At 44.9% G+C, this 71,542-nt stretch overlaps 1 pseudogene, besides 4 other annotated features; it reads right to left on the bottom strand.

Annotated features, from left to right (window-relative positions):
* Nucleotides 33,859-34,394: an enhancer, noted in NCBI's record as "H3K27ac-H3K4me1 hESC enhancer chr19:34625657-34626192 (GRCh37/hg19 assembly coordinates)". NCBI's record gives its function as "activates a minimal SCP1, AML or CMV promoter by ChIP-STARR-seq in primed H9 embryonic stem cells {active_cell/tissue: H9 hESC(primed)}" and the evidence as "EXISTENCE:reporter gene assay evidence [ECO:0000049][PMID:30033119]".
* Nucleotides 34,378-34,787: a silencer, noted in NCBI's record as "silent region_10501". NCBI's record gives its function as "represses an Ori minimal core promoter by ATAC-STARR-seq in GM12878 lymphoblastoid cells {active_cell/tissue: GM12878}" and the evidence as "EXISTENCE:reporter gene assay evidence [ECO:0000049][PMID:35858748]".
* On the bottom strand, nucleotides 41,433-42,221 carry CHCHD2P3 (coiled-coil-helix-coiled-coil-helix domain containing 2 pseudogene 3; annotated as a pseudogene).
* Nucleotides 41,991-42,500: an enhancer, noted in NCBI's record as "H3K4me1 hESC enhancer chr19:34617551-34618060 (GRCh37/hg19 assembly coordinates)". NCBI's record gives its function as "activates a minimal SCP1, AML or CMV promoter by ChIP-STARR-seq in naive H9 embryonic stem cells {active_cell/tissue: H9 hESC(naive)}" and the evidence as "EXISTENCE:reporter gene assay evidence [ECO:0000049][PMID:30033119]".
* Nucleotides 68,791-68,960: an enhancer, noted in NCBI's record as "experimental_51262 CRE fragment used in MPRA reporter constructs". NCBI's record gives its function as "activates a minimal promoter by MPRAs in K562 erythroleukemia cells, with activity observed for both the introgressed and non-introgressed 19:34591176 variant alleles {active_cell/tissue: K562}" and the evidence as "EXISTENCE:reporter gene assay evidence [ECO:0000049][PMID:34662402]".

The following is a 71,542-nucleotide window of genomic DNA, read 5'->3' as shown; positions in this document are numbered from 1 at the left end:
GTTGTTTGCACTTTTGGTGTCATATGCAATAAAGCATTGCCTAATCCAGGATACAAATATTTACCCATAATGTTTGCTTCTAAGTTTTATGTGTTAGCTCTTACATTTAGGTCTTTGATTTATTTTGAGCCAATTTTTGTCTATGGTATGAGGGGGACTTCAAATCTTGCCTGAAATAGAGATGGGATTAAGAAGCTTTCAGATCAAACAGGAGATGGAGTGATTACAGGAGGAAGAGTGAGATGCATTCTGGAAAGTAAGCAATTCAGTGTGGCCACAGCCTAAAGAATGCAGAGTATATTAGGAGTTATAGTGGATAGCAGTGGCCACACCAAAGGTGGTGAGGGTTGAGGGCTTTGTTTCTCCCATATTGTCCAACAGCCATCCCCTAGCCTCATAAAGTAAAGACAAATATAAGGAAAAAACAGTGTACTAGCTGGGAATTGCTTTGGACAAGCCTCGCAAATCCTCCAGATCTTCTTTCTTACCCCATAGCTCCTCAAGTGTAGAAATTCTAGAGCTTCTACTGCTGAAAACATGAATGGGGAAGAATTTAGTTTTTCTGCAGGTTGCCGGGAGCTCTTAAGCAGGGAAGCAACAATGGATTTTGGATCTTTAGGAAGCCTGCGATGGTCATAAAATGTGTCACGGTTCTCAACCTTGTTTCTAGTACATGAAACGGAGATTAATGTGCATATTACACTAGGGGCTACCAACTGATCAGCTGCATTATACATAGTTCCTGCCGCCCTAGGGTGCAGGAAACCATGAGTTGCAAAACATAAAGTAGAATCTAACAGATTGGTGACTGATTGGGTGTAGCCAGATAAGGACTCCTAGTTCCAGGACTGAACACCTAGGTCAGTCCTAGGGCTAGTGATGAGCATAAGGAGAACGGATAAAAGGAAGTTTATTTGGGGGGAGGATGGAAATACTAATAGATGCAAATAATTTTGCACTTGTTGAGCTGGAAGTGCCTGTTGGGACACCAAGCAATTGCGTCTATTTCATAATTGGTATGACCCTAAAAGTCAGGAGATCTGAAATGGAGGTGTACATTTGGAAATTGTTACAGATGGAAAAAGGATAAGCTCACTGTCAGTGGCTCATGCCTGTAATTCCAGCTACTCGAGAGGCACTGCAGCCTGGGCGACAGAGCGAGACTCTGTCTCAAAAAAAAAAAAAAAAAAAAAAAAAAAAGAAACACCAAGAACAGGCAAATCCACAGAGGCAGAAAATATTAGTAGATTAGTGGCTGCAAGGGGCTGGGACATGGGGGTGAGGAGTAGGAATGGGAAGTCACTACCAAGGGGCGCAGGGTTTCTTTCTGGGGTGATAAAAATGTCTGGAAGTAGGATGGGCACAGGGGCTTGTGCCTGTAATCCCAGCACTTTCGGAGACCGAGGCTGGTGGATCGCCTTAGGTCAGGAGGTCAAGACTAGCCTGGCCAACATGGTGAAACCCCGTCTCTACTAAAAACACAAAAAAATTAGTCAGGCGTGGTGGCGCACGCCTGTAATCCCAGTTACTTGGGAGGCTGAGGCAGGAGAATAGCTTGAATCCGGGAGGCGGAGGCTGCTGTGAGCCAAGATAGTGCCATTACACTCCAGTCTGGACAACAAGAGTGAAACTCCATCTCAAAAAGGGAAAGAAAAAAGAAAATGTCTGGAAGTATATAATGATAATGGTTGCATGGCTTTGTGGATATACGAAAACCCACTAAATTGTATACTTTAAAAAGTGAACTTAGGGCCGGGCGCGGTGGCTCAAGCCTGTGATCCCAGCACTTTGGGAGGCTGAGGTGGGCAGATCACGAGGTCAGGAGTTCGAGACCAACGTGACCAACGTAGTACTAAAAATACAAAAAAAATTAGCTGGGCGTGGTGGCGGGCGTCTGTAATCCCAGCTCCTCAGGAGGCTGAGGCAGGAGAATTGCTTGAACTTGGGAGGCAGAGGTTGCAGTGAGCCGAGATCACGCCACTGCACTCCAGTCTGGGCGACAGAGCAAGACTCCATCGCAAAAAAAAAAAAAAAAAAAAAAAAAGAGTGAATTTTATGATATGTGAATTCTATCTCAAAAAGGCAAACTTTCCATGTAAAATGGCCCTATTAAAAACTAAGTTTATGTAGCAAAAACAGGCACTTGCTTTTGAAATAATATGTAAGTAAAAAAGCTGAATACAGAATTGTGTGAGTATAAAGACTTTCTTAAAAGGAAAAAAAACAAACAACATATGAAAATAAAGGAGGAAAGCAGTAATTTCCAAATGCTATGGTACCATGGTATTAGATAAAATTTTTTGTTTGTTTGTTTGTTTTTTGAGATGGAGTCTCGCTGTGTCGCCCAGGCTGGATGGAGTGCAGTGGCGCGATCTCGGCTCACTGCAAGCTCCACCTCCTGGGTTCACGCCATTCTCCTGCCTCAGCCTCCCAAGTAGCTGGGACTACAGGTGCTCGCCACCATGCCCAGCTAATTTTTTGTATTTTTAGTAGAGAAGGGATTTCACCGTGTTAACGAGGATGGTCTCAATCTCCTGACGTCGTGATCCGCCCGTCTCGGCCTCCCAAAGTGCTGGGATTACAGGCGTGAGCCACCATGCCCGGCCTAGATATAAACTTTTAAGGTAAGTTTTTGTCTCTGTATTAGTTAGGAGATGTGTTCTGTTTATAGGAACCACCCCCAAATTCAGTGACTTAAAACAATTATCACTTTATTATACCTCTCAATTTCATGGATCAGGCTTGACTAAGCAATTCAGTTCCGTGTAGCCTCAACTGGAATCATTGAGGGCAGCTTGCCTGGTCTAGAGGGTCCAAGATGGCTTTACTCACTTATCTGACTATTTCACAGGATCAGCTAGAAGTCCAGGAATTTTGTGACACTATTTGTGGCAGTGTTATTTTGAGTCTCTCCTGACCAGCAAACACATATCCTAAATGATGCAAAAGGCAAAGATATCTAACATCTACTGGTATTGTATACTTTGTAAAGTACACAAAGTCTACTTTGTGCTTGGTATTGGGTCAGTCATCTTACACACATTGGAGGAGACACATCTTACACAGGTTGAATTTTTTTCTTTTTGAGACAGGGTCTCACTCTATGGCCCAGGCTGGGGTGCAGTGGCATGATCTCGGCTCATTGCAACCTACACCTCCTGGGTTCAAGCGATTCTCGTGCTTCAGCCTCCCAAGTAGCTGGGATTACAGGCATGCACCACCACACCCACCTAATTTTTGTATTTTTAGTAGAGACGGGTTTTCACCATGTTGGCCAGGCTGGTCTGGAGCTCCTGACCTCAAGTGATCCACATGCCTCGGCCTCCCAAAGTGCTGGGATTACAGGCACTTTGGGAGGCCAGTCCACAGGTTGAGTTCTAAAGCCATGTGTGTCTGTTGGTTCTTCTCAGAATTAGATGCTGAGCCAGAGTTAAGAGGTTTATTGGAGGTAATGCCTGAGAAAGGTAAAACGGAGAAGAAGCAGGATTGAGCAGGGAGAGCCCCAGACCGTACTGCAGATCTGACAACGTCTTGGCCAACCCAACAGGAAGCCCTGGAGTGAAGATGGCTCTTTGGAACAGAAATGGTTAGGCCCTAGTACCCCTGTTGTGTTCTGTCGTTGGCTGGGGTTGTCTGGGAGGAGCGTGGCCTTGGATTGAAAGAGGAAGTAGATCCTGTTGGCTAACTTCACTTCTTGGAACAGCACGATTAGTTCTTTCTGGAAACCAGTAAAAATTAGATATAGTGACTGGGCGTGGTGGCCTATGCCTGCAATCCCAGCACTTTGGGAGGCCGAGGCAGGCAGATCACTTGAGGTCAGGAGTTCAAGACCAGCCTGGCCAACACAATGAGATACTGTAAAAATACAAAAAATTAGCAGGGCATGGTGGCACACACCTGTTATCCCAGTTACTCAGGAGGCTGAGGCCCGAGAATCACTTGAACCTGGGAAGCAGGGAGCTGCAGGGAGCCGAGATGGCGCCACTGCACTCCAGCCTGGGTGACAGAGCCAGACTCCGTTTCAAACAAACAAACAAACAAACAAACAAACAAAATGTATATATGGTAAACAATACTCCAAAGTCTTATCCTGAGATTGCATCTCACCTTAGTGTTAGTACACTTGATCCCCAGATTAATGGATTTCTCTCTTTTTTAATTTTTTGAGACAGGCTTTTGCTCTGTCACCCAGGATGGAGTATAGGGTGCGAGCGCAGCCCACTGTAGCCTCAACCTCCTGGGCTCAGGGGATCCTCCCACCTCAGCGCCCCCAAGTAGCTGGGACCACAGGTGCACACCACCACGTCCAGCTATCTTTTTAAAGAGAGTGTATTTTTCTGTTGAAAATCTGCATCTTGTTGGCTTGGCACAGTGGCTCATGCTTGTAATCCCAGCACTTTGGGAGGCCAAGACAGGTGGATCACCTGAAGTCAGGAGTTCAGGACCAGCCTGGCCAACACAGTGAAACCCCATCTCTACTAAAAATACCAAAATTAGCTGGGTGTGGTGGCAGGAACCTGTAATCCTAGCTACTGGGGAGACTGAGGCAGGAGAATTGCTTGAACCCGGGAGGTGGAGGTTGCAGTGAGCCGAGATCATGCCATTGCACTCCTGTCTGGGCGACAAGAGTGAAATTCTGTCTCCAAAAAAAAAAAAAAAATCTTCATCTTCTTATCATTTTGTCTATTTTATGCTCTAATTTCATTAACATATTTATAGTAATTATCATAAAGTCCTTATCTGTGAGTTCCAGCATCTCAATCATATAAGAATCTGCATGTATTGTTTTTTCTCTTGATTATGCATCACATTTTCCTGCTTCTTTGCATCTCATAATTTTTAATTTTATGCCAGATATTGTGTCTAGCTAGATACTGTATTCTAGACATTGTAAAGAACCAAAGTGACGGAAGTAAATATTTTTTTCCCTGGAGAGGGCAAGCCCTTTCCTCTTGCCAGTCAATTAGGATGAGGAGCTTGATCAGTCAGATCCAATCAACAGTGGAGCTGAATTGGGGTTGGATGAATTGCAGATTTAGTTAGTTTTTGTTCACCTGGATTTTAAATGTCTTAAGGGCAAGATGTGATCTGCGTGTCTTGTGGGCCCCTTCTTCTAGTGGAATTTTGGACCTGAGCATGAAGAATTAGTGGAGTTTTCTGTCTGTCTTTCAATGAGGAAGACAGAAGACCCAGCCTCCTGCACTGTAACCCACTTAGCAAAAATGGAAGACTAGCACTGTGTTTTGAGTTCTTAGATATTTCCATCTGTTGCTCCAGCCCGTAGAGATGTTTAAAGAATCAGTGGTTTCTTCTTAGCCAAGGAGAGCCCCATCCTCTGTGGCAGGGCCCATCCTCTGCCTGCCCATGCCCAGACTTGGCAAATGCCCCCAATGATCCCTAATTTTTCCTACCTATGAAGCCTTGTCCTCTTTCTCTAGAATTTAGTTCCTTTAGACTATTTTATAGACATCTGAAAAATCAGTATGATATTTTACTTTATCTGTTTTCCCCCATCTTTACAGCAAAACTGGTGGCTTATTTAGATATTTACAGCCTAATTGGAAGAGGAATTTGAAAGATTTTTTTGGCCATATTCATTTTTAATTTTTATTTTATTTATTTATTTTTTTGAGATGGAGTCTCACTCTTTTGCCCAGGCTGGAGTGCAGTGGCACAATCTCTGCTCACTGCAACCTCTGCCTCCCAGGTTCAAGCAATTCTCCTGCCTCAGCCTCCCGAGTAGCTGGGGTTACAGGCATGCACCACCATGCCTGGCTCATTTTTGCATTTTCAGTAGAGACAGGGTTTCGCCATGTTGGCCAGGCTGGTCTTGAACTTCTGACCTCAGGTGATCCACCGGCCTTGGCCTCCCAAAGTGCTGGGATTACAGGTGTGAGCCACCACACCCAGCCTTTGGCCATATTTAAATCCATTAGGAACATATCTGTTATATCCTTAGGGAGGACCTCCTAGCTAGTTTTTTTTCTCTAGAGATAGACTGCTGGTCCTTCATTTAAGCAATATATAATGCTCTTGGCTTGCATTTGGGGGCCATGTGTTTTGGAAAATATGTCCCTTCGAACAACAGACCCACTCTCACTGGGTGAACCTCTTATTCTGTGAGAGACACTCTGAAACTGAGACTAATAACCATTGCTAGGGAAGGTGTCGCCCATCCCATACGTGCTCTGGGGTGCATGCACATTGAGTGGAATTGTTACTAATTCCTATCTTTCTCTTACTCTCTCTTGCCAAGGCAGGATCGTTGAATTGGTATAGTTAAATACATAGATGGTAAAATTTCATAGTTTGCTGCTTCTTAATTTAGTTAGAGCAGCCCTCTGTTACATGTCTTTATGTCTAATTTTAAAATGAGAAAACTAGCTGGGCATGGTGGCTCATGACTGTAATCCCAGCACTTTGGGAGGCTGAAGCAGGAGGATTGCCTGAGTCCAGGAGTTCGAGACCAGCCTGGGCAACATAGTGAGACCCTGGCTCTTCAAAAATAAAACAAAATTAGTTGTACGTGGTAGCACATTCCAGTAGTCCCAGCTACTCAGGAGGCTGAGCTGGGAAGATCACTTGACCAAGAGGTCAAGGCTGCAGTGAGCTGTGATCGTGGTGCTGCACTCCAGCCTTGGCAACAGGGCGAGAATGTCTCAAAAAAAACCCCCAAAAACAAAAAACGAAAACCAGCCAGGCAAGGTGGCTCATGCCTGTAATCCCAGCACTTTGGGAGGCAGAGGCGGGTGGATCACTTGAAGTCAGGAGTTCGAGACCAGCTTGGCCAACATGGTTAAACCCTGTCTCTACTAAAATACAAAAATTAGCTGGGCGTGGCGATGCATGTCTGTAATCTCAGCTACTCAGGAGGCTGAGGCAGGGGAATTGCTTGAACCCAGGAGGCAGAGGTTGCAGTGAGCTGAGATCACGCCATTGCACTTCAGCCTGGGCAACAGAGTGAGATTCTGTCTCAAAAAAAAAATGAAACAAAAACCATACACATACACACACACACACACACCCTCCCAACTCAAAAGCAGAAGTCAAGTAACTTAGATCTAGTATTAAGGTGGAAGTCGTGGATTTCAATCAAGTTGTTATAATTCCACAATGTGGGTGCTTTAAACCATTTTAGGATGGCAAATATAATTTTTCATCAAGTGACAACTTAAGCAGATGACACTGCTTGCCTGGAAATTTGTGTTGAGAAGGATTCTGAGATTGTGTCTGAGACATCAGGAGCTTGTACCGTGATCAATTACCAGTGCCTTCCATGGACACAGGGCAGAAGAATGGTGGCACCAGGTGCAAATCTGTCTATACCATCTGCCTCCTAAGTAAATGCAGTAAAAGCATGACTAAGTGCTTTGTAAACTTAATAGCATTCTACAATTAGTTTTATTATCCTTACCGTTTCTCAAATATTTGTCCAACTACCCTAACAACGAACAATAGAAATTGATAAGATATGTATGATTGGAAAGTAATCAAAATAATGGAAACTAATCTATAATTAATTTTTCTGAGTAAAGAAAAATTCCTTTTTTTTTGAGACAGAGTCTCTCTCTGTTGCTCAGGCTGGAGTGCAGTGTTGCGATCTCGGCTCACTGCAACCTCTGCCTTCTGGGTTCAAGCAATTCTCTTGCCTCAGCCTCCAGAGTAGCTGGGACTACAGGTGTGTGCCACCACACTCGGCTAATTTTTGTATTTTTTAGTAGAGATGGGGCTTCGCCATGTTGGCCAGGCTGGTGTTGAACTCCTGACCTCAAGTGATCCTCTGGCCTTGGCCTGCTAAAGTGCTGGGATTACAGGCATGAGCCACTACGCCCAGCCTGAAAATAATATTTCTAAAGCAAATTTGATGATGCCAAACCTGTCCCTCAAGACTCCCTGCCCACCCCACATCTTAGTCCATTTGGGCTGCTGTAACAAAATATCACACACCGGTGGCTTATCAGCAAAAGAAATTTATTTCTCATAGTTCTGGAGGCTGGGATGTCCAAGATTAAGGCTGACAGATTCAGTTTCTGGTGAGGACTGTCTCCTGGTTCATAGATGGCTGTCTTTTTGCTAAAACCTCCCATGGAGAAAGGGGCAAGGGATCTCTCTGGGTCTCTCTCTCTTTTTTTTGAGACAGAGTTTCGTTCTGTCACCCAGGCTGGAGTGCAGTGGCTCCACCTCAGCTCACTGCAACCTCTACCTTTTGGGTTCAAGCAATTCTCCTGTCTCAGCCTCCTGAGTAGCTGGGACTATAGGCATGCACCACCAGGCCCAGCTAATTTTTGTATTTTTAGTAGAGACAGGGTTTCACCATGCTGGCCAGGCTGGTCTTGAACTCCTGACCTCAAGTGATCCTCCCACCTCAGCCTCCCAAAGTGCTGGGATTACAAGCATGAGCCACCGCGCCTGGCCGTCTCTCTCTCTTTTGAGATAGGGTCTTGCTGTGTCACCCAGGCTGAAGTACAGTGGTGTGATCATGGCTCACGACAGCCTCAAACTTCTGGGCTCAAACAATCCTCTTGTCTTAGCCTCGTGCATAGTCACTGGGACTACAGGCATTCACCACAACACCCTGCTATTAAAAAAAAAAAAAATGTAATAGAGACAGTGTTTCACCATATTGCCCAGGTTGGTCTCAAACTCCTTAGCTCAAGTGATTCTCCCAGTCTGGCCTCCCAAAGTGCAGGGATTACATTTGTGAGCCTCCATGCTTGGCCAGAATCTCTTTTATAAAGGCATTAAATTTTTTTTTTTTTGAAACGGAGTTTCACTCTTGTTGCCCAGGCTGGAGTGCAATGGTACGATCTTGACTCACCGCAACCTCCGCCTCCCGGGTTCAAGCGAGTCTCCTGCCTCAGCCTCTTCAATAGCTGGGATTACAGGCATGCGCCATCACACCTGGCTAATTTTGTATTTTTAGTAGAGATGGGGTTTGTCCATGTTGGTCAGGCTGGTCTTGAATGCCCGATCTCAGGTGATCCGCCTGCCTAGGCCTCCCAAAGTGCTGGGATTACAGTCATGAGCCACAGCGCCCGACCCTAAAGGCACTAATTTTATCCATGAGGGCTTGACCCTCATGACCTAGTCACCTTCTAAAGGCCCCACTTCCCAATACCATCCCCTTGAGGGCTAAGATTTCAATTTATGAATTTTAGGGGAACATAAACATTCAGTCTGTTGTACTTCCCCCCATCCCCAAAGCCTTCAATGGCTTTAATAGCTTCTCCTTGCTCTTTTCTCTTGGAATATCCTGGGTTATGTTGTTTACAAAATCCTGTGTGAGTTGGCACTTGCTTAAATCTCTGGTCTCGCCTTTTGTCTCTCCCGTTTACCTTCCCCGCTTCTGTCTCTCTACTCCCTCCAAGCCTTAACTTAATAATATTTGTTTATTTATTTTGAGATGGATTCTTGCTTTGTCACCCAGGCTGGAATGCAGTGGTGCAATCTCGGCTCACTGCAACCTCTGCCTCCCAGGTTCAAGCGATTCTCCTGCCCCAGCCTCTCAAGTAGCTGGGATTACAGATGTGCACCACCACACCCAGCTAATTTTTGTATTTTTAGTAGACACAGGGTTTCACCATGTTGGCCAGGCTGGTCTTGAACTCCCGACCTCAGGTGATCGGCTTGCCTCACCCTCTCAAAGTGCTGGGATTACAGGCTTGAGCCACCACTCCCGGCCTAAAAATATTTTTTATATTGTCGGTATTAGTCCATTCTCACAGTGCTAGAAACAAATGCCTGAGGCTGGGTAATTTATAAGGAAAAGAGGTTTAATTGGCTCATGGTTCTGCAGGCTATACAGGAAGCATGGCTGGGGAGGCCTCAGGGAACTTACAGCTGTGATGGAAGGGGAAGGGGAAGCAGGCGTGTCTTACGTGGATGGAGCAGAAATAATGGTGGGGGGAGGTGTCACACAATTTTTGTTTTGTTTTGAGATGGAGTTTCACTCTGTGGCCCAGGCTGGAGTGCAGTGGCGCAATCTCGGTTCACTGCAATCTTTGCCTCCTGGGCTCAAGCGATTCTCCTGCCTCAGCCTGCCAAGTAGCTGGGATTACAGGTGCCCACCACCACGCCCAGCTAATTTTGGTATTTTTAGTAGAGATGGGGTTTCATCTTGTTACCAAGGCTAGTCTCAAACTCCTGACCGCAAGTGATCCACCCACCAAAGTGCTGGGATTACAGGCAGGAACCACCGCTCACACACTTTTAAACAGCCATGGAGATCTCTTGAGAACTCTATCATGAGATCAGCACTAGGGGGATGGTGCAAACCCATTAGAAACCACCCCCATGATCTGATCACCTCCTACCAGGCCCCCCTTACAACATTGAGGATTTCAACTCGACATGAGATTTGAGTGGGAATACAGGTCCAAACCATTTCATTATCATATAATATGATTAAATATAAATAGAGAGGTGAGTCTCACTATGTTGGCCAGGTTGGTCTTGAACTTCTGGCCTCAGGCAATCTGCCTGCCTCCGCTTTCCCAAGTGCTAGGATTACAGGCATGAGCCACTGTGCCTCGCCCCTCCAAGCCTTTGTCCTGTATTCCAGAAACCACATGAAACTTCTCCCAGATTCTCCCCGTCAAGCCTTCTCACTGCAGCTCAGCCTAGATATTTTTCAGTTCGGGAGACTTCTCACTGCTGAGATCTGCTGTCTGAGATAGTTGCTGATCTCGAACTCCTGACGTCAGGTGATCCACCCACCTCAGCCTCCCAAAGTCCTGGTATTACAGACATGAGCTGCCGTGCCTGGTCTCACCATTGCATTCTTAGTGCCAACTTGACCTGGCTCAGAGTAGGAACACAATAAATCTTGGTTAGATGAATTAATAGGTTAAATTTTTTTTTTGTATTGTGCTCACAGTAGGAGGTGAATTTTTTAAAAAATGGAACGTATAGAAGAAATCACTTCTAGCTTTAAAGATTTTGTTTTAGGTCAGGCCTGGTGGTTCATGCCTGTAATCCCAGCACTTTGGGAGGCTAAGGCGGACAGATCTCTTGAGCCCGGGAGTTGGAGATCAGCCTGGGCAACATGGCAAAACCCCGTCTCTACAAAAATTAGCCAGGCATGGTGGTGCATGTGTGTAGTCCCAGCTACTTGGGGGGCTGAAGCAGGAGGATCATTTGAGCTTGGGAGGTCGAGGCTGCAGTGAGCTGTGATTGCACCACTGCACTCCTACCTGGGGGACAGAGTGAGACCTGTCCCCTCCCCTCACCCAAAAGAGTCAATTTTAACACAAGGGCTTAAAATAAGTTATGTAGGACATTAATTACTGCACTCATGTTCTATGCTTAGTTTTTAAAGTGAAATGTTTTGCCCTAAATCCAAGTATTTTTATTCCTTTCTCCTTGTGTACTAAGTTAACATGCAGATTTCAAACTACCAGCTGAGTAGGTTTGTGTACGGTTTTCTTGTTACTCTGTGGCAGATACCCATGGCTTTCTCATTCACCCCATCTGGGCCTCCAGTGTGGTCTAATTATCCCAAAAAGCCAAGATGTGTTAGAGCAGAGCTTGATTACTCTAATGGTACAATGTTTTTACAAACCTTCTGATTCCTGAATAATCATCATTATCATATTTATGTGTTTAGCCAAAAGCTTAATTGGAAGATTCCAGAATGAAACAGTGCTGTAGGAGAAAAAACCTTCTAGTCATTTTCTTTGGAACAATTTTTTTAAAAATCAAAGTATCACTAATACATGCATAAGGTTAAACAATCAAATTATGCAGGAGGGTTTATGATGCATGGAGATCATTCCGGCCTCTCTCTCCCCAGCCGTGGTCCTATGGAGGCAACCATATTTAGTTCCTTCAGCTGTTTCTCCTGGTGGTTATTGTTGCATGGAAATAATAGGGTTACATCACTAGTTATTTTATTTTATTTTTTTGAGATGGATCTCGCTGTCACCCATCTAGGCTCACTGCAACCTCTACCTCCTGGGTTCAAGTAATTCTTGTGCCTCAGCCTCCCGAGTAGCTGGGATTACAGGCATGCACCACCTTGCCTGGCTAATTTTTGTATTTTTAGTAGAGATAGGCTTTCACCATGTTGCTTAGGCTGGTCTTGAACTCCTGACCTTAAGTGATCCACCCACTTCTGTCTCCTATAGTGCTGGGATTACAGGCCTGAACCACTGCACCTGGTCCTATTTTAAATTTGTGTTAATTTTAGGGGTACAAGTGCAGTGTTGTTACATGGATCTATTGAATAATGGTGAAGTCAGGGCTTTTAGTGTACCCATCATCTGAATAAAGTACATTTTGCCTGTTATTTTTTGTTTTTATTATTTTTTTTGAGACAGGCTGTCACTCTGTGGCCCAGGCTAGAGTGCAGTGGCATGATCTCTGCTCACTGTAGCCTGGAATTCCTGGACTCAAGGAATCCTCCCACCTCAGCCTCCTAAGTAGCTGGGACTACAGGCATGCACCACCATACCCAGCTAATTTTTGTATTTTTTGTGGAAACAGGGTTTTGCCCTGTTGCCCAGGCTAGTCTTGAACTCCTGGGCTCAAGAGAGCCACCCAACTAGGCCTCTCAAAGTGCTGGGATTATAGGCATGAGCCACTGCCCCCAACCTGTACCTGTTCATTTCTCATCATCCACTCTCCTCCCAGCCTCCCACCTTTCCTAGTCTCCAGTGTCTATCAGTCCACACTTATGTCCATGTGTACACATTATTTGGCTCCCACTTGCAAGTGAGAACATGCAGCATTTTTCTTTCTGTTTCTGAGCTGTTTCATTTAAGATAATGGCCTCCAGTTCCATCCATGTTGCTGCAAAAGACATGATGTCTTTTTCTTTTTTTAGAGACAGAGGTCTCCCTCTCCTGTCCAGGCTGGTCTCAAACTCCTGGCCTCAAGCAATCCTCCCATCTTGGCCTCCCAAAGTGCTGGGGTTGCATGTGAAGTGACACAATTTCTTTTTTTTTAATGGCTGAGTAGTATCCCATTATCACCAGTTCTTGATTCATCCATTTTGGAGATTGTCTATTGATTTCCAGCTATGATAAATGCAGATTTAGCTCACAGGCCAAGTACATAGAGATATTTTAAAGTTCTTTTCTATTCCTGAGTTATCTTTGTTTGCTCCACGCAGGCCTGCTGTCCAGGCTGTGTGCATGGTAGGGTGGGCCCGTTATGCACATGTGCTACTGGTTCTGACTATGCGTGGGTTTGGCTGTGCTGACAGTTACATAGCATGAAGATGTCCCTGCCTCCTCGTCCTGCTTTTTGCTTGCATATCTTAGTGTGAGTCTTGCATGTTGGAGACTTTCATCAAAGTCACCATATTGGAATGTATGTGAGAACGATGTCATAAATCATTTGTTGAGGGCCTCTGTATTTTTAGTGGACTCATTCACTGGAGGACTTCACTTAGGGTGATCAGGAAGGAAGCCATTCTCTAGACATTGGTGAACCTCCAATGACAGATTGTGGGTGTTTTAAGACATTTGCTTTTTTTTTTTTTCAGACAGAGTGTTGCTGTGTTGCCCAGGCTGCAGTGTAGTGGTGCGATTATGGCTCACTGCAACATCCACCTCCCTGGTTCAAGCAGTTCTCCTGCCTCAGCCTCCTGAGTAGCTGGGATTACAGGTGTGCACCACCACGCCTGGCTAATTTTTGTATTTTTAGTAGAGACGGGGTTTCACCATGTTGGCCAGGCTGGTCTCAAACTCCTGACCTCAAGTGATCTGCCCACCTCGGCCTCCCAAAGTGCTGGGATTACAGGTGTGAGCCACCGCACCCAGCCTCTTTTTTTTTTTTTAACAGAAGAACCCCTGCAACTTTTCTGGGGCGGGTGCATGTCAAGCTACTACATGGCTGCTGTGTGAGATGGGTGAGGGTCAGGGTGTAGGAAGATTCCACTCCATGTCTTACTTCTACCCTTTGCTCTACTGGGAATTTATGGGGCATGAGCCACTTGGTGGTCCCAAAGTATGGGTTGCTCCCTGCTTGGCTGCTATTCCCCTCTCCACCTCCCCTCCATGGCCATTCCAGTCCCCGTCAGCCTCTGCTTCACTTCGTCCATTACTGCTACCCTTTATTTTTGTGTGCGTATGATAAAATACACATAACATAAACATCACCATTTTAACCACTTCTCTGTGTACAGTTCAGTGGCATTAAATACATTCACATTATTGTGCAACCATGACTACCATCTGTCTCCAGAACTTTTCTATCTCCCCAAACTAAAATTCTATCCCCAGTCAGGCACGGCCAGCACTTTGGGAGGCTGAGGCGGGTGGATCGCTTGAGCTCAGGAGTTCGAGATCAGTCTGGGCAACATGGTGAAATGCTGTCTCTACTAAAAATACAAAAATTAGCCTGGCACGATGGTGCACACCTGTAATCCCAGCTACTGGGGCAGCCAAGGCACAAGAATCACTTGAATCTGGGAGGCAGAGGTTGCAGTGAGCCAAGATGATGCCACCGCACTCCAGCCTGGGTGACAAAGACTCTATCTCAAAACAAAACAAAACAAAACAAAAACAAAGCAAAAACAAAAAACAAAGCCACAAACACACAAATAAAATTCAGTACCAATTTAAACAATAACTCTTCATTCCCCTTTCCCCCAGCCCCTGGAAACCACCATCTTGCCTACTGTGGCTGTGAATCTGACCCCTCTGGGAACCTCATATAAGTGGTATTGGTCCTACAGTATTTGTCCTTTGGGTCCACCCTCTACTTTACATCTTTTTTTTTTTTTTTTTAATTTAATGACAGGGTCTTGCTGTCTATCACCTGAGCTGGAGTACAGTAGTGCAGTCATAACTCACTGTGGCCTCAAATTCTGATCTCAAGTGATCCTCCTGCCTCAGCCTTCAGAGTAGCTGGGGCTACAAGTACACACCAACATGAGCCTGGCTAAATTTTTTTTTGTTGTTGTTAGAGACAGGGTCTTTCTGTGTTGGTCTTGAACTCCTGACCTCAAATAATCCTGCTGTCTCAGCCTTCCAAAGTGCTGGGATTACTGGCATGAATCGCTGCACCTGGCTATTTAACATCTTTAATAATTCTGTTGAAATTATTTATTTTATTTTATTTTTTTTGAGACGGAGACTCGCTCTGTTGCCCAGGCTGGAGTGCAGTGGCTGGATCTCTGCAAGACACAGCTAACTTCAGATGGTGTGGCTTCAGGGGAAGATCACCTTCTTCCCGCACCATCCCCTTTCCAATTCCCATCCCTCTGAGAGCCACTTCCATCACCCAGTAAGATACCCCACATATGCTACCCTTCAATCCGTTCATGCAACCTGATCCTTCCTGGATGCCGGACAAGAACCTGGGTGCGAAAAGGGCAGGGGCTTGGATGCTGCTGTGAGGCCCATACAGAGCCTGCTCCCGCCAGAACTTGGTTCTAGCGTTTGTTCCCTCTGGTTCCCACACTCGCTTGCTCACACGCTCCCTCTTGCAAGGAGTGGCCAGCGGCAGGCTGAGCGAAATGAGCCACTCCAGTTCTCGCCCATGAAGGGGGTGAAGGTCAAGGGAACAAATCCCATCTCACCACCACGCCACACTAATTTTTAAATTTTTTGTAGAGACAAGATCTCACTCTGTTGCCCAGACTGGTCTTGAACACCTGGCCTCAAGCAATCCTCCTGCCTTGGCCTCCCAAAATGCTGGGATTACAGATGTGAACCACTATGCCTGGCCTCTTGTCTTTTTGTTCTATTCAGGGTCTCAATAGATTGGATGATGCCCACCCACATGGGTGAGAGTAATCTTTACTCAGTCACCTGTTTCAAATGCTAATCTATTCCAGAAGCATCTGCACAGACACACCCAGAAATAATGTTGTACCAGTGATCTGCCCATCCCTTAGCCTAGCCAAGTTGTCATGAAAAACCAACCATCACAATCTGTCAAAGGAAAGCAATGCCATGACAGTATTGGGAATCATGATCCAATGAGAAGACTTTGCATGTCATGAGATAACAACTAGCACATTGATGTCACTGGTATTAATGCTCTCTTATAAGCATTTTATCACTTGATCGTCATACTACCTGTGTTGTACAGGAACCAGTATCACCAAGTTCCTCTCTCGATAGTGGGGGCACTAAGGGCTGGGGAAGGTGATAGTCTTGACTTGAGGTGGTTGACGGCTGGGTCAAGATTTGTACCACAAGTTTTAAAGTCCAAGCCTCAGCTCTCTTATTACAGCACCCAGTTACAAAAGAAATTAATGTACTCAATATCTGATTCGGCTCTACCTCTTTGTGTGCAAAATTCCTGCTTTGCCCAACTTCTTATCATGAATAATTATGTGTTCTGATGGTGGCCTGAGTCAATGAAGAGACAAATAAGTAAATTATGCTAAGGAATGGGCCTAACTATTGGCAAATAAAATGATAGAGTAATTAATCAATATATTATTGCAAAACACTTTCATAAAATTGCTTTTTCTCTAGAGACTGAAAGTATTAAAAGAAACAACTTTTGGAGTTTATGGAAAGCAATTTTAGGATAAAAGTAAAAACACTGAGCAAAATAATGAAAAGAACAGTTACTATATTATAATAATTATGTAAATTACGTAATTTACATTATGTAGCTCTTAAAATTATAGGATGCCTTGCTACAAGTACTATATTATTGAAAGTGATATTTAGAGCAATAGCTGTCACTTACTTTTTGAGATTGTGAAAAGTTAGAAATATTTCATGGGATCACATTTTAAAGAATTGCTCAATGGGTGCAGCACACCAACATGGCACATGTATACATGTGTAACTAACCTGTGTGTTGTGCACATGTACCCTAAAACTTAAAGTATATATAAAAAAAAAGAATTGCTCATCTTTCTGGATACACTTGAGTGCTTATGCGACCTGGGTACCATATTGGTGTTACTTTGTTAGCTGGAATTCCAAAGCATCTTGGACGTGAGCGTGCAGTAGTGTTGGTAGGATGGTAACTCCTACAACATTGTGTTGCTTCATAGTGCTCTGGGTACAGGGAATGTGCCTTCAGGCCCTGTGCTGATCAGATGGCAGAGATGGGGTAGTCATGGTAGTGGGGTGGTGGTGGTGGTGTGTGTGTTCAGTGAATGAGAGGAGAGCAGGAAACCTCCAAAGGTCTTAATGCTGCCGCAAGGGATGAATTTGTTGTTCATATATCAAGAGGTTAAAGGAAATTAGATCGACTATAAAGAAAAGACATTCCACAAAAAACAACAGATGTTGGCAAAGATGCAGAGAAAAGGGAATGTTTGTACTCTGTTAGTGGGAATGTAAATTAGTACAACCTTTATGGAAAACAGTATAGAGATTTCTCAAAGAACTAACAATAGAACTACCATTCCATCCAGCAAACCAACTGTGGGTAAATACCCAAAGGGAAATAAATCATATCAAAAAGACACCTGCACTCGTATGTTCCTTACAGCACTGTTCACAATAGCAAAGTCATGGATCAATCTAAGTGTCCATCAGCGGAGGACTGGATAAAGAAAACGTGGTATATGTACACCATGGAATACTACTCAGCCCTAGAAAAGGATGAAATCATGTATTTTGCAGCCACATGGGATGGAGCTGGAGGCCATTGTTATTTTTTTTGTTTTTTTTGGTTTTTTTTTTTTTTGAGATGGAGTCTTGCTCTGTCACCCAGGCTGGAGTGCAGTGGCACGATCTTGGCTCATTGCAACCTCCGTCTCCCAGATTCACATGGTTCTCCTGCCTCAGTCTCCCAAGTAGCTGGGATTACAGGTGTGGGCCACCATGTCTGGCTAATTTTTTTATTTTTAGTAGAGATAGGGTTTCACCATGTTGGCCAGGCTGGTCTTGAATTCCTGACCTCAGGTGATCCACCCGCCTCGGCCTCCCAAAGTGCAGGATTTCAGGCATGAGCCACCATGCCTGGCCTGGAGGCCATTGTTCTAACAGAAATAACTTAGAAGCAGAAAGTGAAATACTGTGTATTCTTATAAGTGGGAGCTAAACAATGGGTGCATATGGACATACAGAGTGGAATAATAGACATTGGAGACTCCAGAACGTGGGAGAGTGGGAGGGGGATGAGGGTTGAAGAATTACCTGTTGGGTACATTGTTCATTATTCGGGTGATGGGTACGCTACACGCCCAGACTTCACTATGACGAAATATATGTATTTAAGGAATCTGCACTTATACCCCTTAAATGTATATTAAAAAAAGGAAGAAGGAAAGAGAAAAGAGATTCCAGAAGTAGAGGGTGGGAAGACGGAGGAACTGGCCAGTTTGGGGTCTTCTCTGCTCTGTTGTTGAGAAGCTGAGCACCAAGGCTGGGGTCTGGTGCTGAGCTGAGTGGCTGCAGGCAAGGGGAGGCTGGGAGGCATGGCCCAGGAATTGCTCCGGACTCTCCCAGGGGAGATGTGGAGATAGAAGCCAGCCTGCAGACTCCCTTCCCTGGTGAACATCTGTGGGGACCAGGCCAGCCTGGCTAAGGCTGTTCTGAGAAGCGTTTGTGCTTTCACACAGGCTGCCCCTTGCATTATGGGCAGGGGCAAAGTGCAAATGGAGATGACATACCATGTGTCTAAATGTCTAAAAGTTAGAATTCTAGGCCAGGTGCGGTGGTTCATGCCTGTAATCCCAGTACTTTGGGAGGGCAAGGTGGGTGGATCACCTTAGGTTAGGAGTTTGTGACCAGCCTGGCCAACGTGGTGAAACCCTGTTTCTACTAAAAATACAAAAATTAGCCGGGCCTGGTGGTGCACACCTATAGTCCCAGCTACTTGGGAAACTGAGGTGGGAGAGTCGCTTGAACCCGGGAGGCGGAGGTTACAGTGAGCCAGGATCACACCATTGCACTCTAGCCTGGGTGACAGAGTGAGACTTCATCTCAAAAAAAAAAAAAAAGAAAAGAAAAGAAAAATTAGAATTGTAGCTGGGCTGGTGGCTTACACGTATAATCCCAGCACTTTGGGAGGCTGAGGTGGGAGGACCACTTAAGCCCAAGAGTTCCAGACCAGCCTGGGCAGTATGGCCAGACTCTGTCTCTACAAAAACTTAAAAAACATTTTTTTTGTCAAGACAGGGTCTTGCTCTGTCACCCAGAGTGGAGTGCAGTGATGCAATCACGGCTCACTGCAGCCTTGAACTCCTAGGCTCAAGCAATCCTCTTACCTCAGCCTCCCGAATAGCTGGGACTAAAAGCATGCATCACCACGTTGGCTAATTTTTTTTTATTTTTTCAAGATGGAGTCTCGCTCTGTCACCCAGGCTGTAGTCCAGTGGCACAATCTTTTCTCACTGCAACCTCTGCCTTCTGGGCTCAAGCAATTCTACTGCCTCAGACTCCCAAGTAGCTGGGATTACAGGTGTGTGCCACCATGCCTGGCTAATTTTTGTATTTTTAGTAGAGGCAGTGTTTCACTATGTTGGCCAGGCTGGTCTTGAACTCCTGACCTCAAGTGATCTGCCCATCTCGGCCTCCCAAAGTGCTGAGATAACAGCCGTGAGCCACCACACCTGGCCTGTGCCAGCTAGGAAAAGCAAATTTTTTTTTAGGGACAAAATTTTACCATGTTGCCCAGGCTGGTCTTGAACTCCTGGGCTCAAGCAATCTGCCTGCCTCAGTCTCCCAAAGTGATGAGATTATAGGTGTGAGCCACTGTGCCTGGCCAAAACAATTTATTTTTATTTTTATTTTTTATTTTATTTATTTATTTATTTTGAGATGGAGTTTCACGCTGTTGCCTAGGCTGGAGCGCAGTGGCGTGATCTTGGCTCCCTACAACCTCTGCCTCCTGGGTTCAAGTGATTTTCCTGCTTCAGTCTGCTGAGTATCTAGGACTACAGGTGTCCACCACCATGCTAGGCTATTTTTTTTTTTTTTGTATTTTTATTAGAGATGGGGTTTCACCATTTTGGCCAGGCTGGTCTTGAACGCCTGACTTCAAGCGATCTGCCTGCCTTGGCCTCCCAAAGAGCTGAGATTACAGGCGTGAGGCATTGCACCCGGCCTCTAAAAATTTTTTAAAAAATTAGCTAGGCATGGTGACGCATGCCTTTGGTCTTAGCTACTTGGGAGGCTGCGGTGGGAGGATTCCTTGAATCTTCACCTGCACTCTTGCAGACACTTCAGCTTGTGTATCCACATCTGCCCTCAAAACAGCCACCTTGGCCGGGTGCAGTGGCTGACAAGGCCATGAGAATCACTTGAACCTGGGAGGCGGCGGTTGCAGTGAGCTGAAATCGTGCCACTGCACTCCAGCCTGAGCGACAGCGCCAGACTCAATCTCAAACAAAGCAAAACAAAACCCAGCCACCTCTTAGTCTAGGGAAAACATACACCCACATGGCAATATGATGCCCCTCAGGATACAGCATGCAGGAAAGAGAGGCCTACCCTGGAAACAGACTGGAGGCTGTTTGGGCATGGAACTCTGGAGGTTTTGGGGGCTGGGACATGGGTTAGAGTCAGGGGCCAAATCTGGCCCTTCACTTGTTTTTTGTAAATAAAATTTTATTGGAATATAGTCATGCTAATTCATTTATGTGTTATCTGTAGCTGCTTTCAGGCTACGATGGCAAAGTCAAATTGTGACACAGACCACTTGGCCTGCAAATCCTAAAATATTTACTCTCTGGTCCTTCAGAGAAAAAATTTGCCAACCTGTGCTCCAGAAGGTGGCAGTGGGCAGACTCCAATGGGTTTGACCCCTTGGCTGTGAACTTGAGAGCAAGGCTTGGGGAGGGTATCAGAGTGGACTTCCCTAAAGTAGGGGAAGCCCCAACCCAGAATCTGACTATGAGGAAACATCAGACAAAGCGAAATTGAAGGACATTCTACTAAAACAATAGGCTTGTACTCTTCAAAATGTCCATGTCATGAAAGGAAAAATAAAAAAAGTTAAAGAAGCATTCCAAATTAAAGAAGACAAAAGAGGGCCCAGCGCAGTGGCTCATGCCTGTAATCCCAGTACTTTGGGAGGCTGAGGCCAGCAGATCACTTGAGGTCAGGAGTTCGAGACCAGCCTGGCCAACATTGCTAAACCCCATCTCTACTAAAAATACAAAAAATAGCTGAGTGTGGTGACAGGCACCTATAATGCCAGCTACTTGGGAGGCTGAGGCATGAGAATCACTTCAACCCGGGAGGTGGAGGTTGCAGTGAGCAGAGATTGGGCCACTGCACTCCAGCCTGTGAGACAGAGTGAGACTCTGTCTCAAAAGAAAAGAAAAGAAGAATCATTTTGGCTGATGTAACTTATGCAATCCCCACTAGTGGTCTTCTTGGGCTTATTCAAACTCACGAGATGACCAGGAGTCACATTCAGAGTATTTAGAAGGATGAAGCGCAGGGGCCCTAGCTGTTATCAAAGCGGCTTCCTTCAGGTAGTCATTCCTCTAATCTAGTGTCCTTGATGCAGTTCACTCAGTAGATACAAGGAGACAGGCGAGATCTACACTGGGCCTTTAGGAGAGCTGCCCTAAATGATGGCTTCATCAATTTTTTTGAGACAGGGTCTCACTCTGTCACCCAGGCTGGAGTGCAGTGACACAATCGTGGCTCATCACAGCTTCTAACTCCTGGGCTCAAGCGCTCCTCCTGCCTCAGCCTCCCCAGTAGCTGGGACCACAAGTGCATGCCTCCATACCTGGCTAATTAAATTTTTTTTTTTTGTACAGATGGAGTCTCACTATGTTCCCCATGTTAGTCTCGAACTCCTGGGCTCAAACAAGCCTCCTACCTCAACCTCCCAAAGTGCTGGGATTATAGGCATGAGCCACTGCTTCCAGCGTTCCTGATTTAAAAGCCCGATGCCTCACAGGAGACCATCCCATAACAATTCCATAAACATAGCTTCCAGGGTCTCTGCAAGGGACATGCCCAGTTACAAAAATTCCACACTCAGAAAGCAAAAACTGGTATAAATACCACATACGACTACCTGGTGATTCCAGGTACAAGGTACCAATGATCATTTTTACTCTAAGCAATGTTGCCTAGCAACGTAGTTGACACATGCTTTCAGGGAACTAACCCTAAGGTTAGATTCTCATGCAGAAGCATTTTGTTAAACTTTTGCCAGTGGTGTACCTCCAAGACTTTGGTTAACACCTTTAACAAAAAAGGACAAGTTCAGGCTGGGTGCGGTGGTTCATGCCTGTAATTCCAGCACTTTGGGAGGCTGAGGCAGGAGGATTGCCTGAGCCCAAGAGTTCAAAACCAGCCTGGGCAACATGATGAGACCCTGTCTCTACAAAAAAATTAGCCAGGTATGGTGGCATGCGCCTGTAGTCCCAGGTACTGGGGAGGCTGAGGCAGGAGAACTGCTTGAGCCCAGGAGTTTGAGGCTGCAATGAGCTATGATCACACCACTGCACTTCAGCCTGGGTGACATAGTGAGACTGTCTCAGAAAAACAAAAAACAAACAAACAAAAAAACAAGTTAGTACATTTGGTGATCATCAGGATTTGTATTTCTATTTCTATTCCCCAATGGGATGTCCCCCCATATGCTGGGCAACTGAAATAGTTTTTGCCATTAGTTTTTATAATGCATGCAATACTCCTTTTATTCCGTGAATTCTAAGCATTTTTTCTTTTCTTTTCTTTTCTTTTCTTTCTTTCCCTTTCTTTTTCTTTCTTTCCTCTCTCCTTCTCTCTTCTTTTCTCTCCTTCTCTCTTCTTCTCTTCCTTTCTGATGGAGTCTCACTCTGTCACCCAGGCTGGAGTGCAGAGGCGCGATCTCAGCTCACTGCAACCTCCCCCTCCTGGGTTCAAGTGATTCTCATGTCTCAGTCTCCCGAGTAGCTGGGATTACAAGCGTGTGCCACCACACCCCGCTATTTTTTTTTTTTTTTAAAGTAGAGACAGGGTTTCTCTATATTGGCCAGGCTGGTCTCAGACTCCTGGCCTCAAGTGATCCACCCGTCTCAGCCTCCCAAAGTGCTGGGATTACAGGCATGAGCCACTGTGCCCGGCCTAGATATATATACATTTTTTCCGGCCTAGATATTTTACATCAAATGATATCACATGATAGTTTTTAACCAAACCAACTTACTACAGTGAAAGTTGTTTAAGCATTTTATAAAAAGTGTATTTTCCCTCTGTCTGCCATATGTAAATGAAGGGTTTTATCCAGTCTTAAGGTATGGCTTAAACCTTTAAAATAAACAATAATTTATGACTGCTTAAAAAATCTGTCACTTTAGAAAATGTCCGCATTCCTGTGTATTTCCACTAGATGGCGGCAGAGGACACTGGTCCGACTCCAACACAGGGTTCAATTGACTTGTGCACCCTTAGCCCATAGCTTTTCAGACTCAGGGATGCTGTTTAGGTTACCCCTTCCCACACGCGGAGAGCTTTCTTGAACGTTTTAATGGGATTTCACCAAATCCTACTAAACTGTTGCCATTGTAGCCTTGCCTGTCTGCTTTGGCTCTACAGGGTCTTGGGGGTTCCCAAACGTTTCTCGCCCGTAAATTGGAGTTTGGAGGAGTTGGAGTGAGTCTGGCCGTTCCCCTGCTTTGTCAAGTGGTAGTCCCATCCCAAGCACGGGGTCTGCAGGGTCATTCCGTTGTCTTCGCCTTCCACCCCCAATACCCATCCCAGCCAGACATGAATCCGTCCCCACAGCCCGGCCGCAGGTGGGTTTCTACCCGGGTCCCCTTCATGAACACTGAGCAGTTTCTCCTCTTAGCATGAATTTGGTTTCATTTCAACCCACATCTGCTCCCCATCGTGGGCTGCAGAGCTTCTCATACCAGGGGCTGGGCAAATGGACCCTCCTACCGAGGCATTCAAAGCCTCGTCTACATTTCCTTCCTTATCCCTGTCATCTCATAGTTCATTGGCCAAATGGAGTGTAGGGACTGAAAGTTTAGTTTACTGTCGCCACCACTCTGCAATGCTCACCGGGGTCTTCTTATATTCAACTAAACATTGATTCACGGGCCGGGTGCGGTGGCTTATTCCTGTAATTCCAGAACTGTGGGAGGCCGAGGTGGGTGGATCACTTGAGGTCAGGAGTTTGAAACCAGCCTGGCCAACATGGTGAAATCCCATCTCTACCAAAAAAAAAAAAACAAAAATTAGCCAGGTGTGGTGGCATGCACCTGTAGTCCCAGCTACTTGGGAGGGTGAGGCAGGAGAATCGCTTGAATCCAGGAGGCGGAGGTTGCAGTTAGCCAAGATCTTGCCACTGCACTCCAGCCTGGGTGATGGAGTGAGACTCCATCTCAAAAACAAAAACAAACAAAAAACATTGATTCAAGTGGCCTGTTCAGAAGGACTCACGGCAGGAACCACACACACCAGCAAGGCAGAATCAGGCATTCCACCAGCAGGAAGCTTTGTAGCAGTTAACTCAGCAGAGGGCTCAGGTACAAGAAGACAAGATCTGCATTGAGCAGGTGCATGAGCTGCGCCGACTTAAAAGCTTCATGCCCTCTAGCAAACGGTATCTTCAGTAACAATGCAATTGGAATTGCATTAAACCTGTATATCATTTTCGGGCTGATTGTCGTCTTTACTGTGTTGAGTCTTATAGTCCATGAACATGGCATGTCTCTTCATTTATTCAAGTCTTGGATTTCTTTCATAAGCATTTTGTATGTGTATGTGCTATACCGTACTCATTTTATTTTTTGAGATGGAATTTTGCTTTTGTCGCCCAGGCTGGAGTGCAGTGGCAAAATCTTGGCTCACTGCAACCTCTGCCTCCCTGGTTCAAGCGGTTCTCCTGCCTCAACTTCCCAAGTAGCTGGGATTACAGGTGCCTGCCACCATGCTCAGCTAATTTTTTGTATTTTCAGTGGAAACGGGGTTTCACCATGTAGGCCAGGCCAGTCTTGAACTCATGACTTCAGGTGATCTGCCCAACCTCGGCCTCCCCAAGGGCTGGGATTACAGGCTTGAGCCACTGTGCCAATTAAAACAATAGTTTTAATTGTTATTTTTGAATGTACTGTTTCTACTTATATAAAAAAGGTTAACTGGAAAGCAGCCTGAGGCAGGTCCTTCAGGAAGTATCCAGAAGGCATTATTATGATCACAGGAGGTGACAGCTCCATGAGTGTTATTGTCCCTGAAGACCTTCTAGTGGGCCGAGATGTTGAGGTGGAAGACAATGATATTGATGATCCTGATCCCGTGTAGACCCGGGCTTATGTGTGTGTTTATATTAAAAACTAAAAATAAAATAAAATAAAATAAAAATAGAAAAGATTCATGGAATAAGGATATAAAGAAAGAAATTTTTTTTGCAGCTGTACAATGTGTTAAGCTGTGTTACAAGACTACAAAAGTCAAACATTAAAAAAGCTTATAAAGTTACAGTAAGCTAAAATTAATTTATTATGGAACAAATAAAAACATTAAAAAATAAATTTAGTGTGGCCTAAGTGTACAGTGCTTATAAAGTTGAGAGTAGTGTACAGTAATGTCTTAGGCCTTCACGTTCACTCACCACTCATTCACTCACACACCCGGAGTAACTTTCAGTCCTGCAAGCTCCATCATCGTAAGTGTCATGCACAGATGTACCTTTTGAAAAATCTTTTATATTGTATTTTTACTATACATTTTCTATGTTTAGATATGTTTAGATACACAAACACTTAATTTTTTTTATTTTTTGTTTTTTTAGATGGAGTCTTGCTCTGTTGCCCAGGCTGGAGTGCAGTGGCACAGATCTCGGCTCACTGCAATCTCTGCCTCCTGGCTTCAGATTTTCCTGCCTCACCCTCCTGAGTAGCTGGGATTACAGGCACCCACCACCACACCCAACTAATTTTTGTATTTTTAGTAGAGACAGCGTTTCACCATGTTGGTCAGGCTGGTCTTGAACTCCTGACGTCAAGCAATCCACCTGCCTCATCCTCCCAAAGTGCTGGGATTACAGGCATGAGCCACTGCACCTGGCCAATACTTACTACTGTGTAACAGTTGCCCACAGTGTTCAGTACAGTAACATCCTGTGCAATTAATTTAGGGGCCTAGGAGTAATAGACGATACCATATAGCATAGGTAGGTAAAGGCCAGGCCATTTAGGTTTGTGTAAGTGCACTATGAGGTTTGCACAACGATGAAATCACCTAATGACACATTCCTCAGAACGTATATCCATCGTTAAGTGGCACACGACTGTATTCCATTGTATGGATACAATCTATTTATTCATTCTATTGTTGATGGACGTTTGAATTGTTTCCAGTTTTTGGCTATTATGAATAAAACTTCTATGAACATTATCATACATGTGTTTTGGTGGACATAGCACTCATGTTGGATATATACTAAGAATGGAGCTGCTAGGTCATAGAGTGAATATGTTCAGCTTTAGTAGATGCCGTGTGTTTTCCTAAGTGGTTGCACCATGGTGGGGTTGAGCAGGTTGGTTTGTAGTGGTATTGTGACAGGGAGCAGGACTCAACCCTGCAGGTGGAGCTTGGACACTGGACCAAATTGAGGACTAGCTAAAACAGTGTCTGAGCAGAAGCAGCTTTCCATAAGACACACCCAGTGGTGTGGCCTGTCACTTTACCATTGCCATGGCACCACCCAGAAGTTACCATCCCTTTCCATGGCGATGACCTGATGACCCAGAAGTTACCATGCTTTTTCTAAAAATCTCTGCATAATCTGTCCCTTAATTTGCATATAATTTAAAGTGTGTATAAGCGTGACTGCAGCACTGCCTCTGAGCTGCTCCTCTGGGCACACTGCCTGTGGGTGGCCCTGCTCTGCAGGAGCAGCCCCTCTGCTGCTGTTATTCACGGCTGCTTCAAGAAAAGTTGCTAACACCACCGGCTCACCCTTGAATTCTCTTCTGGGCAAAGCCAAGAACCCTCCTGGGTTAAGCCCCAATTTTGGGGTCCACATGCCCTGCAACAGTATCTCTGTCCTGGTTTTAATTTGCAAATGGACTAATGATGCTAAACACCTTTTCTTCTGCTTATTGGCCTGTGGCTATCCTCTTTGGTGAAGGTCAGGGCACGCCTCTGCCCCTCCCCTCCTCTAAAAAAATTGGGCGTGGCTAACGCCTGTAATCCCAACACTTTGGGAGGCTGAGGTGGATGGATCCCGAGGTCAGGAGGTTCAGGAGGTTGAGACCATCCTGGCTAACATGGTGAAACCCTATCTCTACAAAAAATACAAAAAATTAGCCGGGCGTGGTGGCACGAGCCTGTAGTCCCAGCTACTGGGGAGGCTGAGGCAGGAGAATCGCTTGAATCCAGGAGACAGAGGTTGCAGTGAGCCGAGATCGCGCCACCGCACTCCTGGGTGACAGAGCAAGACGCTGTCTCAAAAAAGAAAAAAAAAAAAAAAAAAAGAAAAAGAAAAATTGGTTGTCCAGTCTTTTTCTTATCAATTACTAGGGCTCTTTGACACATGTTTTGCAATGTGTTCTCCTGGCCCGTCACTTACCTTTTCACCTTCTTAATGGTGTTTTTTGAGGTACACACATTTTACTAATTAATTTACAACTGAAACTTATTCTATAAATTATTACTCTTTCATGGTTATTGGTATTTGCATCCTGTTTAAGGAATCTTTGCCTATGCTTACACATTAACCTGATCTGTTATATTTTCTTTAACAGTGTTCTTGGTTTGCCTTTCACATTGAGGTCGATGATGCTTCTCAAATTAAATTTTGTGTTTGGTGTTAGGTAGGGGTAAAGGTTGTGAAAGAAAAATAGAAACTTGGGACCCCAATTCACTATGCCATTCCATTCTGTGAGAGTACACAGAAAAAAATAATTCACAATGCCAAAAGGAGAAAAAATTAAGCTGAAAGCTGAATCAGGCAAGAAACGAACTTTCCTTTTGTTCCTAAGCAGAGAGCTGTGGATAAAAGGTTAAAGATCTCCACAGGTAGCTATGCTTTGTTCACCTTATCTTATGTAAAGTGCTGATTTACTGAGCAGGAGACTAATAACATGATTGACTATTCACTCCCTTATGTGCTCTTTTTCTCTTGCGACACGTGGATTTAGTAACGTGACCATTCCCTCCCTGTTTTCCCTCCAGCCTGCTTTTTCCCTTTAAATATTGAAGCCTTTAAAGTCATCTTTGGAGAAATGCACGGACCTTTCTCAAGTCCTTAACCTTGGAAAAATAAACTTCTAAATTGATTGAGACCTATCTCAGATACTATTTGGTTTATAAGATTCATTTTTTTATATTAGTATCTAATTGACCCAGACTCATTTAGTGAAAAGACCACCCATTCTCCCACTGAATTGTACTGTAGGTTCAAACCAGTGCAATAGGCAAGAAAAAGAAATAAAAGGCATCCAGACTGGAAAGGAAGAAGAGAATGGTCTTTATTCACAGTTGACATGATTGTCTACATGGAAAATCCTATCGAATGTATAAAAAGCTATTCTAATAAGCAAATTTTCAGGATACAAGATCAATAGACAAAAATCAATTATGTTTCTATATATTAGCAAAAAACTAAAAATTTAAAATACATTTTAATTAAATTAAAATTTTTAAATAAGTTTTAAATTAAAAAATTAAAAATAGTCTGGACACAGTGGCTCATGCCTGTAATCCCATCACTCTGGGAGGCTGAGGCAGGAGGATTGCTTGTGGCCAGGAGTTTGAGGTTTCAGTGAGCTATGATCCTGCCACTGCACTCCAGCCAGGTGACAGAGTGAGACCCTGTTTCTAAAATACAAACAAAAACAATTTAAAAGAGCACAAAAGTATGATACACTTAGGAATGAATCTGACCAAAGATGTGCAAGGCCTGCTCATGAAAAGCACAAAACATTTCTGAGAGAAATTACAGAATATCTAAGTAGATGGAAATATACACCATATCCATAGAGTTTGAAAGACCATATTTTTAAGGTGTTAATTTGCCCTATATTGATCTTCAGATTCCCTGGAATTTCAGTCAAATCCCAGTAGGCTTTTTTTGTTGATCTGGATAAGCTGATTCTAAGATTCATTTAGAAATGCAAAGGACATGGAGTAGACAAAACAACTTTGAGAAAAAAATAGTTGGAAGATTAAAACTATTTGATCTCGGCTGGGCGCAGTGGCTCATGCCTGTAATGCCAGCACTTTGGGAGGCCGAGGCGGGCAGATCACCTGAGGTCAGGAGTTCAAGACCAGCCTGGCCAACATGGTGAAACCCCGCCTCTACTAAAAATACAAAAAAATTAGCTGGGCGTGGTGGTGGGTGCCTGTAATCCCAGCTACTTGGAAGGCTGAGGCAGGAGAATCGCTTGAACCCGGGAGGCGGAGGTTGCAGTGAGCTGAGGTTGCGCCATTGCACTCCAGCCTGGGCAACAAGAGCAAAACTCCATCTCAAAAACAAACAAACAAACAAACAAACAAAACTTATCTGATTTCAAGACTTACTATAAAGCTATGATAATCAAGACCATGTGCTATCAGTGTCAAGACATATAAATAGGTCAATGAGCAGAATGGAGATTCCATAAAAAACTCAAATTTATGTGATCAATTAATTTTCAACAAAGTGGCAAAGGCAATTCAGAAAAAAAAAAAATATTTTTAACAAACGGCTGAAATAATTGGATATCTATATGCAAAAAGTTAACTTTGACCCTTATCTAACACTATATATAAAAATTAACATAGTAGATCATGGATGTAATTCTAAAACTTAGAACTAGAAAAGTTCAAGAGAAGGCCGGGAGCGGTGGCTCACGCCTGTAATCTCAGCACTTTGGGTGGCTGAGGCGGGTGGATCACGAGGTCAGGAGATCGAGACTATCCTGGCTAACACGGTGAAACCCCGTCTCCACTAAAAATAAAAAAAAAAAAAAATTAGCTGGGCGTGGTGGCGGGTGCCTGTAGTCCCAGCTACTCAGGAGGCTGAGGCAGGAGAATGGCGTGAACCTGGGAAGCGGAGCTTGCAGTGAGCCAAGATTGTGCCACTGCACTCCAGCCTGGGCGACAGAGCAAGATTCCATCTTAAAAAACAAACAAAAAAAAAAGTTCAAGAGAAAAATATAATACAGGAGAAAATCTTTGGGTTACGCAAATATTTGTTAGATAGGACACTAAAGACAAAAGCTACAAATCAAAATATTGACAGATCACTTTGGGAAGCCTTGGTGGGTGCATCACCTAAGGTCGGGAGTTCGAGACTAGCCTGGCCACCCCGTCTCTACTAAAAATACAAAAACTAGCTAGGCGCGGCAGTGTGTGCCTGTAATCCCTGCTACTTGGGAGGCTAAGGCAGGAGAATTGCTTGAACCCAGGTGGTGAAGGCTGCAGTGAGCCCAGACCACACCACTGCACTCCAGCCTGGGAGACAGAGCGAGACTCCATCTCAAAAAAAAAAAAAAAAAAATTGGCAAATTAAACTTTATTGAAATTAAGAATGCTTTTGAAATATGCTTTTAAGAGAATAAAAGGACATTATTTATGAAGGCCATATTTATGAGGAAGAAAATATTTATGAGGGAAGGAAATATTTATGAGGGCTGGGCACAGTGGTTCACACCTGTAATCTCAGCATTTTGGGAGGCTGAGGCAGGCAGATTGCTTGAGCCCAGGAGTTTGAGACCAGCTTGGGTAATGTGACGAAACCCTGTCTCTACAAAAAATACAAAAATTAGCCGGGTGTGATGGCTTGCACCTGTATTCCCAGTTACTCAGGAGGCTGAAGTGGGAGGATTGATTGAGCCTGGGAGGTTGAGACTGCAGCCAGCTGTGATTGCACCACTGCACTCCAGCCTGGGTGACAGAGCAAAACCCTGCCTCGAAAAAAAAAGATAATTAAACAAATATCTGAAAAAAAGATAATTAAACATAAAAATCTGAAACCCAGATTTTTATGAATAGTAATAAACTAATTTTAAAAATGGGCAAAATATTTGAATTCACACGTCACCAAAAATATATATATGAATGGAAAATAGGCTCATGAAAGGATGCTTAGTGTCTTTTTAAAATTTTATATATATATATTTTTTGAGACAGCGTCTCACTCTGTCGCCCAGACTGGAGTGCAGTTGCGCGATCTTGGCTTACCGCAACCTCCACCTCCTGGGCTCAAGTAATCCTTCCATTTCAGCCTCCCCAGTAGCTGGGACTATGGGCTCAGGCCACCATGCCCAGCTAAGTTTTGTATTTTTTTGTAGAGATGGGGTTTTGCCATGTTGCCCAGGCTGGTCTTGAACTCCTGAGCTCAAACCGTCTGCCCACTTTGGCATCCCAAAGTGCTGGGTATAAATTTTTTTATATTAAAAATTAAAAAAAATAGAGAAGGGGCTTTGCCATGTTGCCCAGGCTGGTCTTGAACTTCTGAACTCAAGCAATCCTCCTGCCTTGGCCTCCCAAAGTACTGGGATTACAAGCGTGTGCCACCATACCCAGCCAAGGATGCTTAATGTCATTAGATAAATAAAAATTAAACCTACAGCAAGATACCACTACATACTTTTAGAATGTCTAACAAGTGTTGGACATATGGATCTAGAACTCTCATTCACTTCTGGTGGGAATGTGAAATGGAATAACCACTTTGTGTTTTTCTCTTTTTTTTGAGATGAGTCTCACTCTGTCACCCAGGCTGGAGTGCAGTGGTGTACTCTCAGCTCACTGCAACCTCCTCCTCCTGGTTCTCCTGCCTCAGTCTCCCAAGTAGCTGGGATTACAGGCACCCGCCATCATGCCTGGCTAATTTTTGTACTTTTAGTAGAGACAGGGTTTTGCCCTGTTTGCCCGGCTGGTCTTGAACTCCTGACCTCAGGTGATCCGCCTACCTCAGCCTCCCAAGGTGCTGGGATTACAGGCATGAGCCACCATGCCTGGTCTGGAACAACCACTTTGAAAAATAGTTTGGGTCTATGGCCATATCACCCTAAACACACCTGATCTCATCTGAAAAAGTTTGGCAGTTTCTTAAAAAGTTGAACATACACCCACTGTTTGACACAACCATTTCACTGCTATTAATCCAAATAAAAGGGTACATTCATACAAAGACTTGCACACCCATGTTGATAGAAGTTTTGTTTGTTATAGCCAGAAACTGAAAAGTGAACAATGGAGGAATGGATTTAAAAAATTGCAGTATATCAATACAATGGAATTCTACTCAGCAATGACAAGAAATGAACTACTGATCTATTCAGCAACATGGGTGAATTTCAAAATAGTTAAGCTTGACTGTGTAACTTCCAGACCAGTTTTATCTGGCCATACTTTCTTGATAACAGGATGTCTAATTATTTTGCAAGCACAGAGCTAAGAAGTGAAATCGTACCCCAAAGGGTTAAACAGGTGACTAACAGGAATTCTTTTTTTTTGAGATAAAATTTTGCTCTGTCCCCCAGGCTGGAGTGCGGTGGTGTGATCTCAGCTCACTGCAACCTTGTCCCGGGTTCAAGCGATTCTCCTGCCTCAGCCTCCGGAGCAGCTGGGATTATAGGCGTCTGCCACTATGCCCAGCTAATTTTTGTGGTGTTAGTAGAGACGGGATTTCACCATGTTGGTCAGCTGGTCTCGAACTCCTGACCTCAGGTGATCCAGCCACCTCGGCCTCCCAAAGTGCTGGGATTACAGGCGTGAGCCACCACACCCCGCCAGGAATTCTTGAGCTTACATGATGGCAGATAAGACAAGAAACATTTTGCAGAAACTCCCTTTAATTATAAGAGAACGAAACTGGCTGAAATCAGTTGGAACCAACATGGCCAACTGGAGTCTGTGCAGAAAGAGGCTGCTGACATCACAGTCTGAACTTCCGCAGCATGTTCCATATTCACTCTCGCATCCTGGATTTGCACATGCAACCCATCAAGAGACAACTGTGCATGCCCAAGGACTTTCCAGACCTCCCCTTTCTTTCTACCTGTTGATCCCTAACTCATCCCCTAAACCTTCCTAATAAATGTACTGCCTTAAGGCCAGCATGGGGAGATAGACTTGATCTGGCCTCCTGTCTCCTTGCTGGTCAACTGGCAATAAAGCTTTCCTTTTCTCAAAATCTCATGCCATAGTATTGGCCTCTATGCTCATCATGAAGTGACCCCTTGGCCTCAGTAACTGTCCTCTACCCTGAGAAAAAGCAGATAGTATATGATTCCTTAACATATAATTCTACAGGACGCAAACTAATCCACGGTGACCAAAAGCAGATTCACTGTTATCTGAGGGACTGATACGGTAGGCTGTGACTGGGAGGAAGGATTATAAATGAGCAGAAGGAAACTTTTATGTTCATTCTCTTGATTGTGGTGGTGGTTTCAGGGATGTATACACACATATGTAAAAGGCAAACTGTATGCTTTAAATATGTACAGGCTTTACACCAGCACTTCAATAAGGCTGTTTAAAATTTTAAAAGGTGTGGGAAAGAACACAGGCCACACATGTGGTGGTGGAAATGGCCCAGGCTTTGCTATTAAAGTTGCGCTAGTGTCCTTTGTCAAGTCACTTAGAACTCTCAGCTGCAAAGATAACACCGCCCTGGCAGGGATTAAGAAATAGTGTACAGGCCAGGCGCAGTGGCTCACACCTGTAATCCCAGCACTTACGGAGGCCGAGGAGGGTGAATCACTTGAGGTCGGGAGTTCAAGCCCAGTCTGGCCATTATGGCAAAACTCTGTTTCTATTAAAAGTACAAAAATTAGCCAGGCGTGGTGGCAGGCACCTGTAATCCCAGCTGAGGCGATCACTCGAATCCGGGAGGCAGAGGTTGCAGTGTGCCGAGATTGCGCCACTGCATTACAGCTTGGGCGACAGAGTGAGACTCTGCCTCCGAAAAAAAAAAAAAAAGAAGAAAGTCAAGAAAAAAGAAATAGTGAACAGGCCGGATGCGGTGGCTCACGCCGGTAATCCCAGCACTTTTGGAGGCCGAGGTGGGAGATCTTTTGAGCCCAGGAGTTGGAGACCAGCCTGTGCAACATAGTGAGACCGCCCCCTCTACAAAAATGTCATAATTAGCCGGGTGTAGTGGCCTGCGCCTGTAGCCTCAGCTATTTGGGAGTCTGAGGCGGGAGAATCACTTGAGCCCCAGGAGTTCAAAGCTCCAGTGAGCTAGCTCTGGTCACGCCAATATACTCCAGCCTGGGCTACCAAGACCTTGTATCAAGAAAAAAAAAAAAAAAGAAAAGAAAATAAAAAGAAATAGTGAAAATTTAGGCGAATTTAGGTGAAGCACAGGGTATTCGTCCAGGTGTGACATGCAAGGTGGAATGGTGGCAGGCAGCCCGACTCAATTCCAGGCCCTAACTCATCTTGGATCTGTGACCTGAAGCACGTTCCTGAGCGTCTCCGTTTCAATGTCTCAATTGCAAAGCGGATTAAATGACTCAACACAAGTAAGACAGGAGGAGCGCAGGGGCTGGGGCGTTCTCGGTAAGCTGAGAACAAGCCGGGTGGACGATGACCTGACGGCGCCGGCGAGACCCCGGGCCGGTTGCTGGGGTCGCACACAGGCAGCCGGAGGGGCGCGCAGGAGGGTCCGGGGCAGGGGCCGGGAAGACTGGGCAGATAAGAGAGCCGGAACAGGCGAGGCGGCCAAAGAGGCATCCAGGAGCCGCGACAAACGTGCGGGCAGCGCAACAAGTGACCCGCAAAGCACCCAACCACCACCTTAACGCTACTTCCCAGCCTGCCCCGCGCCCTCGGGCGCAGGCGCAGTGAGGTGGGCGGGGGGCACGGCCCAGTTTCGGGGGGCACGACCCGGCCCCTAGCCCCACCCCAGCCGCGGCCACGCCCCTCGCCGCGCCTCTAGAGCGGGAGGCTCGGCTGCTGGTTTCAGTTTGCAGCTAGGGAAGGTGGGGACATTGCCAGTGTCGAGTGGGTTGATCCTCCCTGGGTCCCTCTGCAAATTTAGGACCGTGCCACGAGTCCAGTCAGGAGCGGGACGCCTACCCTGCGGCGTCGTGCGCGCTTCAGGGGCACTATTGCAAAATAGATGCAGCTCTCAGGCAGTTTGCTTGTTCCTGGGTGAGGAGTTTTTGGTTAAAAAACAGTTGTTCCTCCCCGAGTTTGTGAAAGATAATGTATTTAAAAAATAAAACAAAGAAATTCCCAAGTCCCATCTGGAAATAAAAGATAGTTTTAAAAGACACCTGCATTAGATTGCTACAATAAAGTTATGTTTTCGTATTTTTTTCTTGATACAAAACAAATTTAAAAAAATATATTTTTAGACAGAGTTTCACTCTTGTTGCCTAGGCTGGAGTGCAGTGGCGCGATCTCGGCTCAACCTCCGCCTCCCGTGTTCAAGCGATTCTCCTGCCTCAGCCTCCCAAGTAGCTGGGATTACAGGCGCACGCCACCACTCCCAGATAATTTTGTATTTTTAGCAGAGATGGGGTTTCATCATGTTGGCCAGGCTGGTCTCGAACTCCTGACCTCAGGTGATCCGCCCGCTTCAGCCTCCCAAAGTGCTGAGATTACAGGTGCGAGCCACCGTGCCCAGCCAATAAAATATATTCTTTTTTATTTATTTATTTATTTTTTATTTATTTATTTTTATTGATCATTCTTGGGTGTTTCTCGCAGAGGGGGATTTGGCAGGGTCATAGGACAATAGTGGAGGGAAGGTCAGCAGATAAACAAGTGAACAAAGGTCTCTGGTTTTCCTAGGCAGAGTGTGTGTGTCCCTGGGTACTTGAGATTAGGGAATGGTGATGACTCTTAACGAGCATGCTGCCTTCAAGCATCTGTTTAACAAAGTACATCTTGCACCGCCCTTAATCCATTTAACCCTGAGTGGACACAGCACATGTTTCAGAGAGCACAGGGTTGGGGGTAAGGTCATAGATCAACAGGATCCCAAGGCAGAAGAATTTTTCTTAGTACAGAACAAAATGAAAAGTCTCCCATGTCTACTTCTTTCTACACAGACACGGCAACCATCCGATTTCTCAATCTTTTCCTCACCTTTCCCCCTTTTCTATTCCACAAAACCGCCATTGTCATCATGGCCCGTTCTCAATGAGTTGTTGGGTACACCTCCCAGACGGGGTGGTGGCCGGGCAGAGGGGCTCCTCACTTCCCAGTAGGGGCAGCCGGGCAGAGGCGCCCCTCACCTCCCGGACGGGGCGGCTGGCCGGGCGGGGGGCTGACTCCCCCACCTCCCTCCCGGACGGGGCGGCTGGCCGGGTGGGGGGCTGACCCCCCCACCTCCCTCCCGGACGGGGCGGCTGGCCGGGCAGAGGGGCTCCTCACTTCCCAGTAGGGGCTGCCGGGCAGAGGCGCCCCTCACCTCCCAGACGGGGCGGCTGGCCGGGCAGGGGGCTGACCCCCCACCTCCCTCCCTGACGGGGCGTCTCGCCTGGCGGGGGCTGACCCCCCCACCTCCCTCCCGGACGTGGCGGCTGGCCGGGCGGGGGGCTGACCCCCCCACCTCCCTCCCGGACGGGGCGGCTGGCTGGGCAGAGGGGCTCCTCACTTCCCAGTAGGGGCGGCCGGGCAGAGGCGCCCCTCACCTCCCGGACGGGGTGGCTGGCCGGGCGGGGGGCTGACCCCCCCACCTCCCTTCCGGACGGGGTGGCTGCCGGGCGGAGACGCTCCTCACTTCCCAGACGGGGTGGCAGCCGGGCGGAGGGGCTCCTCACTTCTCAGATGGGGCGGTTGCCAGGCGGAGGGTCTCCTCACTTCTCAGACGGGGCGGCCGGGCAGAGACGCTCCTCACCTCCCAGACGGGGTGGCGGGGCAGAGGCGCTCCCCACATCTCAGACGATGGGCGGCCGGGCAGAGACGCCCCTCACTTCCTAGATGGGATGGTGGCCAGGAAGAGGCGCTCCTCACTTCCTAGGTGGGATGGCGGCCGGGCAGAGACGCTCTTCACTTTCCAGACTGGGCAGCCAGGCAGAGGGGCTCCTCACATCCCAGACGATGGGCGGCCAGGCAGAGACGCACCTCACTTCCCAGACGGGGTAGCCGCCGGGCAGAGGCTGCAATCTCGGCACTTTGGGGGGCCAAGGCAGGCGGCTGGGAGGTGGAGGTTGTAGCCGAGATCACGCCACTGCACTCCAGCCTGGGCACCATTGAGCACTGAGTTAACGAGACTCCGTCTGCAATCCCGGCACCTCGGGAGGCCGAGGCTGGCAGATCACTCGCGGTTAGGAGCTGGAGATCAGCCCGGCCAACACAGCGAAACCCCGTCTCCACCAAAAAAATACGAAAACCCGTCAGGCGTGGCGGCGCGCGCCTGCAATCGCAGGCACTCGGCAGGCTGAGGCAAGAGAATCAGGCAGGGAGGTTGCAGTGAGCCGAGATGGCAGCAGCACAGTCCAGAGGGAGACCGTGGAAAGAGGGAGAGGGAGAGGGAGCTAAAATATATTCTTATCAAATAATTGTACTACTACCAAGTTTAGTTTGTGTGAACCCCATAAAATGTAATATATGAGTGCATGAGGAAATCCCAAAGATTTCACACTCTTTTTACATTAAAAAAAAATTGTTTTTGAGACAGAGTCTTGCTCTGCTGCCCAGGCTAGAGTGCAGTGGTGTGATCATAGCTCAAAATGTAGCCTCCGGCTCCTGGGCTCAAGAGATCCTCCCACCCCAGCCTCCCAAAGTGCTAGAATTACAGGAATGCACCACTAGGCCCTGGCAGAAGTAAAATTTCTGGGTCGTAAGGTATGTATATGTTTAATTTTAGCAGCTACTGCTAGTCGGCTTTCCACAGTATTACTTTTATCGAAATAATCAGATTGGAGGCCAGTGCCATGCCTGTAATCCTAGCACTCTGGGAGGCTGAGGTGGGAGGATCACTTGAGCCTAGGAGTCTGAGACCACTCTGGGCAATATCTCTACATAAAATTAAAAAATTAGCCTGATGTGGTGGTTGGTGCCTGTCATTCCAGCTGCTTGGGAGGCTGAGCTGGAAGGATGACTTGGGCTGGGGAGGTTGGGAGGTTGAGGCTACAGTGAGCTATGATGACATCATTACATTCCAGCCTGGGTGACAGAGTGAGAGCCTGTCTCAAACAAAAACCAACCAACAAACAAAAATACCCAACTAAAAGGGTTGTTTTGGAGATTAAATAAACAATGTATGGAAACTGCTTAGAAGAAAGTCTGGCACACAAGATACCCCTTACAAATATTAGTTTCTTTCCTTCCAAAAGATTTTATTTGGGATATTAGGAGATATTGATAATATTTGATCAGGAAGACATAGCATGCCCTGTTACATTTTTTAGAGTGTTTAACAAAACGAAGAGAAGTCTGAGACTGAGTGTTAACCTCCTGGTTTTCTGCTGCTGGGTATACTTTATGCCAAGCACAGAATGAGAGCCTGTGTGAATTAAGCTTCTTTCCCAAGATGATGAAGTGTAGAACACTTTGGTGGAGAACAGAAGAGCCTGCACAGCCTCACCCCTGTGTTTATAGTGTTTTGAGGGGTAGAAATAAGCATTTCAGTAGTCTTTCTGTGGCATCTGCTCCAGGACAAAAAGCCCTAAAAGGTAAAGAGTACAGGCCAAGATGCCAATGCCAATAACTGGTGATATGGTTTGGCCCTGTGTCCCCACCCAAATCTCACACTGAATTGTAAAGGTCCCACCCACATGTCAAAGGCGGGACCAGGTGGAGGTAATTGGATCATGGGGATGGTTTCTCCCATACTGTTCTTGTGAAAATGAGTGAATCTCACAGGGTCTGATTTTTTTTTTTTTTTTGGAGACGGAGTCTTGCTCTGTCGCCAGGCTGGAGTGCAGTGGCACAATCTTGGCTCACTGCAACCTCCGCCTCCCGGGTCCAAGCAATTCTCCTGCCTCAGCCTCCCAAGTAGCTGGACCTACAGGCGCGTGCCACCATGCCCAACTAATTTTTGTATTTTTAGTAGAGACGGGGTTTCACCATGTTGGCCAGGATGGTCTTGATCTCTTGACCTCGTGATCTGCCCACCTCGGCCTCCCAAAGTGCTGGGATTACAGGCATGAGCCACCATGCCCAGCCGATCTGATGGTTTTATAAGCAACTGGCATTTCCCCTGCTTGCTCTCATTCTCTCTCCTGCAGCCCTATGAAGAAGCACCTTCCTCCATGATTGTAAGTTTCCTGAGGCTTCCTCAGCCATGCAGAACTGTGAGTCAATTAAACCTCGTTTCTTTATAAATTACCTAGTCTTGGGTATTTCTTCATAGCAGCGTGAGAACGGACTAATACAATTGGTTTTGTCCAATCTGCAGAGATGACCATTGCTATCACAGCCAAAGAGAGGCAAAGCAAAAGGGTAGGAAGCCCAAAAGTCCTAAGACCTAATAGCATGAACACCAATGGCAGGTACATGGAGAGGATGAGGACCAGCATTGGGATCTTTACATTATGCTCGCAGAGCTCATAAAAAATTTAACAAATTAGGCTGGATGCTGTGGCTCATGCCTGTAATCCCAGCACTCTGGGATTACAGAGACTGAGGTGGGAGGATTGCTTAAACCCAGGAGTTCGAGACCAGCCTGGGCAATATCTCTATTAGAAAATTAAAAAATTAGCAGGGCATGGTGGTACACTACTAGGGAGACAGCTACTCAGGAGGATGAGGCTGGAGGATTGCTTGCGCCCAGGAGGTAGAGGCTGGCAGTGAGCTAAGATCTCGCCACTGTACTCCAGTCTGGGCAACAGAGTCAGACCTTGTCTCTCTCTCTCTTAAAAAAAAAAAAAAAAGGGCCAGGCGCAGTGGCTCAAGCCTGTAATCCCAGCACTTTGGGAGGCCAAGGCAGGTGGATCACGAGGTCAGGAGATCGAGACCATCCTGGCTAACACAGTGAAACCCCATCTCTACTAAAAATACAAAAAATTAGCCGGGGGTGGTGGCGGGCGCCTGTAGTCCCAGCTACTCGGGAGGCTGAGGCAGGAGAATGGCGTGAACTCGGGAGGCAGAGCTTGCAGTGAGCCGAGATCGTGCCACTGCACTCCAGCCTGGGCAACAGAATGAGACTTCATCTCAAAAAAAAAAAATGGACTTGACTAGAACAAAATGAAGTGGACTAGGGATGCTGGCATTTTGTCTGGATGTAGGAAACGGGGAGCAGAGTGGAAGTTTCCTCCTGCTTGTTCAGTGGTTACCCTTGGGGAGCAGAGTGGAAGGTTCCTCCCCCTTGTCCTGTGGTTACCCTGGGTAAGCCCTGTCTTATTTAGTTTTATCACAAGGCAGGGCTTGAATGTGTCAGCCTATGATTTGGTCATCTGTGGTCTCTTCCAATTAAACAAGGAATGTGCAGCAGTGAATGTCATGGAGATGTTCATCCAGCAACTATTGTTGGAGGGTAACTCTGTTCCCAAAGCTCATGTTATTATTTTTTATTTTTAAAAAAGGCATCCTAGAGGGAGACTGAGGGGTTTAGTGACAGCCTCCCCACATCTGGGCTTATGCTATGCCAGTGTGGTCTTCCTAAAATACCACACTGATCATGTGAAAGACCTGCATTAAACGTTTAAGTGGCTCTCATTGCCCATAAAATAAATCTCAGACTTCTCATCCTGGCATTAATGGTCCTCCCTGAGTTGACCTCATTCTGTATTGAGGCTTCCTTCTAATTATTCACTAAACCATAGTCTCGTCAGCAAAACTAGTTTACTTGAGCTTTCGCGAACTTTCTCATTCTTTGTGCTTTTATGAATCCTATTCATTTTTCACGGCCTTATTCAAATTCATCTTCCGTCTTCCCTGAAGTCTTTCCTTTATAGCCCAACTTCAAGTGTTTTCCTTTTTGTGGTTAAAAAAAATTTTTTTTGGCCGGGTGCGGTGGCTCACACCTATAATCCCAGCGCTTTGGGAGGGTGAGGCAGGACAATAGTGAGGTCAGGAGTTTGAGACCAGCCTGGCCAACATAGTGAAACCCTGTCTTTACTAAAAATAGAAAAATTAGCCGGGCTTGGTGGCACCTGCCTATAGTCCTAGCTACTTGGGAGGCTGAGGCAGGAAAATTGCTTGAACCCGGGAGGCGGAGGATGCAGTGAGCTGAGATCCCACCAATGCACTCTAGTCTGGTGACAGAGTGAGACTCTGTCTCAAAAAGAAAAGAAAAGAAAAGAAAACAACAATCATCCACATTCCTATCACTGAGAATCAATCACTGCTAACTTTTTTTTTTTTTGAGACAGAGTCTCTCTCTGTCACCCAGGTTGGAGTGCAATGGCATGATCTCTCCTAACTGCAACCTCCGCCTCCCGGGTTTAAGCAATTCTCCTTTCTCAGGCTCTCAAGTAGCTGCGATTACAGGCACCCGCCACCACTCCTGGCTAATTTTTTGTATTTTTAGTAGAGACAGGCTTTTGCCGTTTTGACCAGGCTGGTCTCGAACTCCTGACCTCAGGTGATCCACCCCTTTGGCCACCCAAAGTGCTGGGATTACTGGCATGAGTCACCTCACCCAGCCAGCAGTGAACATTTTTGCATATTTAATTTAAATCTTTTTTTTTTTTTTTAAAGAAAAATCAGTGTTGGTTTGATGACAATGATATTACATTTTTCATTTCATTCATTTCATTTTCATTTTTATTTTTGGAAGAAAATCACTTTATTTTAATTAACTCACAGAGAATAAAATCACAGCTAGTTTAAGGAGGCTACACAAACATTTGCCCAGCCCCAAATTCTACACGACCTTAATGAAATTCTGCACAGTAAGAGCACCTTCTTTCATTTCAATTCTGAAGCAAGGAAGCTATGAATGACAAGGAGAGGTTTAACTGATGGTTACACTTTATACCTTCACTATCAATTATATTTTTATACTAAATTAACTTGGTTATGAGAGCTGATTTTTCATTACTCCAATTTGACCTTCTTGATTAGGCCAATCTGTTTGAAGGTCTGCACTGTTTCAGCACCTCACTGAAACCCTCACAGAGCTTTCTGTCACCCTGGTTCTGTGCATCCTCCAAAAACTGGTCTCATAGAAGCAAGGCCGCTGCTGCTGTGCCGACTGGATTCCCTGAGGCTACTGGTAAGTGATGTCAGGCCTTACAGGCTCAGCATTACTTCCTCCACTGAAGCCCCCGGTGACGGCGTGGCCCAGTGTGTGCCCCACAGCAGAGCCCACAGCCACGTCAGCTGCAGTGGTTGCCATCTGGGCCCTCAGACCTGGCTGCTGGGGAGCAGCAGCAGGAGAGCCAACTGCAGAGGTGGATGCCACTGTTGGCGGCTGAGCTGCAGGTGCTGGCCTGTATGCAGCTGTCATCTGAGATGCCCGGCTGGCCAGAGGGGCCATGTGGGAAGTGTGGCTTCAGCTTCCATGGGGCATCCTAGGTGTGTTGGCGGCTCGGCATTTGGATGTGTGAAAACAAGCCGTTTTGTTCATTTTAAAGAGCTCAAACAATGCAGAAAACTGCAGTGATAAAATTTAGAAAATATATAATCCTCCCTGAATTCCGCCACCGAGAAAGAAACACCATTAGCTGTATTTTTATTTTTATTGCCCAGGCTGGAGTGCAATGGCTCGATCTCAGCTCACTGCAACCTCTGCCTCCCGGATTCAAGTGATTATTCTGTCTCAGCCTCCCAAGTAGCTGGGATTACAGGTGTGCACCACCATGCCCAGATAATTTTTTTGTGTTTTTAGTAGAGATGAGTTTCACCATGTTGGTCAGGCTGGTCTCAAACTCCTGACCTCAGGTGATCTGCCCGCCTCGGCCTCCCAAAGTGCTGGGATTACAGGCATGAGCCACCACACCTGGCCTATCAATATTTGTTGAATGAATATCTTGTAGAATTTTTTAAGGCTTTGAAATTGCTTTGTATTTGGCAAATACTTTAAATCTAATGCCTCTCCCACTTGCTTTTTTGAAAAAATGAGTTATCCTTATCCTTATCCTTTTCCCAGGATAGCCCTCAGACTTTCCTGGGTGGGCCCTACATCTCAGCAGCCTCCCTGGAAAACATCCTCTGCTTCTCTGGACTCTCCAAGTGGGATAGATGCAGAGAATATCTGCCCTCTTGGCCCCCACAGGCTGAGCATACCCAGTAATTGGTCTTATTATTCTGTGTTGGAATTTTAGAAAGATAGTGTGATGTGGTTATTATTCTATGAATATCAACTTCTAAATTGATCCAATGCTCAATGAAAATGACATTTCTTTTTCTTTTTCTTTTCTTGAGATGGAGTTTCGCTTTTGTTGCTTAGGCTGGAGTGCACTGGTGCAACCTTGGCTCACCGCAACCTCTGCTTCCTGGGTTCAAGTGATTTTCGTGCCTCAGCCTCCTGAGTAGCTGGGATTACAGGAGCACACCACCACACCTGGCTAATTTTTGTATTTTTAGTAGAGACAGCATTTCGCCATATTGGCCAGGCTGGTCTTGAACTCTGACCTCAGGTGATCCACCAGCCTTAGCCTCCCAAAGTGCTGGGATTACAGGTGTGAGCCACTGTGCCTGGCCATTTTTCTTTCTTTCCTTTTTCTTTTTTTTTTTTTTTTTGAGACAGGGTTTTGCTCTGCTGCCCAGGTTGGAGAAAACCCACTGAGAAACATCATATATATGGAAGCTGTTCATACATAGTATATGAGTGGGCTGTAGAGACAGGGGTGCTGTGGAGGAAATGAACTTTGATTTTGTTGCTGAAAACTGCATTATTAGCTCCTGAATTTCCAGTCTGTTATATAATTGTTTATGTGAACATGATGCATTTTAAGGTGTAATATTTAAAATTTACTTGGCATTAAATCATAGTTCTGCTCTTAATATACTTTATAGAGAATTTGGGACATGGTTTTATTCATACAGATTATTAGGTTCATTTCTTTAAAAGAGACTAGCTCCTTTAGTGGATTTGATGTGTAGAAGGATAATTTTAGCGCAAATAACTGCTAAACTGTGCATTCGAGAGCAGAGGTAGTGGGGAATATGGTGTAATTACTTGAGATAAGGTATGTTTATCATTTGTGTTTTCTCATGGTGAAGATTAAATATATAGCTTAAATATAATACATATGCTCATAAGAACCCTTTTCATTAGATGTATATGTACTGAGTAGCAGGTTCTTAAAATGGCTGTTTCCCTGGATTGATTGTTGAGGGAAGAAAGTGTAATTGCACCAGATCAATCTGGCTCAACTTTTATGTAACAAAGTTGTGAGTTGTTTTTCAGTTGCCATGGACCCCCAGGTCAAAGGTCATGTAACTTGAGCATGCCCAGATGAACAGTCAGGGTAGGGGGATCCTAAGTGCTTGGACTGAGGAGAGGGGACTGAATTAAAAAGCAGACACCACGTGGTGGCATCCAGGATCCAATCAGATCAAGCTCTGATGTTACCTCTTGGCAGGATCCAGTTAGATCATGCCTCCTGGCAATCACCTCACTGCAAGATCCAATCAGATCATACTTCATTATCCTATGCTTATAAAACCTGATCCAAATCCCAGCTCAGGGAGACAGATTTGAGTGTTTCCTCCTGTCTCCTTGCCAGTCAATTCACAAAAAAATATTTCTTTTTTCAAAAGCCAGTGCCATGCTATTAGCCTCTATGTGCATTGGGCAGCCAGCCCATTGATTACTTAGTAACAAAAGCAATAGATTATTTTAGATGACTCCTTAACAACTTATTTTTCCTGAAACTTCAAATATCTTCTCTCTTACTCTCACTTTCAACAATGAAAGAGAACTTGCATATGTTCCATCACATCTGCACGATGTTCTATGTGTCTCTCCATATATACTTTGCCTTCTCTTCTGTTATTCCGGGTATACTTCTAAGGCAAACCTTTTGTTTTGTGCATTACATCCTATCTTCTTGTGCCTTCTTAAGAACACTCTCCAGCAGATTTTCCCTTTTCTGTCTCATCACATTTTCCCCATCCACTGGAACATTCCCGTCGGATGTACGTTTGCTATGTCACCCATCTTAAGATTCAAAGAACTTCATTATTCTATAACCTTCTCTAGGGATGACTTTATTTCTCTCCTCCACTTTATAGCAAAACTCCTTGAAAAAGTGATCATATTCTTTCTTGAATGCATGTGGTCAGGTTTTCAACCCTGCCTTGTCCTCTACTGAAGTAACTTATGTCAAGGTCACCAATGACTCTGATTTGCTAAATTCGGTGGTCATTTCTCAGACCTTTTCTTTCTTTCTCTCTCTCTCTTTTTCTCTCTCTTTTTTTTTTGAGATGGAGTTTCATTCTTGTTGCCCAGGCTGCAGTGCAATGGCACGATCTCGGCTCACTGCAATCTCCACCTCCCGGGTTCAAGCGATTCTCCTGCTTCAGCCTCCTGAGTAGCTGAGATTGCAGGCATGCCCCACCACACCCAGCTAATTTTGTATTTTTAGTAGAGACAGGGTTTCTCCATGTTGGTCAGGCTGGTTTCCAACTCCCGACCTCAGGTAATCCACCTACCTTGGCCTCCCAAAGTGCTCGGATTACAGGGTGAGCCACTGCACCCCATCTCTCTTTCTCGCTCTTTCTTTTCTTTTCTTTCTCTTTCTTTCCCTTTCTTTCTTTCTTTCTTTCTTTCTTTCTTTCTTTCTTTCTTTCTTTCTTTCTTTCTTTCTTTTCTTTCTTTCTTTCTTTCTTTCTTTCTTTTCTTTCCTTCTTTCCTTCTTTATTTCTCTCTCTTTCTCTTTCTTTCTTTCTCTTTCTTTCTTTCTTTCTTTCTTTCTTTCTTTCTTTCTTTCTTTCTTTCTTTCTTTCATCTCTCTCTCTCCTTCCCTCACTCACTCCCTCCCTTCCTTCCTTCCTTTTCTCTCTCTCTCTCTTTCTTCCTTTCTTTCTTTTCTTTCTCTTTCGAGACAGGGTCTCACTCTGTTGTGCAGACTAAAGTGCAGTGGTGTGATCTTGGCTCACTGCAGCCACAACCTCCCAGGCTCAAGTGATACTCCCACCACAGCCCTGCCGAGCAGCTGAGACTACAGGTGAGTGCCACCACGCTTGGCTAATTTTTAAATTTTTTGTAGAGACAGGGTTTCATCATGTTACCCAGGCTGGTATCGAACTCCTGGGCTCAAGCCATCTGCCCGCCTTGGCCTCCCAAAGTGCTGGGATTACAGCCATGAGCCACCATGCCTAGCCTAAACCTTCTCTTTCTTGACCCGTCTACAGCATTTGACATAGTCACTCCTTTCTTCAAACTCTTTGCAAACCCTTGGCTTTGGGATAACACACTGTCATGGCTCACCACCTTCATCACTGCTCATGCTTTCTTAGTCTCCTTTGCTGGTTATTCCTCATCTTCCTGGCCTCTACGTGCTAGCTACCCCAGGCCTCTGTATTTGAGCCTTTTCTCTATATTCCCGTTCCTTATGTTAATACTTCCTAAACTTTTTCATATCATGGCCCATGCAGAAAATGACCACTTGTTTTGGCACACTGGGGTCAGTAAGGCCACCCAGGGCTTGAGGTGACCAGTCTAGAGGCTCTCGCAGCCTTCAGCTGTCACATCTTGACTCACCCATAACCCATTTATATGCTGAGAAATGTCAAGTGGAAAACTCTTTACCAGGTAATCACATCTCTCTCTTCCAGACTTTACTTATTTATTTATTTTTTTGAGACAGGGTCTCACTCTGTCACCCAGGCGGGAGTGCAGTGGCACGATCTCGACTCACTGCAACCTGAACTCCCCAGGTTCAAGTGATTCTCCTGCCTTGGCCTCCTGAGTAGCTGGGACTACAGGCATGCGCCACCATGCCCAGCTAGCTTTTGTATTTTTAGTAGAGATGGGGTTTCACCATGTTGCCCAGGCTGGTCTTGAACTCCTGGCCTCAGGTGATCCGCCCTCCTCGGTCTCCCAAAGTGCTGGGATTACAGGCGTGAGCCATAGCGCCTGGCTTGTCAATGCTTTTTACTTTAGCCATTCGAATGGGGGAGTAGTGGTATTTCACAGTGGTTTTGTGTTGCGTTTCCTTAAATTTGAGCAACTTTTAATGTGCTTGTTGGCTATCCATACAGCTTCTTACAGTGTCTTTTGCTCATTTTTTTTTCAGTTGGATTGTTTATTATTATTGATTTGTAAGAGTTCTTTTATTTTCACTTCCCGATATAAGTTCTTTGTTCTAAATACAAGACATGTGTGTTGAATATTTTCTTCTGGTCTATGGCTTGCTTTTTCTTTCTTTTAATGGTATCTTTTTAAGAGCCCAAGTTATTAGTTTTAATGATACCCGGTTTGTCATAAGCTTTTAAAATTTAGTGTTTTCAATTTCCTTTAAAATAATCTTTGCCTATCCCAAGTTTTCCAAGACATTCTGTGTTTCTTCTAGAAACTTGATAGTTATAGCTTTTCCTTTTGTTCTATCATCAACCTATATTATTTGAAAATGCCCTTATTTTGAGTTCATGTTTTAAGGATATTTACTCTGTATACTGAACTATTGGTTGGTCGTTTCTTTTTTCTTTTAGCATTTCAAAGATGTTATTTCCCTGTCTTCTGCCTTCATACTTTCTGATGAGAAGTGGCTGGTAATTTTAATTATTGCTCTACGTTTTCTCTATTTTCAAGATTTTCTCATTATTCTTGGTTTCACTAGTGCCATGATATACATAGGGGTATTTTTCTTTGTGTTTATTCTACTGTGCTTCACTGAGTTTCTTGAATCTGTGAGTTTATCTCTGGAAGGATTTCTTGAGGTCAAGAGTTTGAGACCAGCCCGGGCAATACAGTGAGACCTTGTCTCTACAAAAAATTCTAAAAATTAGCCAAATTGGAAAAGTTTTAGCCATTATTTCTTCTAATACTTATTTTGACTCCTTCTCTTTCTTCTTTCCTCTGGTACCCCAGTCACACAGACGCTAGTCATTTCTTTTATTGTTCCGCAGGCCCAGAGGCTCCACACATGTGCTCAGAGAGGGTCTCTCAACAGTTCTCCTGTTCTGTCTCCAGTTTTTTTCACATACATTTGGTAAAGATCCATGGAGTAGAGTTGGCTATGAGCACAGAGTCTGTGTGTATGGGGCTGTTAGGGATTCTAAACCATCACTCAAACCTTCATTTCATCTCTAGAAATTCATTAAAAGTTCACCCTTCTTACCCATCTGCAGCGAGATCCTCTGCCCCCTGCTGCACGACCAAGGGAAGGCAACCATGCTTGTCAGTTTTTGGGTTCTTTTCATTAGGTTTTATGCATTCTCAGCTCTCTGATGTACTTGGAAAGACCGTGATTAGCGGTTAACCATCTTTTTCTTGTTGTTAGAGTGGGGAAACATTGTCTTGTAACCTCCTACATTCTAAATGGGAGTAGAATTATCCTGCTAGTTTTGGTATGTTATGTTTAATGTTTTCCTTTATAAGCACTTTTTAATTTCCCTGATATTTTTTTCTCTGACCTCGGTGTATTTCTGAAATGTTTTTAAATTTCCAAACATACAGATTTGAAAAAAATATATTTTTATGATTGAATCCTAACTTAATTACATGTTGATAGAGATTAAGGCCTGTACGCTTTGGAATGTTTAACATTTGTTTTTAACTTTTTAAAAAACATTTGCCTTAACCTTTTGAATGGCCAGTTTTTGTAAATGCTCCATGTGACTGAAAAGAGTATATAGTCTGTTTTTTAGTTATTGGTTCATTAAATCAAGTTTATTGTTCAAATTTTCTTTCTTTCTTTCTTGCTTTCTTTCTTATTTCGACAAAATCTTGCTCTGTTGCTCAGGCTGGAGTGCAGTGGTGCAATATTGGCTCACTGCAACCTCCGCCTCCTGGGTTCAAGCGATTCTCCTGCCTCAGCCTCCCTAGTAGCTGGTATTACAGGCTTCCCGCCACCACGCTGGGCTAATTTTGTGTTTTTAGTAGAGACAGTGTTTCGGCATGTTGGCCAGGCTGGTCTCAAACTTGTGGCCTCAAGTGATCCGCTCACCTGGGCCTCCCAAAGTGCTGGAATTACAAACGTGAACCGCCGTGCCCAGCCTTGTTTTGTTTTATGAGACAGGGTCTCGCTCTGTCACCCAGGTTGGAGCTCAGTAGCACAATAATAGCTCACTGCAGTCTTGACCTCGTGGGCTCAAGCAATCCTCCCAACTCGGCTTCCTGAGTAGCTGGGACTATAGGTGCGTACCACCAAGCCTGGATAATTTTTAAATGTTTTGTAGAGACAGGCTGTTATGATTTTTTAATATTTTATTTTTATTGGTATGTAATATGTATACATACTTTTGGCGTAGAGGTGATTATTTATTTATGTACCCATCTATTTTTGAGACAAGGTCTTGCTCTGTCACTCAGGCTGGAGTGCAGTGGTGCAATCATAGCTCAGATCAAATCAGTGCAATTGATATATCTACCACCTTAAATATTTGCCTTTTCTTTACGCTAGAAACATTGAAATTATTCTCGTCTAGCTATTTTGAAATAAATATGCAATAGATTACTGTAAACTATAATCATTCTTCTGATCTATCAACACTATGTTATGATTTTTTATGTAAGAAAAGTCTTGCCTGTCTGAGAACAGTGAAGTCTTTAGTCTTATTTCATAGCTATTCTGATATTGGGGACTTGTTTTCAATTTGATTGTCATCAGCCAAGCATAGGAAATTTTTCCCATTTGAAATAGTAGGATCTATTATTGACTCTGACTCTATGAACTTCTGGAGCGAGTCTTGGATAGTCATCTAATTTCCCTGTTGGCAGTATCTTTGGCGAGTGTTATGGGAGATTCACTAAGATCACTAATACGCTAGGATCATAGTGCCACAGTTTATCAGAGCTGGAAGGAACCCCAGGAATCTCCAACCCTCTTCCTGTACAATGACATCACTGAACTCTAGAGAGGGAAAGGGACCTGCTTAAAGTGTCACGTAAACTGATGGCAGAGCTGGGACAAAGACCCTCATCTCTTGACCCTCTCAATCCAGGGCCTTCTTCCTCTGCACTCGCCTCAAAGGCAGAATACTAAATCATGCCTGAAGTTTTAATACTGTTTTGTCAGAGTTGATTTAGAATTGACAGTGACAGGAGTGTCTGGAAATTAAAGTGCAGGAAGTGCTGTGGTCCCTTGATGTGTAATTGTAGACAGGAGTAAAAGACTTGAGCAGGGGCGGGAGGATTTGTACACAGAGCTTTTTGGCTGTGCAGGAAATTATAAATGCTGCTGTAACGTTTGTGTTGTCTCATCCTGTTTGGAGTAAGGAAAATGTTACTCCACATTTTCTGTTTTTAATGTTACAAGTTTCCCTTTTCACTTCTTCCTTCAGTTCGTTTTCTGCCTCTTTTCTTCTTTCACTGCTTTGTTAGATACCATTAACTCTTCTTTTTCTGTAATCTTTGTTTCTTTCCCTACTAACCTCTGACATAAAGTATTAATTTTTGGTAATTTTTTTTTCTTTCTTTGAAGTGCTCCTTCTGGCTACAAAAACTTCCAATTAAGTTTTTTAAATAAAAGATAGAAGTTAAAAGCAACTGCTGCCTGGGGTTAGCAGGATGGAAACTTGTAGTTGCTTGAAGCTGTACTTCAAAAAGAGAAAAACTCAATTTTAAAAGTGTAGAGGCTTATTCATAAGATACATTGTGTTCAAAAAAATGACTCTGTGGGTACTCTAGGCTGTGGAGAAGTCAAACTGTAGGTCACTTGTTCTATTGTATTTATATACAGAATATTCTTTTTCTATGTAATATTTTTATTCTAAATAAAAGGAAAGGGAACATTTCCAGCATCTGGATTCTTGTTTATTCTGTTCTTGGTAATAATGTTAATTAATTTAATAATGAGATTCTCATCTTTATTCACTAAAGAACTTTGATGAAGTTCTTATGTATATTTCCTTTTCTGTGCTACTTTATACACCAAAAGAATATAGGAAGGTATCTCAAATTTCCCATTTTAGCAAATTCTCTTGTTCCTAAATTCCACTTACAAAGACACCCCAGAGAGTGTGCATGTATTCGGCAAGGAGTCACACAGACAGTAATGAGTAAGTGGCTGGGGGCTCAGTTGTACACAGGCTGCCTCCTTTAACTGCAGGTATCCAGAGGGCTGTGAGCTTCTTCTGTCTTCTTTCTTCTCCTTCTCCTTCTCCTCCTTCTCTTTCTCCTTCTGCTTATCCTTCTCCTCCTCCTCCTTCTCCTCTTTCTCCTCCTATTCCTCCTCCTCCTCTTCCTCCTCCTCCCCCTTGTCCTTCTCCTCTTCCTCCTCCTCTCCCCTCCCCCTCCCCCTTCTTCTTTTTTTTTTGAGACAGGGTCTCACTTCATTGCCCAGGCCAGAGTGCAGTGGTGCAATCATAGCTCACTGCAGCCTCGACTTCCTGGGCTCAATTGATTGTCCTGCCTCAGTCTTCCAAGTACTGGGACTGCAGGCATGTGCCATCACACCTCATTGTTGTATTTTTTTATAGAGATGCGGTTTCCCTATATTGCCCAGCTGTTCTCGAACTCCTGGGCTCAAGCAATCCTCCTGCCCTGGCCTTCCAAAGTGCTGGGATTATAGGTGTGAGCCACCATGCCTGGCTGTGAGTACTTCTTACGGCCAGGAGAAAACACTTGCTTCAGGGACTCTCTTTTTCCTTTGGCTTAGGCCTATTGTGTCTAGAAGTTCTCGGATTCCTTTAGTTCACTATTATTGAAAACCAGCAATGCAAAGTGTGGGCTTCCTAGAAAAACCAGAGGGAACATGGAGAAAAGAGAGGTAACTCATGAAAAAAAAAATCACTTTTTTTCCCCCATTTTCATCATAAATCCAAGGACATATTTAAGGAGCAGAAACATAAGCAATCATGGTGAAATGCAGGGTTTTCCAAACTGCAGGATGTCGCCTGTTAGTGGATCATGAAGTTAATTTAAAGGCTCATGACTAGCAACTATTTGAAAATAAAATTTAAAAAAAGGATGGTGGTGCGCCTGTAGCTCCAGGTTAGGAGGATGAGGCAGGAGGACTGCTTGAGCCCGGGAATTCCAGGCTGTAGTGCACAATGACAACACCTGGGAATAGCCACTGCACTCTAGCCTGGGCAACATAGTGAGACCCCCATCTCTTAAAAATAAAAAAGAAACACATAGAAAATGCAAATAAAAATACATGGCAAAGTGAAGGCAAGTATGGTTTCATGGATGTATATGTATGTGTGTGACACATACATGCATACATACATTGGGACATGATACAAAGTGTATCTCTCTTTCTTTTTCTTTTTTTTTGAGACAGGATCTTACTCTGTCACCCAGACTGCAGGCTGGAGTACAGTGGTGTGATCTTGGCTCACTGCAGCCTCAACCTCCAGGGCTCAAGTGATCCTCCCACTCAGCCCCCTGAGTAGCTGGGACTACAGGCGTGCACCACCATGCTAGACTAATTTTTGTATTTTTTTTTTGTGTAGACGAGGTCTCCCTATGTTGCCCAGGCTGGTCTTGAACTCCTGGGCTCAAGTGATCCTCCGGCCTTGGCTTCCCAAAGTGCTGGGATTACAAGCACGAACCACCATGCCTGGTCCAGTCCTCTCCTGTCTGGCTGCTTTCATCTTTCATTGGGGTGATTGCCCACTGTAGAGGATTTGGGGGAAATGAGACTTGAGCAAGGGAAAAGAGAGAACCATAAAGTAGAAGTAGCACAACAAGCTTAATGTGTGATGCTTGGACATTGCCATGGGGAGCAAGCACGTCTCAGCAAGAAACTCTCTGGAGGCTAGAGCTTGGGGGTCTCTACTTAGAAGGGGAGAAGAGCAAGGGCACTCCCAGGAGAGAGGGGGACTGATGAGGGGGGTTGACATGTCTAGGTGGTGCCCTCCAGCAGCACTGAGGGGAGTCTCTAGGTCAGAGAGCAGCTTGAAGTCTCAGAACCACAGACTCCATCTGATCCGTGCCAGCAGATGCTGGGTGGAGTTTCACAAGCAATGGCTGAAAATCTGCTTGTGTGGGCTTTATTTATTTATTTATTGAGATGGAGTTTTGCTCTTGTTGCCCAGGCTGGAGTGCAATGGTGCCATCTTGGCGCACTGCAGCCTCCCCCTCCCGGGTTCAAGTGATTCTCCTGCTTCAGCCTCCCGAGTAGCTGGGATTATAGGTGCCCGCCACCACGCCTGGCTAATTTTTGTATTTTTAGTAGAGACAGAGTTTCACCATGTTGGTCAGGCTGGTCTCGAACTCCTGACCTCAGGTGATCCACCCGCCTTGGTCTCCTGAAGTGCTGGGATTACAGGCGTGAGCCACCGCGCCCGGTTGTGTGGGCTATTTTTAGAACAACTGGATGTATAAAAATTTGAGTCGGCCTTTGAACGAATAGGTCTCAGTCTGCGGTGAAGAAATAAACAAAGATGGCCAATCTACAGAGGCCATCTTTGACCACTTTATATAACAACACCCCCCTCAATCCATCCTCCACGCAGAAACCTGAGCCATCTCCTTAAAGTGCAAATTGAGTCTTGTCACTCCGCTGTTCTCTTATGGTCTCCATTTGACTGTTAAATGCCTTTGCCCATCTTTTTATTTTTAGCCTTTCGCAATCACTTCCATTCATGTGCGAATCATGTATACAGCATATAGCTGAGTTTTGCTTTGTGAGTGAAGCTGGAAATCTTTGATCTTTGTCTTTTTTTTTTTTTCTTTTCTTTTTTGAGATGGAGTCTTGCTCTGTCGCCCAGGCTGGAGTGCAGTGGCGTAATCTCGGCTCACTGCAACCTCTGCCTCCCGAGTTCAAGTGATTTTCTTGTCTCAGCCTCCCAAATAGCTGGGACTACAGGCACACACCACCATGCCTGGCTAATTTTTGTATTTTTTGTAGAGATGGGGCTTTGCCATTTTGGCCAGGCTAGTCTCAAACTTCTGACCTCAAGTGATCTGCCCACTTTGACCTCCAAAAGTGCTTTACAGGCATGAGCCACCATGCCTGGCCGAATCTTTGTCTTTTAATAAACTAGTCAATCCTCTCAGTGGACTTAAGCCCACAGATATGTATTAACAGTCTCAATTGTGTCATATTATTTTATAATATAATTGTTATGTGTGTTATATATATGTTATATGTGTTTCTGTATTTCCTTCTCTATTTGATATTTTCTTTGTTCTTTTATTTTCTAAATGTATTTGGATATTTAGGATATTTAAAAGATGGATTTTTTGTTTGTTTGTTTGCTTTTTTGGAGACAGGCTCTCACTGTGTCACCCAGGCTGGGGTGCAGTGGTATGATCATACCTCATGGTAGCCTCGAACTCTTGGGCTCAAGTGATCCTCCCACCTCAGCCTCCTGAGTAGTTGGGACTACAGGCATGTACCACCACTCCTAGTTAATTTTGAAATTTTTTGTAGAGATGGGGTCTTGCTATGTTGCCCAGGCTGGTCTCAAACTCCATTCCTCAAACAATCCAACTGCCCTTGCCTCTTGAAGTGCTAGAATTACAAGTGTGAGTCACTGCAGCCAGCCTGAAGGTAGATGTTTTTGTTCTAGTAATTACCTTTGTACTTAAAAAAAAAAGGTTAAGATACTGTTTTCTTATTTAATCTTTTATTTATTATTACTATTTATTATTATTTTTTATTTTGTAGAGATGGGGGCCTCACTATGTTGCCCAAGCTGGTCTCGAACTTCTGGCTTCAGCTGATCCTTTCACCTTCGCCTCCCAAAGTGTTGGGATTACAGGTGTGAGCCACTGTGCCTGGCCTTATTTAACCTTTTAATATCAAGTTCGTTAGATTAAAAAAAAGCAACCCATCTTTATTGAGATATAGTTCACATATCATACGATTCAGTCATTTAAAGTATACAGTTCAGTGGTTTTTAGTATATTGACAAATATGTGCAACCATCACCACAGTCAGTTTTTTTTTTTTTTTTGTGAGACAGGGTCTCACTCTGTTGCCCAGGCTGGAGTGCTGTGGCATGATCTTGGCTCACTGCAATCTCTGCCTCCCAGGTTCAAGCAATTCTCATGCCTCAGCCTCCTGTGTAGCTGGGATTACAGTTGCCTGCCACCAAGCCCGGCTAATTTTTGTATTTTTGGCAGAGATGGGGTTTCACCATGTTGGCTAGGCTGGTCTCGAACTCCTGACCTCAGATGATCCATCTGCCTCGGCCTCCCAAAGTGCTGGGATTACAGGTGTGAGCCACTGCACCTGGCCAGGGGTAGGACTTTCATCATGCTGAGTTGGGGGTTAGGGAAGGAGTGAGTTGTGACTCAAATGCTACAGACTCTGAGTGTTCTTATTGAGATTTAATAGATTTTCTTGAATAAATGCATCTTTATTTGCTTCATGCCATGAGGACAATTTCCAGAGACTTTAAATCATCATTTGTTTTTTTTGAGACAGAGTTTTGCTCTTATTGCCCAGGCTGGAGTGCAATGGCACGATCTTGGCTTACTGCAACCTCCGCCTCCCAGGTTCAAGCGATTCTCTTGCCTCAGGCTCCCAAGTAGCTGGGATTACAGGTGTGTACCACCATGCTTGGCTAATTTTGTATTTTCAGCTAATTTTGTATTTTTAGTAGATTCGGAGTTTTACCATGTTGATCAGGCTGGTCTTGAACTCCTGACCTCAGGTGATCTGCTCGCCTCGGCCTCCCAAAGTGCTGGGATTACAGGCATGAGCCACCGCGCCTGGCTTTTTTTTTTTTTTTTAAATAAATCTCATCAGTTTTGGTCATTTCTCTAAAGTGAGTCCATGGAGGTCCTCACTCTGTCGTTCCAGAAGTCATTCTAATGGTATTGTTTTAAAAATGTACTATCAAGTTCAGAGGAAGGACAATTTCTGGGGCTTCTTTTTAGCCTATTCTACCATGAATTATCTTACTCCATGGATTAGGTGGCCCTAAAGCAACTACTAAAATGACACAACAAAGACTTATGGCTGGTAAGTCAACAAAGGAGATACGCGAATTCATAAAAAATGCTCAATCCAAAATCAGGCAACAAAAGAAGAACAAAAGAACAAAGAACACATGGGACAGATAGAACAAATAGCAACATGATAACTTCTAAACCCAACCATATCAGTAATCAGATTAAATGGAAATGCTGCGTACACCCCAATTAACAGGGAGAGATTGTCAAATTAGGTCAAAAGTAAGACCCAACCTTATGTACTGCCTGCAAGAAACACTTTAAATATAAGGGCATCAGCCAGGCGTTGTGGCTATTGCTTGCTTGTAATCCAGCACTTTGAGAGGCTGAGGCAGGCGGGTCACTTGAGGCCAGGAGTTTGAGACCAGCTTGGCCAACGTGGCAAAACCCCATTTCTACTAAAAATACAAAACAACAACAACAACAACAAACAAAAAACCCAAAAACAAAAACAAAATTAGCTGGGCGTGGTGGCACATACCCGTAATCCCAGCTACTCGGGAGGCTGAGACTCGAGAATTGCTTGAACCTGGGAGGCGGAGGTTGTGGTGAGCCAAGACTGCACCACTGTACTCCAGCCTGGGTGACAGAGTGAGACTCTGTCTCAAAAAAAAAAAAAAAAATATATATATATATATATACACACACACACACACACACACACACATATACATACACACACACACACACACATATATATATACACACACACACATATACATATATATGTGGGCATCAATAGGTTAAATTTAAAGCGATGGGAAAAGATGTATCATGCAACACCAATCAAAAGGATGCTAAAATGGCTATATTAAATGCTGCCATAGAGGCCACCTGACTTTCACACCATGCTGTGAGTTGATAATTGGCTGTCCTGAACCTGTCATGGTCTTTCTTCGGTGCTTCAATAGCACTGAACAACAAGTGATTAGATTTCTGAGTCTGTGTAGCTACTTCCCCACGTCTATCAAATGCTAGAAATATAGCTCGTGAACCAGTGCTTCCTTTTCCTTTGTATCTCAGCCAATTCATCACAGATGAAAGTACTAGTGATTATTAGTTAAGCAATTGCACAGCTTGCCATTAATCCACTCATCACTGACAATGGGGACTCTATTGCCATTTGGCTGGGGAATGATCCAGCTCTAAAATCCCATCTTAGAATCTGTTCCCTAGCGGCCGGGTGCGGTGGCTCACGCCTGTAATCCCAGCACTTTGGGAGGCCGAGGCGGGCGGATCACGAGGTCAGGAGATCGAGACCATCCTGGCTGACACGATGAAACCGTGTCTCGACTAAAAATACAAAAAATTAGCTGGGCGTGGTGGTGGGTGCGTGTAGTCCCAGCTACTTGGGAGGCTGAGGCAGGAGAATGGCATGAACCCGGGAGGTGGAGCTTGTGGAGAGCAGAGATCACACCACTGCACTCCAGCCTGGGCGACAGAGAGAGACTCCATCTCAAAAAAAAAAAAAAAAAGAAAAAAGAATCTGTTCCTTAGCACCCCCATTCCTGTTTCCAAATGAGTTTCCTGGAAGTAGATCCTGAGACAATAATTTTTGAGCAAATATGATGTTATTAAGGAACTAGTCCCAGCAAAGACTAGTAAGAGATTGTCGTGGGCTGGGTGTGGTGGCTCATGCCTGTAATCCCAGCACTTTGGGAGGCTGAGGCAGGAGGATCACTTGAGGCCAGGAGTTCAAGACTAGCCCGGGCAACATAGTGAGACATCTGTCTCTACTGAAAAACTATGAATTAATTTTAAACAAGACATTGTGGTAAGCAGATACGGAAGGGGAGGAAGCCAAGCAGAATGTACTATCAGGCCAGAGTCCCACAGTGGATAGGCTTCAGTTTGATCTGACAGGGGCATTTGTGCATGTAGATGGTGCTGCAGAGGCGTGTTAACCTTGGGCTAAGGCTAGTGCCTCCCAGGCACTTCTAGCTCCTGTGCCTGTGGACGGTGTGACTCTGGCAACCCAAAGGCAGTCCTCTAAAGAAGAGGTTGGCCAGGCGCAGTGGCTCACACTGTAATCCCAGCACTTTGGAAAGCCAAGGCGGATCACCCAAGGTTCTGAGTTCGAGACCAGCCTGGCCAACATGGTGAAATCACATCTCTACTAAAAATACAAAAATTAGCCAGGCGTGGTGGTGGGTACCTGTAATCCCAGCTAGTTGAGAGGTTGAGGCAGGAGAATCGCTTGAACCTGGGAGGTGGAGGTTGCAGTGAGCCAAGATCATGCCACTGCACTCCACCCTAGGCAACAGAGCGAGACTCCATCTCAAAAAAAAAAAAAAAGGAAGCGGCCCAGGAGCTGCCATTAGGACCAAAATCACATTACAGCTAAAGGTGTGTAAAGCCATAGTATACAGGAACCTGGGCAATCTGGGCAGAGTACCTGCATTGTTTTCTGCAAGAGAGAGTGTGGACTGAGGACCAAGCCAGCCTTTGGAGTGGGCCTTAGAAATCTGCAGAGGAGACCAAGAGAAGAGGCCAGTGGGGACAGAGGAAAAACCCAGGGAGCACTTCAGGAGAGGTGTGCTGCCCTGGGCAGTGTCTAGTGCAGCATCCAGAGTGGACTCCAGGGCTTCTGACCTGGGGACTCTGGATGGTGCTCCATGGGCTTCCACTGAGATGGGACGGTGGGGAGCTCAGGAAGGGTTGTGGTTTGGCTTGGGAGGTGGAGACTTTGATTTCGTTTTTTGAGACAGGGTCTTACTTTGTGACTCAGGCTGGAGTGCAGTGGCATGATCACAGCTCACTGCAGCCTTGACCTCCTGGGTTCAGATGATCTTCGCACCTCAGCTTCCCAAGTAGCTGGGACTTTAGGCACGTGCCACCATGCCTGGCAAATTTTTACAATTTTTTTTGCAGAGATGGGGTTTTGCCATGTTGCCTAGGCTGATCCTGAATTCCTGGACTCACGTGATCCTGTCACCTCAGCCTCCCAAAGTGCTAGGATTACAGGTGAGAGCCACTGTGCCCAGCCTGATTTCATTTTTATCTATTGTATAAGAAAGAAAATATAGGCAAGGCATGGCGGCTGTCACCCATAATCTCAGTGCTTTAGGGGGCTGAGGTGGGAGGATTGCCTGAGGTCAGGAGTTTGAGATGAGCCTGGGCAATAGAGCAAGCCCCCGTCTCTACCAAAAAAAATTAGCTGATTGTAGTGGTGTGCACCTGTAGTCCCACTACTTGGGAGGCAGAAGTGGAAGGATCTCTTGAGGCCAGGAGTTCAAGGCTATGATGAGTTATGATCATGCCACTGCACTGCAGCCTGGGCAACAGAGTGAAACCCCCATCTCTACAAAAAAAATTAAGAAAATAATAAAATAAAAATTAAAAAAGATAGGCAAAATATTTTATATGCCACTCCTAAAGTTTCTTAAATTGTAATGAAATAACCACAAGGGAAAAATTTCTGACAACATTCAGAGATGCTACTGCTATTAAAAAACTGGATGATCGTTTCACTTTTCTCTGTGGGTTTCATTTAAAGGTACAGCAATAAACCCATATGCCTTGATTCCTTATGGTTTAATTTTACGTTAGGTCTCAGTGTGACTTAGTAAGTCATTATAGGAACTCTACTCTGTGTTAATGAAGGCAATGAAGGCATCCTCCCTTCTCTAAGGGGCTGGCCGTGTGACAGGGAAGTTAGCTGTGCTTGTAAAGCCACATCACATGGAGAAAGAGGACGAGGAGCCACTCTACTGTGGCCTTTACAGATGGCTTCACAGAGGTCTTGGCTCTGAGCCTTGGTTAATGAGCTGGGGTTTGCTGATCCACAAGTGAAGGAGAGGCTGTTGGGTATGACAGTGGTGCCAGAGAGCAAGATGCTCTGTATGTGTGTGTGTGTGTGTATGTTTTTTTTTTCTTTTTTGAGACAGAGTTTTGCTCTGCTACTCAGGCTGGGGTGCAGTGGCACAATCTTGGCTCACTGCAACCTCTGCCTCCTGGGTTCAAGCGATTCTCCTGCCTCAGCGTCCGCAGTGGCTGGGATTACAGGTGCACGCCAGCACATAGGCTAATTTTTTTTTTTGAGACGGAGTCTTGTTCTGTCACCCAGGCTGGAGGGCAGTGGCATGATCTCAGCTCACTGCAACCTCTGCCTCTTGTGCTCAAGTGATTTTCCTGCGTCAGCCTCCCGAGTAGCTGGGATTACAGGCACGTGCCGCCATGCCCAGCTAATTTTTGTATTTTTAGTAGGGTTTCACCATGTTGGCCATGATGGTCTCAAACTCCTGACCTCAGGTGATCCACCCTCCTTGGCCTCCCAAAGTGCTGGGATTACAGGTGTGAGCCACTGTGCCCAGCCCGAGATGCTGTGTTTCAGAGGCAGGGGGGCAAGAGGAAAGGAGTCTAGACAGGTTTGCGAAAGCCAGGAGGAGAACCGCACAGGTGGTGCCACCATGAAGGCCCAGCTCAGCATCTTGCACGCAGCAGGCTCTCTGTAGGACTCGCTGATTAATTAGCCCCTAGGTAAGTTTCTTGCTCCAACTCTCCACTGACTGAAGCTAGGCTCTGATATTGAGTGGAGGGAATGTGGGAGAGGATCTGAGCATCACGTAAATGCCTGAAAACAACATATTTTTAGGATGAGTTCAGCATAATACTGGCCCTAATTATTTATTTATTTATTCTTTATATTTTTTGAGAAAAGGTCTCACTCTGTTGCCCGTGCTGGAGTACAGTGGCCTGATCTTAGCTCACTGCAGCCTCGAATTCCTGGGCTCAAGCCATCCTCCTGCCTCAGCCTCTTGAGTAGCTGGGACTAGAGGCATGTCCACCATGCCTGGCTAATTTTTTGTATTTTTAATGAAGACGGGGTTTTGCTGTGTTACTGGTCTCAAACTCCTGAGCTCAAGCAATGCCCCCACCTTAGTTTCCCAAATGCTGAGATTACAGGCATGAGCCACTGCACTTGGCCTTAGTTATTTTTCCATCCACTGGTGGTTTTTTTTTTTTTTCCTGAGTCGCTCTGGAATGCAGTGGCGTGATCCCGGCTCATGGCAGCCTCTGCCTCCTGGATGCCAGCAATTCTCATGCCTCCGCCTCCCAAAGTGCTGGAATTACAGGTGTGAGCCCACCATGCCTGGCCTCCACTATTTTTGATGTCACAATCTTATGGCTCTGGGGATGGTTTTTAGAAGCTTTGTAACTGTAATTTTTTTTTCTCAAATAACTTAAGAGTTCCTAAAAAGAGCACCTGCTTTATTTAAGAGGAATTATGCTTTATCTCATATTATTTGCAATCTAAGTATCTGAAATTCTTAGAGTCACCTACCCCACCACACGTGTGGACACACCTAGGGCAGTTAGAAGAACAGGTTGGGGCAGAGCAGGTTGGAGCCTTGGCACCCTTCAGTGTGCTAAGGTCACAGGTCAGGGACACGTTCAGATGCACCGTTTGGTATCATGTTGACGTTTGGTTTTATTCTAAATGGTTCATTCGTTTCTAGTATCTAATGAAGATAAACATCAGAACTCTGTAACTCTGCAATTCGTTCATTGGGAAAAGAAGTTCCTTCTGTAGGGTCTGTTCCCAGGGAGGGGGAGAGGGAAATACACCTGTGGCTGGTAAAGGTGACACTGGAGGAGTTGGGGTGTGGCCCCACCTTTACACACCTGGAGGGTGGAAAATGGTCTTTGTGAAGCCTTTCTGTGGTTCCAAGTGTGAATCTTCTGGAGGGGCAAATCAGTTTTTCCTCTTTGTGACTTCCTTGTTTTAAAAAGATTGTCCCTGGAGCCAGGCGTGGTGGCTCACGCCTGTAATCCCAGCACTTTGGAAGGCTAAGGTGGGCGGATCACCTGAGGTCAGGAGTTCACGACCAGCCTGGCCAACATGGTGAAACCCCATCTCTACTAAAAATACAAAAGTTATGCGAGTGTGGTGGTGCACAGCCTGTAATCCCAGCTGCTTGGGAGGCTGAGGCAGGAGAATCACGAACCTGGGAGGCGGAGGTTGCAGTGAGCAGAGATGGCGCCACTGCACTCCAGCCTGGGCGACAGAGCGAGACCCCATCTCAAAAAAAAAAAAAGATTGTCCCTTTTTTATTCTCAGGGAACACAGGTGAGAGAAGTTTAGGAGAACTCTTTGGTTCACAACACCTCTTTTTTTGTCCATCTTGTTTGGGCTTCATAAACAGCTCTTGTTAATTCAAGGGCCATGTTTTCCTTTCGCAGAGCCATTTTATGGGGATTGACTCTCAGTCGTGATGTATGATTTTATTCTGAAAGTATGACTCAGGATCAAGTGGTAAAAGTACCGAGTTTAAATGTGTTCACAAATATTTGGGCCGAGTGCGGTGGCTCACCCTGTAATCCCAGCACTTGGGAGGCTGAGGGCGGGCGGATCGCTTGAGTCCAGGCATTCGAGACCAGTCTGAGCAACATGGTGAGATCTTGTCTCTACAAAAAATAAAAAAAATTAGCAGGCATAGTGTTGTGCGCCTGTAGTCTCAGCTACTTGCAGGGCTGAGGCAGGAGGATCACTTGAGTCCAGGAGGTCAAGGCTGTAGTGAGCTGAAATTGTACCACTGCACTGGGCAGCAGAGCAAGACCGCGTCTTAAATTAAAAAAAAAAAAAATTGAAGCTAAATATATGTGTGGGTGTGGTATTAGACATTTTTTTTTGTCTTTATGTATAACTAACTGAATTCATGGCAGTTATTTGGTAGTCTTGGTTTATAGACTTTTTTTTTTTTTGAGATGGAGTCTTGCTCTGTCACCCAGCCTGGAGTGCGGTGGCACAATCTCTGCTCACTGAAACCTCTGCCTACCAGGTTCAAGCTATTCTCCTGCCTCAGCCTCCTGAGTAGATGGGATTACAGGTGCCCGCCACAACAAAAATTAGCCTGGCTAATTTTTTTTTTTGAGACAGAGTCTTGTTCTGTTGCCCAGGCTGCAGTGCAGTGGCGCGATCTTGGCTCACTGCAAGCTCAGCCTCCCGGGTTCAAGCCATTCTCCTGCCTCAGCCTCCTGAGTAGCTGAGACTATAGGCGCCGCCACCATGCCTGGCTAATTTTTGTATTTTTAGTAGAGATGGGGTTTCACCTTGTTAGCCGGGATGGTCTCCATCTCCTGACCTCATGATCCGCCCGCCTCGGCCTCCCAAAGTGCTAGGATTACAGGCGTGAGCCACCGTGCCCATCCTAGCCTGGCTAATTTTTGTATTTTTAGTAGAGACGGGATTTCACCATGTTGGCCAGGCTGGTCTTGAACTCCTGACCTCAATTGATCCGCCCACCTTGGCCTCTCAAAGTGTTAGAATTACAGGCATGAGCCACCACACTCAGCCAGTTCATAGACCTTTGAAATTAAGGCTTTTAAACATTTGTTCTTCAAACATTTACTGGGTGGGTGTTATATGCTGGGCAATATAGGCGTTGGTGTAGGAAGATGTGAATTCAAGTCCTAATTCTGTCATTTGCCAGCTGTTATGTCTTTGGGAAAATCACTTAGCTTCTTTGAGTTGCAGTATATAAACTAGTTTTCATAATGCATAACTTGTGTGGTGGTTATGAGGGTTAAGTACAAAGTATGGCACTACGTATAAAACAGTGCTTGATTTTTAGTAGGCACTTAATAAATGCTAGTTTTTTCTTACCATGAAGGATTCCAAGCTTTAAAAATTACTCTTTTTTCTTTTCTTTTTTTTATACAGGGTCTTGCTCTGTCACTTAGGCTGGAGTGCAGTGGTAGGATCATAGCTCACTGCAGCCTCGACCTCCTGGGCTCAAGCTATCCTCCCACCTCAGCCTCCTGAGTAGTGGGGACCACAAGTCCGCACCACCATGCCCATCTAATTCTTTTTAATTTTTTGTAGAGACAGGGTCTTGCCATGTTGCCTAGCCTGTTTTCAAACTCCTGGGCTCAAGTGTTCCTCCTACCTTGGCCTCCCAAAGTGTTGGGATTATAGGTGTGAGCCACTGAGCCCGGCCATTTTAAAGCTTTTAGAAACTGGCTCACGCCTGTAATCCTAGCACTTTGGGAGGCCAAGGTGGACAGATCACTTGAGCTCAGGAGTTTGAGACCAGCCCAGGTTACATGGCAAGAACCCATCTCTACAAAAAATAGAAAAATTAGTTGGGTGTGGTGGCGAGCACCTGTAGTACTAGCTACTCCGGAGGCTGAGGTGGGAGGATCGCCTGAGCCAGGAAGGTGGAGGCTGCGGTGAGCCATGATTATGCCACTGCACCCCAGCCTGGGTAACAGAATGAGACCCTGTCTCAAAAAAATAACAGAAATGAAAAAATAAAATTAAAGCTTTTAGAAACATACCTGTACACATGTGGTGCATTACATGACTGAGTCATTCTAATTGATTCTGACTTACAAAATCCCTTTGACATAACAAAATATAGTTGTGAATACTCATTTTCCCAAAAATATGTTGTATTTGTGGTGATTACTTAAGTAATATGTAAAATATAATAAGTAATATGCAAATATGTATATGTGTAAGTATATACATGTGTGTATACATATATGTATAAGTATATACATGCGTGTATACACATATGTATAAGTAATATGTAAAATAAGTAATAATATGTAAAATCACTAATATGTAAAATAAGTAATAAGTAATATGTAAAATAAATAATATGTAAAATGCACATTAGTCCAGCCAACATTTGGTTAGCCTGTGAAAGATAAAACCGTGTTCATTTGACATTAGAAATGACTGCAACCAGGAATTGCAAGGTCAGGGTTTAACATTCTAGAAAACTCCCGCAGGCCTAAGGAGGAATTTCATTGTCATGTGCAATTGGTAGCACGGGCGGATCTTGAAGTGCTGTCATTGACAGCTTCATGTTTTTGACACTCCTTTGCTGCCTGGGGAAGCAGGGAATTCACCTCTGCACCCACAGCAGCTTTTACTACCTTCATCACCATTTCATACCTTCTAATTAACCAAACTTGCTCTACCTTGATAAATCCATGTATGTGTAACGTGGCATATTCCTGATAAACTCTGCAAACATATTTGTTTACGCCTGAGTCCCTTTTTCTTTTTGTAGTCTCTTAAAAAAAAGCCCCGCCTTTTTTTGTTTTTTAAAAAAGCCCCCTCTTTCTTGCAGGTGATCCCTCCCGATGCCGTGTGGACACTCACCGGGGGCTGGATCCCTGCTGGACTTGAAGTCGCCAGAGGTTTTTTTTTTTTTTGTGAACCCCTAAGCACTATGTGGTGTGCAGCTCCTGATAAAGAGGAAGTCTAATTCAGCCTTTGAGTCTGGAGTAGGAGGAAGTTGTAAGCAAGTGAACCATTGAGTTAGGAGCTTTTACTTCAGGCTAATGTTAAATGACAAACTCAAGAGTTCAAGTCTAAACATAGAGTATCCTTGATAATTCTCCATGTGAATTGCCTTTAAGATATACACACACATATATATTTTGCCCAGAGGAGTGACTATGATTTCATAATTTTACTTAAAGTTATGTAAAGTAAAATTTGGAATATTTTCCAGAATGTCATGGTTCAGGTTAGGACAGAAAGCAGGTAAATAATGGGAAAATGAGGACATCAAGAGCTTCATTTGGAAGCCTACTTCAGAATGAAAGCTGTTGGGAAAAAGAGAATATCTGAGTTATATATTTTGAGGCTCTACGATAGATGCTTATAAGGTGATATTTTTCTGGTGAATAGTTAAGTAATGGCTTTTTTTTTTTTTCCTGTGACAGCGTCTCTGTTGCCCAGGCTAGAGTGCAGTGGTGTGATCTCAGCTTACTGCAACCTGTGCCTCCCAGGTTAAGCAATTCTCCTGCCTCAGCCTCCCAAATAGCTGGGACTACAGGTGTGCACCACCAGGCCCGGTTAATTTTTGTGTTTTTGGTAGAGATGGGGTTTCACCATATTGGTTAGGCTGGTCTCGAACTCCTGACCTCAAGTGATCTGCCCGCCTCGATCTCCCAAAGTGCTGGGATTACAGGCATGAGCCACTGCGCCTGGGTAATGGCTATCTTTCTGCCTGAAGTCCTATTTTATCTTACGTTATACTAGCTTTATGTGGGCGAGTATTTGCCTGGCATGTCTTTTCCCATCTCTTTACTTTCATTCTCATTTTATGTCCTTAGATGTCTCTCTCTCTCTTTTTTTTTTTTTGAGACAGAGTCTCACTCTGTCGCCCAGGCTGGAGTGCAGTGGCGCAATCTAGGCTCATTGCAAGCTCCACCTCCCGGGTTCACGCCATTCTCCTGCCTCAGCCTCCTGAGTAGCTGGGACTACAGGCACCCGCCACCACGCCCGGCTAATTTTTTCTATTTTTAGTAGAGACGGGGTTTCACCGTGTTAGCCAGGATGGTCTCGATCTCCTGACCTTGTGATCCGCCCGCCTCGGCCTCCGAAAGTGCTGGGAGTACAGGTGTGAGCCACCGCGCCCGGCCAAATAAAGTTAACTTTTAATTGTTATTTTTATTTTAGAGATAAGGTCTTGCTCGGTCACCCAGGCTGGAGCTCATGGCACAATTATCGCTCACTGCAGCCCCGAACTGCTGGGCTCAAGCGATCCTCCTGCATCAGCCTTCTGAGTAGCTGGGACTACAGGCATGGCCACCACACCTGAGTAATACTGTCCCTGTTTTTGATGACTTTGTCATTTGAGGAGTCCTGGTCAGACATTTTTGCAAAATGTCCCTCCACTGGAATTTGTCTGATGTTTTTCTCATGATTAGACTGGGATTGTGGGTTTTTGGGAGGAAGACCACAAAAGTAAAGTGCCATTTTTGTCACATTATATCGCAGATATATTGTCATACATCCTTTAATGAGGGGGATGCGTTCTGAGAAATGTGTCTTTAGGCGATTTCATCATTGTGGGAGCATCACAGAGTGTGCTTACACAAACCTAGATGGCACAGCCTATTCCACACCTAGGCTATATGTATGGCCTGCTGCTCCTAAGCTACAAACCGGCACAGCATTTTACTATGGGCAACTGTAACACAGTGGTAGGTATTTGTGTATCCAAACATATCTAAACATAGAAAAGGCACAGCAAAAATATGGTATAGAATTTTTTTCTTTTTTTGAGATGGAGTCTTGCTGTGTCGCCCAGGCTGGACTGCAGTGGCATGATTTCAGTTCACTGCAGCCTCTGCCTCCCAGGTTCTAGTGATTCTCCTGCCTCAGCCTCCGGGGTAGCTGAGATTATAGGCATGCAGCACATGCCTGGCTAATTTTTGTATTTTTAGTAGAGATGGGGTTTCACCATATTGGCCAGGCTGGTCTCTAACTCCTGACCTCAGGTGATCCACCTGTCTCGGCCTCCCAAAGTGCTAGGATTACAGGTGTGAGCCACCGTGCCCAGCCTAGAATATTTTTTAAAATGGTATATAGGATACTTCCCATGAATGGAGCTTGGAGTTGCTGTCATTTGCAGTGGCTCACGCCTGTAATCCCAGCGCTTTGGGAGACCGAACTCCCAAAGGAGTGGAGGACCGGAAGTTGCTCTGGGTGAGTGAGTGAGTGAGTGGTGAGTGAATGTGAAGGCCTAGGACATTACTGTACACTACTATAGACTTTATAAACACTGCAGTTATGCTACAGTAAATTTATAAAAATTGTTTTCTTCAATAACAAATTAACCTTAGCTTCCAATAACTTTTTACTTTATCAACTTTTTATTTTTTTAACTTTTTGACTCTTCTGTAATTACACTTAAAACACATTGTACAGCTGTACAAAAATATTGTCTTTTTTTTTTTTTGCAAGACAGAGTCTCGCTCTGTCACCCAGGCTGCAGTGCAGTGGTGTGAATCTTGGCTCACTGCAACCTTCACCTCCTGAGTTCAAGCAATTCTCCTGTCTTAGACTCCTGGGTAGCTGCGATTACAGGTGCCTGGCACCACACCTGGCTAACTTTTGTATTTTTAGTACAGACGGGGTTTCGCCATGATGGCCAGGCTGGTCTCGAACTCCTGACCTCAGGTGATCCACCCGCTTTGACCTCCCAAAGTGCTAGGATTATAGGTGTGAAATACCATGCCCGGCCTATCGTCTTTCTTTGTATCCTTATCCTATAAGCTCTTTTCTTTCTTTCTTTCTTTTTTTTTTTTTGAGACGTTGTTTTGCTCTTGTAGCCCAGGCTGGAGTGCAATGGCACAATCTCGGCTCACCACAACCTCTGTCTCCTGGGTTCAAGCGATTCTCCAGCCTCAGCCTCCTGAGTAGCTACGATTACAGGCATGCTCTACCATACCCGGCTAATGTTTTTCATATTTTTAGTAGAGACAGGGTTTCTCCATGTTGGTCAGGCTGGTCTTAAACTGCCAACCTCAGGTGATCTGCCTGCCTCGGCCTCCCAAAGTGCTGGGATTAAAGGCATGAGCCACCATACCTGGCCTTTTATTTTTAATTTAAAAAAATTTAAAAAATTCTTTCAGCTTTTTTATTAGGAATGAAGACACAAACACACACATCAGCCTAGGCCTACACAGGGTCAGGATCATCAATGTCACTGTCCTCCACCTCCACATTTTGTCTCATTGGAAGGTCTTCAGGGGCAGTAACACACGCATTATCCCCTGTGATAACAATGTCTTCTTCTGGGTACCTCCTGAAGGACCCTCCTGAGATCTTCTTGAGGTGGGGTCACTCTTTTCAGAAATATGTCCATGGTGGTTTGCTTGGTTTGTTTCTTTTCTTTAACATAGATTTCCCTATAAACAGATAATGCACCATGAACATTTCTGTCTGTTAATAAAAACCTTTTGGTGTTGGGTGTCCATGTTTTCAAACTTCTTAAAGAGTTTGCTGAAATCTGCGGAAGCTTCTGCTAAACTCTTCACTGTGAGTTTTCTTGGGAGTTCTTTTCCTTCTTTCAAACTTCTTAAGGAGTTTGCTGAAGTCTGCAGAAGCTTCTGCTAACCCCTTCACTGTGAGTTTTCTTGGGAGTTCTTTTCCTTCTTTCAAACTTCTTAAGGAGTTTGCTGAAGTCTGCAGAAGCTTCTGTCAACCTTTTCACTGTGAGTTTTCCTGAGAGTTCTTTTCCTTCTCCAGCAGCTCCCTTTGCTCTTGCCCCTTCTTCAGCTAGGTGTTCCTGTCCCAGTTCCAATAACTCCTCATTCCTTTAGGAGCTCCTCAATGCCATCCTCAGCCAAACCCAGATTAGAGTTGTTTGCCATCTGAACCACAGCCTTGTTGACTTTTGCAACCTCCTCATCCTTGGCAAATCCTTTGAAATCATGGAAAAACCTCTTGAGTGTCTTCCTCCAGATGCCATTCATACATTCCTCGGTGGCATCACCCCAAGCCCAAGCTCAAAGTGCTTGACACAGTAATAGATGTTGTAATCCTTCCAAAATTACATCCATGTCTTCTCAGGGTCTTCCTCAGTTTCAGCAACAGCCTGGGCAAAAGTCCTCCTTAGGTAATAGTCTTAAAAGCTGTTATAATTCCTTGATGCATTGGTTGGATCAAAGAGGTGGTATTTGGAGGGAGAAACACCACTTTGATATTGAGATGAAAATGACAAAAAAAAAAAAAAAAGAAGAAGAAGAGCATTATCAATAAGCCAATCTTGAAAGATATATTATTCTCCAAACAGTACTTCTCCATCTCACTGGCAGAGTAATTCAGGAGGGCCTCTTGGAAGAGGAGCTGGGTCATCTGTGGCTTCTTATTGCTCCTGCAGTGCACTGGCTGTGTGTGCTAATTGACAGGCTTGAAGGCCCTGGGGTCCTCATAAAGGGTTTCAGTTTGTAATCTGCAACATTGTTGCCAGGCAAGACTTGCTCTGTCCTTAAAAGTCTTCAAACCTGACATTGACTTGGCTTCCTTATGAATGAAAGTTCTTTCAGGCATTCGTTTCCAGAATGGGGAGGTTTCATTCATATTGAAGATTTGCTGTGACAAGTAATTTTCCTCCACAATCAGCTCATCCAGAGTTTCCAAAAATTCTTCTGCTGCCTTCACAACAGCACCCACAGACTCACCACTAACTTGCACTTTATGTAAGGAGTAAGGATTCTTGAATCATTTGAAATACCCAGAGCAGTAAATTCAACACCACAGTCAGGTCCAGCCTTTGCTTTCAACCTTGCAAACCGACATTGCTTTGGTGGTGATTGTCACGGTGCTGAGAGGGATATGTGTCTGTGTTTGGTCTTCAATCCAGGTCATTAGAAGTTTCTCTGCATCTGATAGAGAACTTCCATGAATTTTTGTTAGTTTCATCGCTTTCAATGAAGCAGATCCCTTAACACAGAAGTCCCCAACCTTTTTGGTACCAGGGACCGGTTTCATTGAAGATGATTTTTCTTTCTTTCTATTTTTTTTTGAGACAGAGTGTCACTCTGTCACCCGGGCTGGAGTGCAGTGGCAGATCTTGGCTCACTGTAACCTCTGCCTCCCAGGTTCAAGTAATTCTTGTGCCTCAGACTCCCGAGCAGCTGGGATAACAGGTGTGCGCCACTATGTCCAGCTAATTTTTGTATTTTTAATAGAGGAGGGGTTTCGCCATATTGGCCAGGCTGGTCTTGAACTCCTGGCCTCAAGTGATCCACCCACCTTGGCCTCCCAAAGTACTGGGATAACAGGTGTGAGCCACGCTGGACCAGAAGACAATTTTTCTATGGACTAGGGTGGGGGTTGAGGGATGGTTTGGGGATGATTCAAGCACTTTATATTTATTGTGCTGTTTATTTCTATTATGATTACATTGTAATATATGATGAAGTAATTATACAACTCACCATGATTATAATGATATAACTCATGTCATGATGTAGTGCATGACCGTACTATCAATATGACTTATCACTGTTGGCATTGACCTTAATCACCTGCCAGAGATAGTGTTGGTCAGGTTTCTCTACTGTAAAGTTACTCTTCTCCCATTTTTGGAAGGAAGTCACTACATGCAGGCCACACTTCAGGAGTGAGGAGTTATGCTCCACCTCTGTGGGGGTGGAGTATCTGTGAGAATTCATTGAACTTCTTCCGCATGGAAGACGTGTCTCTTCTCCCCCTTCTACACTCAGCCCTCTGTATTCTCTGATCCCACATCGTGGATTCAGCCAACCACAGATAAAAAATATTAGGGAAAGAAACCCAGTAAAAATTCATACAAACTGGCCGGGGACACTGGCTCACGCCTGTAATCCCAGCACTTTGGAAGGTCGAGGCGGGTGGATCACCTGGGGTCAGGAGTTTGAGACCAGCCTGGCCAACATGGTGAAACCCCATCTCTACTAAAAATATAAAATTAGCCAGGCGTGGTGGTGGGTGCCTGAAATCCCAACTACTCAGGAGGCTGAGGCTGGAGAATCGCTTAAACCCAGGAGGCAGAGGTTGCAGTGAGCCAAGACGGCACCACTGTACTCCAGCCTGGGTGACAAGAGCGAAACTCCATCTCAAAAACAAAAAACAAAAAACAAAAAAACAAAAAAACCAAAACCAAACCAAACCAAAACAAAAACCAAATAAAACAAGCAACACAGAACAGCTATTTACCTAGCATTTCTATTGTATTAGGTATTATAAGTAATCTAAATATAATTAGAGTGTACAGAGGGATGTGTCCTGGTTATGTGCAAATACGATACCATTTTATATAAAGGACTTGAGCATCCATGGATTTTGGTATCTATGGGGGTCCCGGAACCAATTTGCAGTGGATGCGGAAGGAGAACTGCATTTATTTATTCAATCATTAATATCAGTGTGGACTCATGGGTGTTTATTCCATGCTTTGGGTTATGATCCAATCTATTTTATTTTGTTACTCAAGTTGTTCCAGTTTTGACTATTGGGATCTCTTTCAGTTGGATCCTGTGACCCTTTGACGTCTCCCCACTGATGTGGGCTTTTTTTTGGTTTGTTTGTTTTGAGCACTTTCCTACTTTCTGGTACTAGTAGGTGCTCCTGGCTTATCCTGTGTATTTCCTGCCCCAGTCTTAGAATCGGTCATTTCTC

Source organism: Homo sapiens, chromosome 19 (assembly GCF_000001405.40).
Source record: "Homo sapiens chromosome 19, GRCh38.p14 Primary Assembly".
Lineage (NCBI taxonomy): Eukaryota > Metazoa > Chordata > Mammalia > Primates > Hominidae > Homo > Homo sapiens.
This window is presented reverse-complemented; position numbering and strand designations above follow the sequence as displayed.